The 70,399-nt window shown below is 44.8% G+C and overlaps 2 long non-coding RNA genes across 2 annotated transcripts; one reads left to right on the forward strand and one right to left on the reverse strand.

Annotated features, from left to right (window-relative positions):
* Positions 1-30,173: 30,173 nt before the first annotated feature.
* LOC310679645 lies at positions 30,174-58,004 on the forward strand. The gene is made up of 3 exons (XR_014512436.1): positions 30,174-31,658; positions 49,901-50,020; positions 57,257-58,004. It is a non-coding gene; the product is annotated as an uncharacterized lncRNA (long non-coding RNA).
* LOC310679630 lies at positions 34,580-40,544 on the reverse strand. The gene is made up of 3 exons (XR_014512421.1): positions 40,343-40,544; positions 38,050-38,127; positions 34,580-35,079 (listed from the first exon to the last, which is right to left on the reverse strand). It is a non-coding gene; the product is annotated as an uncharacterized lncRNA (long non-coding RNA).
* Positions 58,005-70,399: the final 12,395 nt, after the last annotated feature.

Consider the following 70,399-nt stretch of genomic DNA (forward strand, 5'->3'; position numbering starts at 1 on the left):
TTTTTATAAAAAACACACCATTCTGGCCAATTTTAAGTAGCTGATGTTTTGTTTGGCTGCTGTTTTATTTGCTGTCAAGAAGGATTTGATGCAGAAACCATTTAAGCATGTATACAACCCATGGAGGGATTCATTTGACCTCATTAGACTGCAATAAAGAAGAAATCCAGTTTGTTAAATATCACCAAACTGCATGCATTTCACATCAGATCATAGGAGCGATGCTTCAAAAGACTCTTCCAGGTTTTTTGTGTTGTGGGTATTCTTTGTAAAAAAAATAATATATAAAAAAATAAATAAAAAAGGGAATTTTTAAAGGAAGACGGAATGGGTTAACTCAGCTTGCCAGAAGGTGTTCTGACAAACACAGGAAAAAGCGAGGGAGATGCAGCCTCCTTTAAGAGCAGAGCCACTGAAGAAAAAAGAGATTTATGCTTTTAATTAATGGCAATTAAACCATGCCTGTTGGCTTGGCCTATGGCAATTGTTCCCTGCAAAAAGGAGGCCGAGCCGGTGACAAGCATTTGAATCCGCTAAGTTCTGTCAAGGGAGCTGACTCTGCAGGCATCAAAACCAAACTAAATCAATAAAAGAATTAAACTTTTATAAATTGCATTTTGACAAGTATCAGATACCGTTAAGCTTTGATATTATGAATTCCTTGGAGGTGATGCAAACAAGATGGGCCGCAGTTAGAGATCCAAACAATCAAAGAGGCTTGTTAACATGCGCTGTCAAATGCATCAGTGCTATTAATTACTACAAATTAATGTGACTCTCTCTCTTCCTCTGGTGATTGGAATAATAATCAGCTGGATTCATGGAATGAGCACAGGGAACATATGCAGCCCTGCCAAAAATAATAAGGCAAGAAACCAGCAGACATTTTGCAATCTTTCAGCTCACGAGCTTGGTAATTTGTCGGGTAAGAGTGTGGCCCACTTTAGCCAGTCACACTGATTACTGGGGAGGCTGCCACCCCAATGGACAGGAGAAGAAATCCACCTCTCCAGTATACACTGGTATACCTGTATCATGATGTATGTTGAGAGGCTGTATCTCTCTGAATAGCAGATACTGAGGAACGTCAACGTTGAGAGAGCTGTAGTCCTTGTGCCTTTGGGCCTCCCAGAGGTATTTGACTGACCACTGTCGGAAGCAGGATTAAATGAACCGTGGGTCTGATTCAGCGGGGCATGTTCTTGGGGGGAATCACTACCCCAGGCTACCAGAACGGAGGAGAAATTCCTCTTCTTCCCCGGCAAAGGGCAGTTGGAGCCATAGGCTTGAGCCACACAAGGAACAATATGGCCGCTCAGCTTGCTGAGGGAATTAACCAAAGTCCCACATTCGGAGTGCAGCAGAGCTGTGTCTGAACACAATTCTTGAGAATTAAGGCCGATCCTATCGTTAGGTAATGCATGGCATCCACCTCAAGCAACTGGTTTTGGGTGTCGCAAAGGGTAGCAAATGGTTGGCTATTTAATTTGTTGTTAAATTCCAGGGAGGTGGAGGAGTGTTTACTGGATTTTGTATTCACAGAGATGGGGAAACAGGGCGTTGATTTTCACTGTGTCATATATACAGTACATATGTGTGTGTGCACGAGTACATGTGTGTCATGTTCCCCTTAGGCTAGCTTCTAAGTAAAGCCCTCTTCAGCTGCTCAGGAAACCATCTAACTGCGTATGGCGTTCTCCCATTTCCATTAACCTCCAGTGTAGGTTCCTCATGTGAGATGGAGCCTGATTTTCCAAGATTCGAAATCATGTAGGGGGCCTAATTGAGCAGAAACAGGTTCCCTGCTTACTTCAGTCTGTCCCCTTCTAAGTCACAGAAGGCTATAGGGATGGCAGGTCAAGCTATAGGGATGGCAGGTCACACACACACACACACACAGAGAGAGAGAGAGAGAGAGAGAGAGAGAGAGAGAGAGGCTTCTTAGACCAGGTTAGACCAGGTGTGAGAAACTTTTGGCCCTCCAGATGTTGTAGAACTTCAAAATCCATCAGTCCCAGCCAGCATGGCCAATGAGCAGGGATGATGAGAACTGTAGTTCAACAATATCTGGAGGGCAAAACATTCTCCCACACTCAGGATAGGTAGCATAAACCCAACAACAATGGCATAATGTCACATTTCAAAGACCTGGGGGGGGAATTTGTTCAGTTTGTTTAATTAATAGCTCTTTAGTCCAAATTTATACAGGTTGCTGTATATCAGCACACTACAATATTAATATTCTAAAATTTTGAAATAGCAATAAACCACAAGGAACTACATAAAATATAACAGCAGGTAGAGCCAGTTAACTGAACACAGCAATCATAAATTCACCCAAATGCACACTGGAACAACAACAATAGGCTTTAAGGCCTTCTTAAAGGCCAACAAAGTGGCAATCAATTTTATTCCATTGGGAAGAATATTCTAGAGATATGGAGCAGGCAAACTTGGACCTTTAGCTGTTTTGGGACTACAGCTCCCATCATCCCTGACCACTGGTCCTGTTAGCCTAGGGATGATGGGAGTTGTAGTCCCAAAACATCTGGAGGGCTGAGTTTGCCTATGCCTGATATGAAGCCTTACCAGAAACAGCTGTGTCCATGGAACTCACTAATCTAATGCTTTCACCAATGGAATCTTTAGGATCTTGATCCTGAAGTTCAGGCGGACCTTCAGATAACCTGGTCCCAAATTGTTTAAGACTCATATCAGCATCTTCTATAGGTCCTGGAAGCAAATGGACAGCCAATGTAACTGGTGCCAAAGAGGAGTAACATGGTCTGATTGCCTAGCTTCTGCAAATATACCTGCTAGTATTGTGTTATGAACCAATTGAAGCTCCCTGGCCATCTTTAAGAGCAGCCCCATGGAATCAGTTCAGTGCTTCTTCAGAATCAAGCTTGTGAGTGCATTGGATTTGTGCTACTGGCTAAGACGGTGCAGATTACCGGTACCTTGGCAGTTCCTTAAGAATGTAACACACATCAGACAATGATATTTTGTTGGACCACAGCCCTGGTCCAACAGCTCCAGCATGTGCATTGTGCTCGTGGTCTTTGCTGCAAGAGTCTATGTGAGCAGCAAACTTGCCCTGTTTAGCACACCAAGACTTTGGACAACACTCCACGCTCACAGAGAATTCCGCACCATTAAAGAGAACATGGTAATTGATGACTGATTGATTGACTCGATAAAAGGAGCAGCTGCTACCTACGTGAACCATCATGTGCTCATTAGAGTTTCTACAGAATTTCAGGTGGTTGCCACCATCAACAATAGGCATCACCTTTTCAAGGTACCCCCAACTGCCTCCTCATTTCAAGGTACCTCCAACTGCCTCCTCGCAGGTACCTTGTGCATGATGATTTAGATGAAGAGTTTGTATTTGATATCCCACTTTATCACTACCCTAAGGAGTGGCGCTGTGGGTTAAACCACAGAGCCTAGGACTTGCTGATCAGAAGGTCAGCGGTTCGAATCCCCATGACGGGGTGAGCTCCTGTTGCTCGGTCCCTGCTCCTGCCAACCTAGCAGTTCGAAAGCATGTCAAAGTGCAAGTAGATAAATAGGTACCGCTCCTGCGGGAAGGTAAACGGTGTTTCCGTGCACTGCTCTGGTTTGCCAGAAGCGGCTTAGTCATGCTGGACACATGACCTGGAAGCTGTACACCGGCTCCCTCGGCCAATAAAGCGAGATGAGCGCTGCAGCCCCAGAGTCAGCCATGACTGGACCTAATGGTCAGGGGTCCCTTTACCTTTAAGGAGTCTCAAAGTGGCTAACAATCTCCTTTTCCCTCCCTCCCCCACAACAAACACTCTGTGAGGTGAGTGAGGCTGAGAGACTTCAGAGAAGTGTGACTAGCCCAAGATCACCCAGCAGCTGCAGGTGGAGGAGCGGAGACGCGAACCCGGTTCACCAGATTACGAGTCCACCGCTCTTAACCACTACACCACACTGGCTCTCTCTCTACCTTGAAGCCACGACCCTTGTTAATTATTGTTGAAGGAAATACCCTGCTTAAACGTATACATGCTCCACCCAAGCTGTGCTTGAACATGAGCCTGAAGATACAAAAGAGGGAAGAAAGGCAGCTTGTCACCTTTCTTTATGTCCTTATGGGAAATGCAAAAGAGATTCATTGTTTTTAAAAGCCATGCTGTCCCCGCTCCCGTTCAATTACTTGGCGATGCCGAAAAGGCACTATATCCTCCTGTCTTGCCGTTTTATTGCAGGCGGGCTCCCATCCCTTCTCCTGCCTTTATAGATGTAGAAAGACGGCTTAGGATTTGTCACTTATTTTTAACAATATAATTTTCTTTGGAAGGCACGAGCTTGCTAAACTTGACATGTGATATTTAATCACATATTGACCACTCAGGATTGTTTTAATGCTTCCTGTCAGCTCGAGTGCAGCTGGCAGAGTTCAAACAACACTTTCGCCCGGAGTTCAGTATCCATTTAAATCAAATTTGTCAGCTTTCAATTTATTTGTTTTTTTTAAAAAAAACACACGCACACATACCAAAAAAAAACAAACCCAAAACCACACACGTTGTTTTCATTTTTTAATAAAATGCAAGTTAATAATGCCTTGTCAGGCCAAGGGCATGTTTTAATGTGAACAACTTAGATGTTAAATGAAACTGGAGTCTGAATGCCTCTCTGAATATACTCACAGACTTGACTGGGTGCCAGAATCTTAATATAAACAATCACTTAGTGCTACATTATTGTTATTTTTTTACTGGAGAAACCTATCAGCTATGCAAGGCAGAAATTTCAAGGAAACATGCATTGCTTTGTGTATGCCTGTAATCCGTAGAATAGTTTCCACAGATATTTGGCCGCCAGATATATTTATAAATGATTATACATTTGCAAGCCATACAGTAGTTTTTGCAGATACAGTAGTACCTTGAGTTAAGAACTTAATTCATTCTGGAGGTCCGTTCTTAACCTGAAATTGTTCTTAACCTGAGGTACCACTTTAGCTAATGGGGCCTCCTGCTGCTGCCGCACAATTCTCATCCTGAAGCAAGGTTCTTAACCCGAGGTAATATTTCTGGGTTAGCAGAGTCTGTAACCTGAAGCGTCCATAACCTGAAGCGTCTGTAACCCGAGGTACCACTGTACTGGTCCACCCCAGTGATTTGTGGGTCCATGATTCCAGCTGTAATACAAAACCCAGCTTCCTTGGAATAAGTCTCATTGTCCTCATTGGGCCTTAATTCTGAGTAGACCTGCACATGGGAGCTAACACAAAGTTATGGACTGGTTGGATGCAGAGGAATGGTGCAAGGAACCAGCTGGGGAACCCCCAAGGGAAGAAGGCTCAGAGCCTCGGGATTGGTGCCGGGACAAGTGAGGTAAAAGGTAAAGGACCCCTGGACGGTTAAGTCCAGTCAAAATTTACTATGGGGTGCAGCTCTCTTCTCCACTTTCAGGCTGAGGGAGCCGGCGTTTGTCTGCAGACAGCTTTTCTGGGTCATGTGGCCAGCATGACTAAACCACTTCTGGCGCATGGAAATGCTGTTTACCTTCCTGCCTCAGCAGTACCTATTTATCTCCACCCCCATTGTTCAGCCCGGACACTGAGATCCAGCGCCGAGGGCCTTCTGGCGGTTCCCTCATTGCGAGAAGTGAGGTTACAGGGAACCAGACAGAGGGCCTTCTCGGTAGTGGCACCCGCCCTTCAGATGTGAAGGAAATAAGCAGCTATCCTATCTTTAAAAGACATCTGAAGGCAGCCCTGTTTAGGGAAGTTTTTAATATTTAATGCTGTATTTTGAACACTCGATTGGGAGCCGCCCAGAGTGGCCAGATGGGTTGGGTATAAATAAATTATTTATTATTATTATTATTATTATTATTATTATTATTATTATTATTATTATTATCTATTTGTGCTGGTATGCTTTCGAACTGCTAGGTTGGCAGGAGCTGGGACAAAGCAAAGGGAGCCCCATTCAGTTTTTACAAAATTTTACAGCTATTTCTATATAAGGATACAAACTAGGTAGAGCGAGGTAATTGATTAGGGGGAAAATAACAATTACAACAGAAAACGTGCTGAAAAGGATTGCAGACTTGGCCTAAATACTGTTTGTCATGAATATGTCGAACATCTTCTGCATCCATCCACAAGTGTCTAGTATTCAAAATGAATTTCCAGCAGTGTTCCTGATATAAAGCACTCTTTGTACATGCTTTCTGTAGTAGCATGATGAAGTATTTCTGCCTGTATATGTATGTATGCATGCATCTACACACATACATAAGTACACAGCTGTCCATGCATTCATACACCTGGGCATATACCTCTTGGCACATGAAGTCCCTATATATTTAGTAACAGTTATCTTAACACTGGGTGTAAAATATTACCTTGTGCCTGCAGGTTTTTATGAAGATAAATGGCAGAGAAGTGATCGGCCATTGTGTTTTCTTGAAAAGACAGATAGCTACCAGCTACAGTCACATTTTTACAGAGCTGTTTTACAAGCTAACGCCACTAACAGTGATGAAGCCCTGAATCATTTTACAGAGGTAGTAACTAACTAACACAAAATTCTCAAATCCAAGTTGGACTGACGGAATACATATTGCTATGAAGGTGGCAGCTTGTGGAGCAAGTTGTCTCTTGCTTCTTAAATTAGCACCTCATAATAAGGAAGGGTCAGTAGTGACAAGAACCAGTTCCATTGAAAATTAGGAAATGACCGAAGGCCAGTTGGTGGAGTTTTGGAAGACCTGGGTTGAGACACTTAGTCAGACATGAAACTGATGAGTGAGCTGTGACGATTTGGTTCTCTCTCATCAGATACACGTCTGATCTTCTTCAAAAACCCCTTGCTCATGGGGCTGTTAGAGTAGTCCTATAAACTATATAATTCATTTATAAATAGTAACTGGTCACCTATGATGATAAAATATTGTCTCCAGGTTACCAGGCATGGAAGCTTTTACAAAGGTGTCTTCCTTCCTTCCTTCCTTCCTTCCTTCCTTCCTTCCTTCCTTCCTTCCTTCCTCCTTTCCTTCCTTCCTCCTTCCTTCCTTCCTTCCTTCTTTTAGAGCCCAAATGACTGATGTGAATATGTATGTGTGAACAGATGGGATGATAACACTATTATTATTATTATTATTATTATTATTATTATTATTATTATTATTACTTTTCGGAACCCATTTCCAGGAAAGTTCTAAAAAACTTGTTTGGTAGGGAAGGTTAAGAGAAACTTGCCTGGAAAATGTGTATGAAACATTCATGGGGCTTTGTTATTTCGAAACACAGATGAGGAAATGGGGCAAACTGATCTTAAGACTGCAAAAAGGAGAAACAGAGAGAAAGCGAAACTGACAGACGATTCCATTCCTACCCACCCACACAGCCATATGGAGCAAATGCTTGGACGGCCCTGAGTAGGCTTATGAATGGAGCTGGTTGGAGGCAGGAGGGAACCAGAGTCTTCTGTTCCCCGTACACATTCTGTTGTGTACAGACTCCCGCTTGCCAGATGTCAGGCTGCAGCAAGAGCTCTCTCACCCATAAGCAAAGGTGTGACCAAATTACAGCCTTGCGCCAAGCTCTGTTCAGCTTTCTCGGATATGTCAAGAGCCAGTTGGAACTTGCCTCCCTTAGACTTGGTTTGCACAGAATATTGCAAGGAGCAGCGGAGCGGGTCGTCATTTTCATAGCATTCAGTTTTGTTTTCAGACACCTGTTCGCAGTGCATGTGCAGCATAGCTGAGAAGAACCAGCTTCAGATTTTAGCTTCGTCGTTAAAGCTGCAAGCCTAACCAGAGTCAGCACCGTTGAATTCAAGGGGACTTTACTTCTGAGCAGATGCAGTTAGGATCACGCTGTAACTTACCAGGTGGTCGTAGGCAGGCCATGACTGCTTAAGACCCTCATCTGAAACCTGGGGGTAACAGTAATATTGATTTAACTCGTAGGATTATGTAAGGCTGGCAATCCTGGGCACGCCTAATCAGGGCTGGGATTCCAGTGACGTTATTAGTGTCTGGGAGGAATTTCTGAAAATTGTCAAAATGTCTGGATTTTTTGAAATCCCCCCCCCCAAAAAAGCTCAGCAGCTTCCCCCAAAAGTTCAACAACTTTCTTTGGGCAATTCCCCCCCCCCACCCCAAAGCTAAACAACTCATCCCCCAAAAGCTCACTTTTTGTGTCTGTGCTTCTTGAAATATGGCAACCCTAGTTATATCCAGATTAAGTGTGTATACTATGCTGTACAGGATTGCAAGCTGAGACAATGTATGGGCAGTGACATAGCATGGGTTGCCAGTGTCCGGGGCCACACGGAGGGAAGGAAACTGATGGAGTACGCATGCACATCCACGTCACCCAAGAGATCACAACTGCAGAGATAAGTAAAGAAGAGTCGTTCCATTGTCTGGAGAGGTCACTTCTTGGTTCACATGGAAAAGCCATTTTCAACGGATCCCACCAACAGACGCATGCAGCTGTATTGAGGCAGCCCCAGGTGTTGAAATTTTTAGCCCCTGACAATTTTGTGCCTGGGGAAACTGCCCCCGTGGAGCCCCCTCCCCATGCTACACCACTGTGTATGGGAACGAACACTTGAAATACCCTAGACTTTCTGTGGCTGCACCTAAACTCTGGAATTCTCCATCCGGAGACATCTGCCTCCATTCTTCTCTGATGGCCTCCTGCCACAGCATCATGACTTTCCTCTTTAGGAAAAACGTTTGACTGTTTTGCCCCAGTGAGCAACTTGGCCGCTGAATTCTGCACCAGCTGAAGTTTCCAAACTGTCTTCAGAGGCAGCCCTCCCTATAACGCATTACAGTAATTGCAGAATTAAATTTGCCTTTTAAATGCAAACTGAATGGAATTTCTGCCCCATCTCTAATTGACTCTGAGCAGATGTTGACCCAACCATTTCTCTGGATAGGAGACCCAAGTCAGACACTTGGGAGAAAGAAGGAACCTAAGTATAACAACAACAACAACCTCTCTTTCTTTCTTTCTTTCTTTCTTTCTTTCTTTCTTTCTTTCTCTCTCTCTCTCTCTCTCTTTCTCTCCTCAGGTGAGTGGAGAAGGTCCATAATGGAATTTCCCTTCATTTATGTTTAATTCAGTTATCACCACACCCACCCACCCTTGGATTGGGACCATGGCAATGGGGAATGGGGTTAATTTCTCTTCCTGCACCATATTCCCAGTGTAAAACTCTCCTCCCCCCCCCCCCCCCGCCAATCCCTCAAAGCTGATCTTCGTCTCATCAGGGGAAACTCGCAGGTACCAAAGTGACTCCAATGAAAGACTACATTAATTATACTAGTGTAAAGACTGCTAAAAGAAATGAGGTTAGGGAGCCAGAGGTTTGCATCAAGCCACTGCTATGTTCTCTGCAGCTGTCCAGGTAGAATTGGAATCCTGCCTCTGTTTATAAAAAAGCTTAAAAGCAGACAACGAAAGCGATGCATATGAATTATAATTGTGCAGTTCAAATACCGACTAGTTTACATAAGGGTAATTAGAATCACAATTGACCTTTATATAAACGTAGGGTTACACTTAATTTTAGCCAGGAGCTTTCAAAACATGGATTTAAATATTACTCATACTTTTTGGCTTCTAATGATCTCTCTCTCTCTCTCTCTCTCTCTCTCTCTCTCTCTCTCCCTCCCTCTTAGAAATCTTTTTTACAGTGAGCTGAAAAGAATATGTACTCTACCGCAACTATCACCATGAGTGAATCATAGCATGAAAGACAGGAAGAAGAAGAAGGAAAAAACGGGGGGGGGGGAGTGGGATAGTGTGCAACCTGGGTAGAGGAACAGGAAGCAAGGCAGAGATGAGGAAGAGAAAGCCTTCTAGATGTTGCTGGACTCCAGCTCCCATCAGCCCCTGACAGCATGGTCAGTCTTCAGAGATGATGGGAGCTGTAGACCAACAAGATCTGGAGACTGACAGGTTCCCCGTTCCTGAAGTAAGGACACATTTACCAGCTCAGCTGGTAGAGCACGAGACTCTTAATCTCAGGGTTGTGGGTTTGAGCCCCATGTTGGGTGAAAGATTCCTGCATTGCAAGGGGTTGGACGAGATAACTCTTGCGGTTCCTTCCAACTCTACAGTTCTATAATTCTGTGACACAGATCTGCTGGTACAGATAGGACATGTTCAGAGGCATGGAAGCATTTGTGCCCTACTGTTAGGTATAGTATATCACAGCATAAGCGCTTATCTGTTTTTCCGTTGCACTTCCAGCACTGGAAAATGCAATGAAGGGTCCCTTCTCCGATTTTTCTAGTGGCTCAGGAGTTACTGAAGATAAAGATATTAGGCAAATTCATGGAGGAGCAGGCTTTCGATGCCTACTAGCTATGATGGCTAGGCTCTGAACTCCACAGTTGAAGGCAGCAATGCCAATTGCTGGAAACCACAAGAGGGGAGAGGGCTTGTGTTCAAATCCTGCTTGCTGTTTTCCCACAGACATCTGGCTGGTCATTATGAGAACAGGACACTGGACTAGATGGGCCATTGACCTCATCCAGTTCTTATCTTGGAACTGGGTTGTTACTATTATTATTATTATTATTATTATTATTATTAATGAGAAGAACATCCTTCTTTGGTGTCATTTCTAGAAGGTGTTGTAATTCTTCATAGGACTGGTCAATTTCAGTTTCTTCAGCACCAGTGGTTGGTGCATAAACTTGGATTACTGAGATGTTAAAAGGTCTGCCTTGGATTCGTATCGAGATCATTCTATCATTTTTGAGATTGCATCCCAGTACAGCTTTCGCCACTCTTTTGTTGACTATGAGGGCCACTCCATTTCTTTTATGGGATTCTTGCCCACAGTAGTAGATATGATGGTCATCCGAACTGAATTCGCCCATTCCCATCCATTTTAGTTCACTGATGCCCAGGATGTCAATATTTATTCTTGCCATCTCATTTTTGACCACATCCAACTTACCAAGGTTCATGGTTCTTACATTCCAGGTTCCTATGCAATATTTTTCTTTACAGCATTGGACTTTCCTTTCGCTTCCAGGCATATCTGCAACTGAGAGTCCTTTCGGCTTTCGCCCAGCCGCTTCATCAGCTCTGAATCTACTTGTACTTGTCCTCCGCTCTTCCTCAGTAGCATGTTGGACGCCTTCCGACCTGAGGGGCTCATCTTCCAGCGTCATAACTTTTACTTGCCTGTTGTCTTTGTCCATGGAGTTTTCTTGGCAGGGATACTGGAGTGGCTTGCCGGTTCCTGCTCCAGGTGGATCACGTTTGGTCAAAACTCTCCACTATGACCTGTCCACCTTGGGTGCCCTGCTCAGCATAGTTCATAGCTTCTCTGAGTTCTTCAAGCCCCTTTGCCACGGCAAGGCAGTGATCCATGAAGGGGAACAGCATCTTTAGAGGAGGCTCAAAGATTGCATGCCACATGTCTGATCCTAGTCAAAACTAAAGTCTGCAGCCACAGGAGGAAGAGCATCTTCCTAGCCCCTGATAGAAACAGTGGGAGGTTAGTTTGAGCTTTGATTCCCAAGGGCATCACAGGAGCGTTTGAACACCGCTGGAATATATTATGGTCCAGGAGCTGTCACAGAAAGTACTGGCGTGGGGGGGGGAGGGAAATTGCCCTATACAGGAACCCAGCCATGGGCTTTCTCTCCCTGTCTGACTCTCTTCTTACCTGTAGGTGTCCCTGGGAAACCGAATTAAGTGCTGAGAAAAGAGAGCAGGAACATGAGAGGAAATAAATGATCAAACGCAAAAAGCTTTCGGCCCAAAGCTCAGCTGTCCTGCAACTTGTGTAGGCATTTAAAAGCTCTACAATGTAAGGGTCACCGATGATTTAAAAAACACCTGTGTTGGAGAGGTTTCCTTTGACTGCCACTCTTGCTTCCAGAAAGGAATCAAACCTATGCAATTAGCAGTGCTTCGCTCACCGCGACATTCCTAAAAGCATTTCTTTAACATACAAAAGGAATAGCGCAGCAGAAGCGATTCTCTGTTTAGCGACTGGAATTCTGTGATTGCCCAGAAATAGTTGAGCATAGTTTCCATGATGTCTGGAAGAGCAAGACTTGGGAGCAAAGGCACCAAATGGGCAGATTTGTCAATAACTGGTAGCCTGGTCACCTGTGGCGAGTAAGAACTGTCTTCAGGTGACCAGACAGAGAAGCTTTGCTAAAGTTGATTCTTTCCGCCCCGGTTTCGAATACAGTGGTACCTCTGGTTACATACTTAATTCATTCCGGAGGTCCGTTCTTAACCTGAAACTGTTCTTAGCCTGAAGCACCACTTTAGCTAATGGGGCCTCCTGCTGCCATGCCGCCATTGCACGATTTCTGTTCTCATCCTGAAGCAAAGTTCTTAACCTGAGGTACTATTTCTGGATTAGCGGAGTCTGTGACCTGAAGCATATGTAACCTGAAGCGTATGTAATCCGAGGTACCACTGTACTGATGTAAATGTGTGTGTATAGCTGATAACTTTTGCAGGCAAAGCTGTACACATGTCAGGGCCACTTTGAGGTACAGTGGTACCTCAGGTTACATACGCTTCAGGTTACATACACTTCAGGTTACTGGGGCAACCCAGTCAGATAGGCAGCATATCCATTATTATTATTATTATTATTATTATTATTATTATTATTATTATTACTACTACTACTACTACTACTACTACAATCACTGAGCAAGTCTATCCCTGATGCTGGGTTCAGTCACGCCACTCTGAAAAAGAAATCTGTTCTATTGAGAAATGGAATAAACGTCTTTGCAGGCACAGCATCAATTAATCTAACCACTGCTGCTTTTACAAAGGAACGGTGCCATTTCGTTTTATAAACAGAGGTGAGGATCCAGAGATCTACTGCAGGCACCAGTTAAGGATCTGGGCATGTTCAGTGGCTTCTTCTCTCCCTCCCTTCTTTTGAACACGAGAAACCCCTCTGACCCCTGCCATATCACAACATGCTTCTGAAAGTCCCTTCAGTTTCAAAAGCAGCTTGCTATGCAACCCAGTGGGGGGCGGGGAGCTCCTGTTGGAGAAATGCAGGCACAAAGACCCCCGTGGGGGCTGCAGCACTAGTTGTGCTGTTCTTTGGATCCCAGCCAGAAACTTCACAGATGCTCTGTAGGATATTTCATTGCCAAGTATTTTGAGTTTTCAACATGAAAATATGTCCCCTAATGCGAGCTCCCTTATTTGTTTCTTACAGAGGGTATTAACATTTCAGTAGTTTAGCAAGCATGCATATACAACTGAGGAAAGCAAACATGATTACTTCTTTCAAAATGCCATCACGCTTGCCTAGCACAGAGAGATGCAGCAAAGGCCTATTCCGCCATATCCTCTTCAGGAACATAATTCCAGTGGCAGTGGATACAGAGTTCAAATGAAAAAATAAATAAACACAAATTCTAGCGCTCAGCTATGAATTATGAAACTCAGGGGTGCAAAGGCTTGCAAAATTCCCGCCAGCAGTTATCAGGGGTACCCAACATGGTGCCCTCCAGTTGTCATTGCACTTCCAACTGCCCTCAACTCCATCCAGCATTGCCAATGTTCAGCGGTGATGGGAGATGTAGTCAAACAACATCTGGTCACACTAGATAAAGCCACTTCTGCCCTACAGAGGACGTGGGGTTGCGGGCTTCACGGCCCCAGCCCCATGCAATTGGGGGGATTCCCGGCAGCGTCACACCCTGGCCAGCCAATCAGCTGGCTCTGGGGGCATGGCCTGCCCTATTTAAGGCAGGACGCAGTCAGGGATCTCCCTCTTTCACCGCCTGGGGAGGTGAGGGCCTAAGGCACGCCCCCGAGTGGTGACCCTGGGGGAGTTCCTAGTTGATGTGCATCAGCAGGACTCCCCCTACTGGTGGTTAACCCTTCCCGGACTTCAAGCGGATGGGCTGAAGTCGGATATAGTCGGTTAGAACCAATGCCTAAGCTAATACCGCTCATCACCTATATCCAAAAAAGTTGTGGCCTTATTTAGCCCATTAACCTTAATAATTGTGTCATGTGACTTTATTTCCACGGGGGGGGGGGGGGACTCACCACGCAACCTCGCACTAAGGAAATAGTGTCATACACAAGATGCTAAAAATTGCATTCGAGCTCCCCAAACCTATCTGTTCCCACCTATTTAGTTTGCCATGTAGGAATTGTAGGAATGGATTTAGACACTAGGAGAGGCTATACTGTTAAGTTATGATCAGGGCTTTTTGTCAGCCAGAGGACCGGAACTCAGTTCCGGCACCTCTCAGGTGAGCGCCATTGCCATTCTAAGAGAACAAAGGAGGTGTTCATGGTGAGTTCTGGCACCTCTTTTTCTAGAAAGACAACACTGGTTATGATCCTTTTTTTATCAGCAGAGTACCATCCTTTGCAGCTTAGACTTGGAAGGTAAGACAAGGTTGCTTTAACCTTCTAGAAACAACAACCCAGGATGCTTTAAGGCAGACTGGATTTTCCTGGTATTACCATGTTGTTGTTGTTGTTGTTGTTGTTGTTGTTATTATTATTATTATTATTAAATGCACTAGAGCATGTGGAGTAGCACTTCCTTGGAAGCAACATTGTCTAATCACCCTGCAGACAAATCAGAATTAAGTGTTCGATAAGCTGGTTGCCTGGAAGTGTCCTCAGCTGAAAGATTATCAGTTCTCTGCAGGTATCATCGCATCAGTCAGCCTCCCGTAGGTCTTTGTTTTCCTTCTGTCAGGCAGCAGAGGAACCAACCCCCACCACAGGTTGCCAGGAATGGACAAGACAAGGGAAAGTCCTTATTCAATATTCACAGAGAGAGGTTTGGGAATGTGGCCTCTCGGAATAATGGCATTGCCCTGAGTGAGTCTCCACCCTCTCTCCTCTTCATGCTTCATCACTACGGGTGCTGCTATGTGCCCTCTACCTTTGAGCTCTTTGCTCTCCTACTTTCAATGCTCGCTGGGTTCTGGGAGATGTGGGTCTGGAATACTTTCTAAAGACACTGTGTCCGTCAGCTGTCCTTCCCTCTGGTGCTTCTTCCTCCTCCTCCTCTCCCATTATTTCCCAGCTTTCCCCCTCATCTGCCTCTGAGCTGTGACCTCCCTCAAACCCCTGTTGTAATTCTGAACTGTCTTCTTCTCCTCTGGAAGGGTCAGGCTGGGGAGGTGGTCTCCACCATTCATCCTCTGTCCAGTCCCTGACACCCACCTAAAGAAGAGCCCGCATACCGACTCAATGTTTCAGTAGCTTCCACATCTACAATGTGGTCAATGATCCAGCATTCCTTTCTGGACAGATGCCTTTTCTATTGGATTTTTAGACTCTTACGCCTATCCCCAAGGCATGAAAAAGTTACTTCATGTGTATAGCCCTTCAAGTTATAGGAGAGATAAGAACATTGAATCACACATTCTCAGCAAATGTTTTACTTGTTATCGAGCTTCTGTTCGTGGCCATGTGTCCTAGTTTACAGAGGGCAGTCCTCTATCAGAGGGACCTGTCTGGTCCAATTCCGATTTGAAGAGAAGGAACCAGAAGAAAGAAAAACTACAGCCTTGATGTTTATTTCTTTACGTATTTTATTTCTTTAAAATGTTTTATAAATCGCTTGGTGTGTGCTTTTTAATTAAAAAAATTATCTAAGTAGAAGAGGAAGAAGAGTTTGGATTTGATATCCCGCCTTTCACTCCCTTTTAAGGAGTCTCAAAGCGGCTAACAATCTCCTTTCCCTTCCTCCCCCACAACAAACACTCTGTGAGGTGAGTGGGGCTGAGAGACTTCAAAGAAGTGTGACTGGCCCAAGGTCACCCAGCAGCTGCATGTAGAGGAGCGGAGACGCGAACCCGGTTCCCCAGATTACGAGACTACCGCTCTTAACCACTACGCCACACTGGTGTTGTGGAGTACAACACAAAAGCAATATCATTACAACAAAAATAGAACAAAAAGCCAGTTGAAGAGAATAATCAGAAGCATATAAAAACAGGAATCAAGGAGTTCAAACAAATAAAGACAGGGTCCAGTCTTACGAGTCGGTGAAAGTCTGGGTAAAAAGGTATTCTGTTTTTGCAAGTTGGTGGAAGCAAGTGATAGTTGCTGTTTTATGTATGGCAGAGGGAAGTTCATTCCATAATGTTAATATATGAGGGTTTATGCCTGCAGAGAAAAAGGACAAGAAAGGGTTAGGTTAGGTGTGCTGGTTAATTTTGGGTGTGCTTGTCCTGCACCTGCAACTAGTTAAGCATATGAGCACGTGAGAGCGCCTCAGCACAATCTAAAGTGTAAATAGACTTGTGTTTGAAGCGAGTTTGCTCTTTTCCCCTGCCCTTGCCCAGAGCCTCGTTTGTGTTGGAACACTGCAAGGAGACGTTATGCTGCTCAAAGGACTGTATACTGCAGTTGTATGTAACTGCTAAGCTGTTAGTAAAGGAATCGACCCTACCCAAACTGTCTGGTGTTTTTCTGTTCCATTGGGTGTTGAACGGGCACTCTGCACATATAATACAGGGGCAACGCCAGAAAATGCCCATTTTCACGTCACACCCCCTGGGATATACTGTAGGTAGTAGTACCACAAGTAGAATTTCCCCAAATTGCTTCCCAAACTTGGGTCGCCTGCTGTTTTTGGACTACAACTCCCATCATCCTTCGTTAGCAAGACCAGTGGTCAGGGATGATGGGAGTTGTAGTCCCCAAAACAGCTGGAACCCCAAGTTTGGGAAACCCCTTATAGGTCTGTACATGGGCAGGCTGTCTTTCAGGCCACCTTGTCCCAAGTTACTCATCAACAGCACCTGAAACAGTAGATAGAGCTGGCACACAGGTTCTCTAGTCCTAATCTTCCCCACTAAGGTGAGAGGTATTGCATTTCTCTCTAAACTACAGGATTTGTTTTCAGGTTTTGCAATGTATACCTATTAGTTAGCGAGTGCAAATGCTATGCAAATCGGTGCTTTCTCTATTGGCGATGCACAAGCGGTGGCATTCAGGCCTAGCTTAGAAGATTAATATCAGGCTCTGAACAGCTTGGCTCAGGGTTTCTTCATTCATATTCTACCCTTTACGTGTCTTGCCTTTGGGAAGAGGAAGAACAGCACCCTTTACATCATCAGGGCCAAAGATATGGACATCTGGACAAGGATTTCATGCATCATTATTATTATTACTGCAGAGACTGCCGATATCTGCAAGTCGAATAATGTTTTGCATCTGTAATGGAGTTCGGAATCAGGAAAATTTCATAAGTACTGATAACATAAATCTGCTTGTTTGTTTAAACTGTCTCCAAGTCTGCTTCCTTAGTTGTCCCTATAGCACGAATCCTGGTAAATAACACAGGATGGTTGCATAGTGACTGATTAGCTGCAATTCAATGGAAATCTCTCCCAATAGAAACCTGCTAGGTTTCAGACACCTGGTGAAAACTGTTTTATTTCTTTGAATGCTGCTCTAATGTTTTGATCCCCTGGCATGGACCAGACCCAGGTGCTCTGGGAGGAAAATAGTTTTCCAGATCTATTTCAATTGGACTTTAGGCCCAGTTTTGGCACAGAAACTGCTTTCGTTGCCCTGTATGATGACCTCTGTCAGGAGAGAGGCAGGGGAAATGTGTCCCTTTCAATTCTCCTCGACCTCTCAGCAGCTTTCAATACCATCAACCATGGTATCCTTCTGGAGCAGTTGTCTGTGTTAGGGGTGACTGGCACTGCTTTGCAGTCGTTCTGGCCCTACCTGAGTAGTTGTTTCCAGGTGATGCTTGGGGAGTGCTTTTTGGCCCTGTGGAGCCTTCGGTGTGGGGTTCCTCTGTGTTCACATTTATCCCCTATGCTGTTTACCATCTGCATGAAACTGCTGAGTGGGGTTATCTGGAGGTTTAGAGTACGTTGTCAGCAATATGCTGATGACACGCAGCTCTACTTCTCCTTTACATCTGCAGGTGAGGCAGTGGAGGTGCTGGACCAGTGTCTTGCCTCAGAAGGACTGGATGAGAGCCAACAAACTGAAGCTCAACCCAAATAAGACTGAGGCACTGTTAGTAGGTGGTTCCCTAGACCAGGTGGGTGGGTGGTGGCCTGCTCTTAAGGTGGTTACACTCACTCCGAAGGAGCAGGTACATAACATGGAGGTACTTCTGGGGACTCTGCTTTTGCTTGAGGCTCAGGGGACCTTAGTGGTGCCGTACATTAGCATTGGTTGTACAGGGATAGCCTAACTACTGTTGCCTATGCTCTGGTCTATGCTCCAATACTTTGGCCACCTCATGAGAAGAGAAGACTCACTGGAAAAGACCCTGATGTTGGGAAAGATGGCGGGCACAAGCAGAAGGGGACGACAGAGGACGAGATGGTTAGACAGTGTTCTCGAAGCTACAAACATGACCCTGACCAAACTGTGGGAGGCAGTGGAAGACAGGAGTGCCTGGCGTGCTCTGGTCCATGGGGTCACGAAGAGTCGGACACGACTAAACGACTAAACAAAAATGTTCTGGTAACTTCTGGGACAGATTTCTGCAACGTGTTATATGTAGGACTACCTCTGAAGACAGTTTGGAAACTTCAGCTGGTCCAAAATTTGGTGGGCAGGGTTCTCACCAGGACAAGATAGTTTTAGCCTATTACACCATTCTTGGTCCTATTGCACTGGCTGAGACCCTTCTTAGTGTGTCTCCTCCATGAGAAGTCCAGAGGGTGGCAACACGAGAATGGGCCTTTTCTGCAGTGGCTCCTTGTTTGTCGAATGCTCTCCCCAGGGAGGCTCGCCTGGTGCCTTCATTTCATATCTTTAGGCGCCAGGCAAATATGTTTCTCTTCAGCCAGACCTTTGGCTGATTACCATTCTATAGCCTTTTATATGAGTTTATGGGAAGGGAATTATTGGTTTGTTTATGTTTTATTATGTATATTGTGTTCTCGTTTTGCGTTTTTGTGTTGTGAACTGCCCTATGGCCTTTGGATGGAGGGTGGTATACAAATTTAATAAATAGTAATAATAAATAAATAATGTTTAATATTTTAAATTTTGCATGTTTTATTTTGTAAGCCCATTTGGATGCCAGATGGAGAAAAGCAGGGCCTACATTTTTCTAAATAAGGAAGTAATAAATGTGTGATCGAGAAGGCTTTGACCTGGAGTTTCTCAATACCAGATGCAGCTCCCAAAACTGAGGTGACTTTCGAAAGCAGTTTGCAATATGTCATTGTTGGGGAGGAATGTCTATGTAGAGAAACCTCCTTGTCCTTTTTAAGTGTTTTAAAATTTCCACTGGATATTCCCAACCCTAAATTAGCTCTTTCAATCCTGGCCTTTTAAAAAATAAATAAAAATACTTTTGTCGTCCCACTTCCTGCAGTTTCTGCCCTTTCGACATCCGGCCTGTGTTATTGATTATCCATTTCCTCGCGATAACCTTCTCTGCGTTGTCCTAGCGCATTTAAGGAAACGCCTCGCGAACAGATCGCGCCTCATATCCTGGCAATGCTATGTGAATGTCAAGCCTCCCATTTCGCAAGGCAGCCGCCCCTATATAGCGGCGCAGAGAGGGCGGTTTTTAGTGCTCTTCTGGTGCTCCGCCGCCTTGCAAACGTGGATTTGCAGACAACAGCTGCTGCAAATTCCCTTGACTGAGAAGAATAACTAGCATTATCACCTAGATCATTAAACCGGGTTCATAGATTGCCGGGTGTCTTCAATCAATTCATCTCAGATAACTTGAAGCCAGCTGGACCCCTTCAGTGAGGACTTGACTTAATTGGCCAATAAGTGGCTGGAAAAGGTGCGTGCCATTTGATAAAATTACAAGCTGAACAAGCGATTGGGGTTGGGCGAACCGCAGAGGCTAGCCTTCAGGTCATCCCTTTTGGAAAGGGCTAAGTTAATGTCCACTATTAAGTGCTGCTGTGAAAAATGTTGGCCCACTCGGCGCTTAGATGTAAAGAGGATCCAGGTCATCTTTCAGCTGATGAAGCGCACAAGATGTGCCCATTTATCATCTCTTTGGCCTCATTTTCTGCCTTGGTAATAGTCACGCACTAACAACTGCTGGCAGTTTCATGGGTTTCCTGTGAACCTTTCGTTTTATTGGCATAACTAAAATATTATCTTACCAAAGCAATCCATCTGCTAAAGAAAAACACTTTCCTTCAATTATGTCCCACGAGTCTTTTCTCCAGAAAGGTTAAAGCATCGGAAAAGCTGGGGGTGGGGTGGGAGAGGGGTTGGAATATACATTATTGGGGCTTTATTCTCTACAATCTACGGCAAATGCAGGCACATACATGTGTTCTCTCTCTCTCTCTCTCTCTTCCTCATTTAAATATATATATAAATTGCCCACTGCAAAGTGTTAGGAGCTAGCTTGACTTTTAAGGAAATTGTGGAATTTGCATCTCCGCCTAATGAATAAATGCAAAGAGCTGCGGAAAGCAAGTCCTCCCCCTCCCCCTTTAAAAGGGTGTTAGCATATTTTTTGAGGAGTTGATCTGGGTTTATATTTACTGCAAAACACAAAAATGGTGCACAATCGGAACAGAAATTTTGAAGCCTCAGGATAGAATTTAACAGGAAGCCAATGGAACTTCAAGCATGCTCATGTCTGTAGGAAAAGGAGAGCGGTTGTTGCCTCTTGACCTCTGGCCTGTCCCTTTTCTTTGGCCAGTGCTATTTTTCTAAAAGAAGAGGTGCCAGAACTCACCACGAACGCCTCCCTTGTTCTCTTATAATGGCAATGGTGCCCACCTGAGAGGTGCCGGAACTGAGTTCCAGCAAGTTCCGGCTGAGGGGGAAAAGCCCTGGTTTTGGCGCCCCCTGCAGTCCACACACAATTGCAATGGTTCCCAGTTTTTTCAGCTTTCGGGGTGGTTGTTTTCCTCCCTCCAAGCCTTGCTTTACTCATTCTCTCTTACTGACAGTTCTCCACTCCCTAGCCTGCTCCAAGGCAGCTGTTGTTGTTGTTGTTGTTGTTGTTGTTGTTGTTGTTGTTGTTGCTGCTGCTGCTGCTGTGTTGTGTTGTTGTTGTCTGTTTGCTTGCCTTCCTCCCAGAGCAAAACAGCAGCTCTTGATTTGCGGCCTCACCTCACTCACCAACTTTGCAGCCATGCAGAAGCCAGGTGAGGCAAGTTTCTCATCACAAGGATATATGATAGGCCGGCTTTCGGAGGTGTAAGAGGTGCAGGACTGGCGTTAAGACAGTCTTACACCTGAAGTGAAAAATGGAAATGACACCCCCTGCTCATAAATGGAGCTCATTATTTAAATGACACGCAGAGATGAATATCGGAGGCAGGGAAGCCGCGTCCCTTTCGAAATCTGCCACCCCAAACAGATGGCTTCATGCTACTACATGGTTTTTTTAAAACAAAAACAAAGTTGCCCCTCCTTGCATTTGACTCCTCTTCCCTGTGTCCGGTGCTTTCTACATACACTCCAACATTTTGTGAGAAGAATTCGGGGCACACACACCCAACCACCCCACATCTCCAGCGCTCGCCCCCTCCCTGCCACTGACCCCTTCCTTGCCCACCTGCTTGCCCCCTCCTGCCCTCTCTTTCCTTTGCCATCTTCGGCCACCTGCTCACGAAACACTGCATCGCCAGACCACGCCAGGCCTAGAGCAGCCCCAAGAAGGCCACGCCAAGTCTGGGGGCTGACGGAAACCACACATGGCCTACAGCGGGCCCCAGAAGGTCAGTAAACATGGCACAGCCTGGGGTGGTTTCTGGGGAAATTGGGGCATCCCAGATTGAGTTCAGAAGACGAAGCAGCTTCTGTAAATTTGAGATGTCCTGATTAAATCGGGATACTTGAGGGGTCCGTTTCTAGGACAACGCAAAAGGCAGGCCTTGATTCAGCCAATTCCAGGGGATGCCACAGAGCCAGCCTGGATCTCGTGCCGGCAACGGTAAACTCATCATCTCTGTGAGACACCAGTAGGCTGGCAATGATCACAAGGAGCTGGCAGACTCTCCAATTCAATTTTTGCAGTGCCAAAATAGCCCAGTAGCTACTGAGATCTATGCTCTGGTGCTATCCAGACTAGACTTTGTGCGACACTTGCAGACACACCTTGGGAATCCTGCAAGGCAAGCAAACAAACAAAGGGAGGAATTTGGAAGTGATACGAGCCCGGGAAAGAAAAAACACACCACTCACCCACTCATCAGGTTTAGTAACAAACATCTACATGTGATGCTTAGTTAAGCCCTCAGATAAGCAGGCCACTGGCACATATTAGCTAGCTCTCTGACTCAGTTTGGGCCAAACCTTTATTTAATTACTTTATTCCATTTATATCCCGCCTTTCTTCCAATGGGATTACGGTAACATACCCTCCAACATTCCTCAGGTGAAAATGGAGACATTTCTCACTCCCCATCAACTGACCCTTCTTGACTCCCACCATTTTTGTTTCCCTACCCCACCCGCAGAGCATTCCTGTCAGAAGAAGAGCCACAACCTCCGCATCAATGGAAAACAGCACACAATGCCCTCCATCATAATAATTAATAATAATCGCAGAGCTTGGACCTCAGTGTCTGGCCTGAGCGATGGGGGTGGAGACGCTCCTTCAGGTACACTGGGCCGAGGCCATTTAAGGCTTTAAAGGTCAGCACTGTCCTCCACTGTCCTGAGAAAACCCTTTAATCCTGGTTTTATTTTATTCTTTGATCGATTTACAAAAAACACACACCCATAAACAGAGGCAAGATTAGACGCAGACATACGAATATGAGTCTTTAAAAAAATTGTGGTTTTTTTTAAATGACTCGTTGCACACCACTTAGCTCCCCATTTCTTCCCACCCAGGGCAGCCTTGCCCTCTATTTGTCCCTCAGACCCAGCACTTCACATGGGACCTGACCTCAGTGATGGCAGCCTCTCCTCTGCCTTGCCCACTCTCCAGCAGCTGCTATGAGCTGCACAAGGGAGGAGGCCGGCACCAGCAGCCGTGGAGAGGCAAGGAGATGCTCTCTTGCAGCCACCACTCGGGACAAGCATTGGCTCCTACTCTTCTCTGAGCTCAGCAGCAGCAACAGCACTGCCAGGGGAAATAGGGACATTCCGGGATCAAATCAGAAACTGGAGTAGCTTTTGTTATTCCAGGACTGTCCCAGGAAAATTGGGACACTCGATGGTTCTCTTCCTCTCCATTTTATCCTTACAACAGCTCTCTGGGGTAGGTGACTGGCTTGAGGTCACCCAGTGAGTTTCATGGCTGAGTAGGGATTTGAATCCTGGTCTCTCAAGGTCTTAGTCGGACACTCTAACCCAACTTTCTCAACCTCGGGTTCCTAAATGTTGTTGAACTACTGAAGGAATGACCATGGGTGTGGAGCACACTTTCATCCACCAGGTGTGGAGCACACTTCCACCCGCAGACAAGCCACAGCTGTCTGAACATCATGTTGTTGTTTAGTCATTCAGTCGTGTCCGACTCTTCGTGACCCCATGGACCAGAGCACGCCAGGCACTCCTGTCTTCCACTGCCACCCGCAGTTTGGTCAGATTCATGTTTGTAGCTTCGAGAACACTGTCTAACCATCTTGTCCTCTGTCGTCCCCTTCTCCTTGTGCCCTCCATCTTTCCCAACATCAGGGTCTTTTCCAGTGAGTCTTCTCTTCTCATGAGGTGGCCAAAGTATTGGAGCCTCAGCTTCACGTTCTGTCCTTCCAGTGAGCACTCAGGGCTGATTTCCTTAAGAATGGATGCGTTTGATCTTCTTGCAGTCCATGGGACTCTCAAGAGTTTCCTCCAGCACCATAATTCAAAAGCGTCAATTCTTCGGCGATCAGCCTTCTTTATGGTCCAGCTCTCACTTCCATATCCAGCTCTCACTTCCATTCCAGCTCTCACTTCCATTCCAGCTCTCACTTCCATGTCCAGCGCTCTATCTAATCTTTGGCTTTCTCAGTGGTCTGCTGTGCCCTGTCTGTGACCTTTGTCTCCTGCGTCATACATTGTGCAAGGGTGAAATGACGCGGTAGAAACAGGTGCCAAAATAACTTTGTACCACCCCTCGATCTCAGGATGGGAAGATGTGTAAAGGTCACAGGCCAAAATGTATCTGACTGGTTTTGCATATTGTGCTAATAAAAAGAGCCTCGACAGAGCTAGCTGGCAGCTTGCCTGTGTACAGCTCACCTGAATTACCAAGTCCTGCCTCATGCCTTCACTTCAAACTACAACTCTCGTAATCCCTAGGCAGCACAGCCAGTGGTCAGGGTTGGTGGAAGTTGTGGTTCAATCATATCTAGGGACTCGAGGTTGAGAAAGGCTGCTCTAACCACTACACCACACTGACTCACCAACTTGCACCTTACCAGAAATACAGGGCATGATCCAACTAAAGGCACACATTTTTACACCTCGGCAAACCTTCCCTCTCACAAGTGCATTCTTTAAAAAAAAAACACCAGGCAGACATTGCACAGAGCATGCGAGCATTAGCAGGGTTGTTCCTGGCCACAGCACCTCTGACTGTCCAAATTGGCTTCCACGGCACACAGATCTGGAGATTGAGAAATCAAGCCACAGAAAACAAAACAAGGCAGTCCTGAGCCTATTAAGCCTGTAGGAACGAGCTGCTTATTGATTTCCATGGAATCAGGTTTGCTCACCCTGGCTGCGAACAATTGTCTGCCTGTTAAATCAATGGGATTTGAGGAGCCTAACTTTGTGCAGGATAGGAGCCAATGCGACTTGCAGCGTGAGGCACGAAAAATCTGTATCAGGTTAAAGAGCTGTATTTGTCCAGGAGTCTTGAGTCCCAAAGTAACCATTTCGTAACCAGTGGCGTAGCGTGGGTTGTCAGCACCCGGGGCAAGGCAAGTAATTTGCGCCCCCCCCCACTGCACTGTCCCTCCCCCAGATAGTCCCTCGCTCTCCCTCCGCACCGCACCGCATGCCTGGCACCCTCCCCTCCACAGTGGGCGGCGACCCGGCGGCTCGGATCGGATTCGCACAGCCAGCACTGCAGTGAGAGAGAGTGAGTGAGCCAGGTAGGGGCAGAGAGCTGTGAGTGCGAGCGCCCCCCCCCGATGTTGCACCCGGTGCGGCCGGCCCCTCCTGCACCCCCCACGCTACGCCACTGTTCGTAACGGAATTCCACGGCAACCGATCCCTGGAGAAGACTTGTATCCAATGTCACACTAAGTAAGCATCCTTTCAGTGCAAAGATTCCTGCTTGGGCAGCGGGATTTGCCCCCTCTCCTCCACCCCCCCTCCCACCATGCATAGCTTGCACCCTACCCAGATCTGCTCCAGAGGCTTGTGGGCGGGGAACCCAGAACAGATTTAGGTGGCAAATGGCTCCCAGTACATTGCTGAGCACAATTCAAAGTGTTGGTGCTGACCTTTAAAGCCCTAAATGGCCTCGGCCCAGTATACCCAAAGGAGCATCTCCACCCCCATCACTCACTGAGGTCCAGCTCTAAGGGCCTTCTGGCAGTTCCCTGAGAGAAGTGAGGGTACAGGGAACCAAGCAGAGGGCCTTCTTGGTAGTGGCGCCCGCCCTGTGGAATGCCTTCCCATCAGATGTCAAGGAAATAAACAACTATCTGACTTTTAGAAGACATCTGAAGGCAGCCATGTTTGTTGTTGTTTAGTTGTGTCCAACTCTTCGTGACCCCATGGACCTTCTGTCTTCCACTGCCTCCCGCAGTTTGGTCAAACTCATGCTGGTAGCTTCGAGAACACTATCCAGCCATCTCGTCCTCCATCGTCCCCTTCTCCTTGTGCCCTCCATCTTTCCCAACATCAGGGTCTTTTCCAGGGAGTCTTCTCTTCTCATGAGGTGGCCACTTTGGCTAGCCATGTTTAGGAAAGTTCTTAATGTTTGATGTTTTATTGTATTTTTGGAAGCCGCCCAGAGTGGCTGGGGAAACCCAGCGAGATGGGCAGGGAAGGAAGAAAGGAAGGAAGGAAGGAGAGAGAGAGAGAGAGAGGGGGGAAAGTGCAAGCCAAAATCCTTGCACAGATGGGACCGTTACTTTGCGTTACCTTGGATACAAACCCACACACTCATGGTCAAAGCAACGTCTCATGAAAGCGCTGTCCTGGTGCAGTTGCTAATGCGCTAGGCTCAACTTCTCTTAGCCATGGAAGCTCTCTCAGCGTGACTTGTTTCTCAGAGGGGAAAGGGGACTACCCTTTGCTCAGCTGAAGTGAGTTCTTCTGAAGAAGGATGAGATACGAAAGTGACAAAAAACGTAATTCGAGTAACCTTGCTTTCCTCTTGTGTCATGTGGTTCCTAGGAAGGAGATGGAAGACTAGTTCGGGTATGCATATCAACCTATTTTTCTGTTTACTTTGGGAAAAAAGGAAAGCTCTAGGTGGGTTTCCATTTATCTTCCAAAAAGTCCTTGTCTGATGTGACTCCGGCTATAATCTGTTTCAAGGGCAGCTGCTCTTTAATGAGAGCGTTGAGATCGTGTCTATCTCCAGTTTACGAAAGAGCTGGAGAGGAGGGGGGGGGGGAGCATGGAAGTCTATTATCAGTAAAGTGTTTCTCCTGCGTTTGTGACTGTTCTTAATGTTTTATGGAATATATGTGGTCGTGCGGTGGGGGTGGGGGGGCCAGACATTATTTTTTAATATATATATTTTTTGTTTAGGCATTTTCCTTAGGCACTTTTGAGTTAATTACTTATTCAGAGGGCTTCTTCCTCAGTTCCTTGCAAAAAATGTGTTGTGCATTAATTCTGATTATGTACAAAAACCCACCTGCAAGGGATAGAAAAAGAAGGGGGGGGGGGAACGACGACAAAATAAAGAAAGAAAACCTCTGAATCAGTAATGCTGATAAAATGAGCAGCTCTCCTGGGGCTTTGCTGAGAAGCTGGATACTGGACAAAATTAGAATCTTGTAGCTAAGGCTATTCATAATGTCATTAACATAAAGGCAATTAAATGAGTTTTTAACCTACAACCCTTTATTGTTATTAATGAACATTAGGAGAACACAGGAGATGAAATTGGTAATTATCTCTGCACCAAGCTATGCAATAATGTGTTTAAATATAAAAGCAAAACAAATGATTATTGTTGGTATTTTCAGTTGGAGGAACCCCAAGGAGCGGCTCCGTCACACTTAATCACATGGTACTACAGCAAGGGGGTTAATTAAATGAGGGCTCCACTTTCAGGAGGTTTGGCTACTCTGCTTAATGCGGAAGAGAGAAGCCTTTACATGCATTGCCAATGTCTTTCCAGGGGTTCCTTCCCACTCCCTTCAGCTTAACGACCTTTTGCAAAGGAAGGGAATAATTTTATTCTTTTTGAATGATAAACCAGAGTCTAGTCATTAGCACCTGAATCGTCACTCCTTCCCAGGACCAGTGATTAGCTAAGAGTCAACGTAGAAGTTTCGATAGAAATGTACAGGAAAGCGAGAATGAGGAATAGAAGGCCGGTTCTCACTGAGACAAGTTTTCAACCTGCTGGAAAACAGTGGCTTTCAATAAGCCTGAAATTCATCCAAGGAAAAGCAACGAAGCAAACACCTTCTCTGCAAAGTGTTCAGCAAGCAGAACACGGCACTTTGCCAAGCAGCTAGCATAATCCGGCGAGTTGCTAGGACCAATTACATCACACTCAGAGTTATTCCAATGGACAATGCCAAATAGATGGCGTTGGCGGCTGTGGCGGCGACGGTTTTAATTCTAAAAGGGGCAGTAATTATATTTTGCTATAATCACCATCACAGAATATGATGGGATCTTGCCTGTGTGCAATTGGATTCAGCAGAAGTCTTTCCCCAACTGTACTTACCCAACCATCTTTATAGCAAAGAGCAGTGCCAGCACAGCAAAGCAAGACTTGTGCCCTCTGTTTGTGCAAGCTGCGCATTTCAGTTAATTTATATAGGATCATCAGTATTTTAGGAGGGCGTCAAACGGGGAAGAGACACGGTTCCTAGCTGTGGGCCCACGTGGTCGGCCCTGAATGGAAATGTTGGAGAGGGAGGAGGAAGCAGGGGTTATGAGAGATGAGGCGTCCAAGTCCAGAGCTGCCTCCATCACAAGAAGACATAAAAAGGCCAAACAATATGGCGGAAGAAGGCTCAGGAATGCCTAAGGTGGCTTTTGTGTTGTAGTGAGATCAGGACCATGGCTAGCAGCCAGGTCAGAGTTCAAGAGTAGGGATGGATATGTGAGTGGGTGGGTCGATTTTGGTTCTCTTCGTTCCTCACTTTTTCGAACTTAAATTTGGTTCTCCACATTTCTGCAAGAATTTATGGGTTTTCTTTTTTCCTTTCAAATCCTCATAAAAATTCTTCAGCCGTTTAGTGCCGATTTCTCCTAATCAGCACATTTTTATATGCAGCATTTACTGCTGTGCACATTTTTGCAAGCAATTTCTCCTAAGATAATATGTTTTTGAATTGATTTTCACCAATTTATTCACTTTATATGTATATTTCTCCTAAGATAATGCGTTTTTAAATTGATTTTCACCTATATATTCATTTTTCACTTGTACCTAATATATCCATTTCTGTAAACACTGGTTGGTTGGTTGGAGACCTCCCATCGTAAAATTTGAATGAATGCAAATTTCAAAAACTGGCTATGGTTTTTTTGTTTTGCTTTGTTTTTGTTCTCATGTTGTTTTGGAAAGTGTGAATTGGATAAATTTGGCTGTGAATGTGAATTGGATTTTCCCTCCATCCCTGTTCAAAGGCAAGAGTTTTAGGACCACGAGCAGCAATCCTAGAGAGCTGAAAGCGGCAAGGAGGGAGCAATTTGCCTCAGCAGTAGCTTGCCATAACCGCTCAAGCTTTGTAGTCTGGCCTGAAGGAGCCAAAATTAAGTCAGTTCTCGATGCCAGTGTCCTTTATGAGTCATGTGCTTGTTTATTTGTTTACTGCTTCATGCCAATATAGGCATCTAACTGGTCTGGTGAAGCCATTAGCTCCTCGGTGCCAGGGTTTAAATTATGGAGACTTGGGATGTGTGCATATTCAGTGGCGTAGCGTGGGTTGTCAGCACCCGGGGCAAGGCAAGTAATTTGCGCCCCCTAACCCGTGGATTTGCGCCCCCTAACCCATGGATTTGCACCCCCTAACCCTAACCCCCATATGTTGCGCCCGGTGCGGCCGGCCCCCCCTGCACCCCCACGCTACGCCACTGTGCATATTTAAACACATGTGAGGCACATGACTTCCCCCAAAGAACCCTGGGAACTGTAGTTAGTTAAGGGTGCTGGGAACTAGCTCTATGAAAGGTAAACTTCAGTTCCCAGGATTTTGGGGGGGAGGAATGAGCAGAGGAAGGTCAGGTTGCAATGAAGGAATACATAAGGTGGAAGATTCTCTTGGGAAAGTCTTTTTTAAAAAGTATTAAGCAGGGAAATGAAGATTTCTCTCTTTAAAGCAGGAACACTCAAACAGTATTACCATAAAAAAAAGTCAGCTGCTGAAATTACCCAAGCCTCTATTTATTAAACAAATTTAAGGCTCTTTTGAGTCCAGAGTATCCACAGAAGAGGCTGCCTGCTGTTTCCCTGTATGATTCACTGCTCTGCCTTGATTCCTGCCGCTCAGCTTCTGCTGTGGGTCAGGAATTCTGGTGCAGCTGTGATTTGGATGCAATCGGATTATTCATTCACTGCCGACACTCAAACCTGCCCTCAGGAGGCATGCCTAGAACAGCAACTCATGCAAGGAGACAGGTGGTGGGATTCTCTTATGCACTCCAAAATGAAAGCTGTCGAAGGCTGAAGTGTGCCTCTAAAAACGGGGGGGTGGGGGGTGGGAGCGTTCTCATCTATTGGAAGTTTGAGAAACTTAAACTGATTTAAAGGAGGGTTGGTTCCTAATTCACACCCTGAATGGCACTTTCCTTGTGTGAACCTGTCAAGCGCAACCCTTTGCCACCGAAATCAATGGAGGGCAGTCATTGACTTTCGTAGGGTGCAGGATAAAATCCTAATTGCTTTAAATAAAGCCCTGTAAGATAGAGCCTCTTGTCCCGAGAAGACGCATTGGAATCCAGCAGGGTGGAAAATAGCTAAGGATTCTTAAAAGACAGTATAATTAAAGCACAGCGGATCACAATCCCCTTGGAAGAGGAAGAAAAAGAGAGACCAGAATGAACAAGATGTTGTCAATGTGGCTTCATGGGGCACTGTTCAAAGATCTAAGGTTTTTATTTTTGTCAAAAAAAAAACTTGTACAGAAAGTAATGAAGATTTGGGGTCAAACCCAATTAAAGAATCAATTACAGCTCGCACGGACACAAGAAAAGAACAAATCACTTCTAGACAAACACTTCTTTTAAAAAAGACACTGCCTTTTATGATTATACGGTAGGGGGAAAGACATATAAAGACATTTTCATCTATTGAAGTTGACTCCCAGATGACTAAGAAATTATAAGATGCGTTTGAAATGAGTTTTTGCCTGTAACGTGGAGGTAATTAACTTGGAGGATGAGTGCGTAGAGCACGTACCGCAAACAAACCAGAGATAAATAACCAACGCATCTGATAAAACAAATTGGTAAAATGAATAGAGGTAAGTTTCAACGGGAGTAAATAAAGAGAAGCATAATATAACCACAGGAATATATTTCATTAGGCAAATTAGCCACTGGCCTTTATACCGAAAAGGATGTTCCAAAAGGTTTTGACAGCTTAACATAAAACAGAAATTATAATAACCAATAAAAACAAAAAGACTAGCTAGAACATGCATGGAAAACGTAAGCAAGCGTTCAACACTCACCCTCATTTGGCGTTCATCCAATCAGAAATTTTGCCCGCCACCCCCCCTCCCCCCCAAAAAACACCCCAGAATTTTTCCTCTTTCTAATTACTTCTAGGCTAGAGGCCTCAACAGAAATCATAGTTTAGAGGAATGAGAATTTTTAAAACATTGAAGAGCAACGGGACTTGGCTCCCCCCCCCCCCTCCTGAACTAATGCATACATTTTCCAAATAAAAACATAATGAATGAGGCCTTCCGGTGATAGGGAATCACAAAAGCAACTGCCTACAAGTCTACTCTAACTGCAATAAATTAATAATGGAGCTTAATTGCATGCAGGAAGAATAAGCACTGACAGGCTTAGCTTCTGCCCCACAACACCCCAGGCCAGTAGCTACTGCAAGGCTCCAGCTAAATCCATTTTGCCTACCCATTATCCCGGTGCCCTATTATCTCTCTAAGTAAAATATTTATATACTACTTTTCCTAAGCTCAAAGCAGTTGACATTAAAATAACACATAACAATTTAAAGCCACAATTACACAGAAGCAATCAGGGAGGAGGGGTGCAGCACACCAGCAACAAAAACATTCAATGGCCACACAAAAACCCCCCACAGATTGAATCAAAGCAGTTTTCCAATCAAAACAACCGCCCAAAGCCACCCGGATTTAATAGACCTTCGGGAAGGCAGTGAGAGCAGAGCTGTTCTTGACCTCCTCTGAAAGGTCACTCATCTCAGAACCTCCAGCAGGTGCTCATTGGGACTGGTAGAATGGCAGCCAGGGAGGACCAACAGTAGGTGGCGCCAGAGCCAACAACAGGCAGACGCAACTCAATTCAGTTTTGCTCCCATCCTCCTCTCTGCTGAGTTCTACGAAGGCAGCCTTGAGACTAAGGAAGAAGGCAGGCAGTGCCGCCCCCTGGACTGGATCTAAATAAGAAGAGCAGGCAAGTGAGGGCTACTTGAGGCAGTGGCATAGCGTAGGTTGCCAGTACCCGGGGAGCAGCAAGTCAAGTGTTGCACCCCTCTGGTGGACTGGGCAGCTGAGGTGGAGGCGCACAGTGGGGGGGGGGGCAGGGCAGAGCCCGCGAGGCACACGGCTGCCAGGGCAGGGCATGCAAGCATTGCGCTTCGTTGCGCCCCTCTCAGAATTTTGCACCCAGGGTCACTGCCCCTCTGCCTCCCCTCCACACACTACGCCTCTGACGGAAGGTGCTGTGGCGATTTCCCTTTCATCCTAATTGGCAAATCTCTGCTGCCACCCGCTCTCAAGGGTGAGTGACTTTGACCCCACTGCAGCAGTGTCCCCAAATGATGCAATGTGTTAAACACCACCTCCATATTTCTTTATATGGGAGAAATTCAAAATGGTGTTCTTGGAGAAAGCTTTGCTTTAGGACAGGAGTGGGGTAACAAATGCAGCCCTCCTTTCCTTTCTGTCTGGCCCTTGGGCCTCTCCCCAGGCCATACCCCTTTGTGGATCTGCTTCACAGCCCAAGCATATTTATAATAATAACTATAATATTTTACTTATACCCCGCCCATCTGGCTGGGTTTCCCCAGCCACTCTGGGCAGCTTTCAACAGAATAATAAATACAATAATCTATTAAACATTAAAAGCTTCCCTAAACAGGGCTGCCTTCAGATGTCTTCTAAAAGTCTAGTAGTTGTTTTTCTCTCTGACATCTGGTGGGAGGGTGTTCCACAGGGCGGGTGCCAATACCGACAAGGCCCTCTGCCTGGTTCCCTGTAACTTGGCTTCTCGCAGTGAGGGAACCGCTAGAAGGCCTTCAGCGCTGGACCTCAGTGTCCGGGCAGAACGATGGGGGTGGAGACGCTCCTTCAGGTATCCTGGACTGAGGCCGCTTACATGCAGGCTATTTGCATGGATGGACTGTGCCCTTGAGCTCCAGCAGTAGCACTTGCTTGCCTACAATGGACTACAGAGAGTGGAGTCTGCTATGCATGGAAAATAGCCTATTGTAAAAACGGAACATTTACATATATTGCAGTGCCCCTGGGCACACCTGGCACTTGCCTGTGGCCCTCCAAAGGTTGCACAGAAGGTCCTTGAGGTGTAAAAGGTTCCCAACTCCTCATGTAGGAGCTAAACCCGCCCCGTATCTGGTGCCCACCTTGTGTGGAGCGAGGGCCAGATTCACGCCTCTCCCTGAACTGCCCACAACACAAAGCTGAATTCCAGGTTATATCCTGTGTATTTAGAACTTGATGAGGCTCACGGCGAACTTGAATCATTCTCCATCTTCTGCAGCCATTCATCTACATATCCCTGGACAGGGATTTATGTCTTTGTGTTGTGGAACAGATATTTGTATGCAGTGCTGTTTTTATATTTAAAAAGTTGCCAGAATACACCGCAAACCTTTCCCCTATTCTTTTACAATAGCAATGGGGCCCACCTGAGAGGTGCTGAAATTGAGCTTTTTTCTGGCTGAAAAAAAAGCCCTCTTTGTATGGATTTGCTTTTACATTACATGTTTTCTTCCACCTCCTCAAAGATTGCAAACAGCAACCATTCTAAATCCATACGCCATATCACACCCTCCAATATTTCTCTGATGAAAATAGGGACGTCCCATTCCATAATGATAATTTTGCTATTTATACCCCACACATCTTATTGGGTTGCCCCAGCCACTCTGGGCAGCTTCCAACATATATAAAAAAGCATAATAAAACTTTAAACATTTAAGAAACTTCCCTATACAGGACTGCCTGCAGATGGCTTGGGGGTTAGATACTGTAACTCCATATGGTCCAACATTTCTCCAGTGAAAATAGGGACATCCTAAGAAAAAGCATTCCAGGATCATATAAAAAACCGGGACAGGTTCCCTAAATCAGGGACATCCCTAGAAAACAGAGACACCTGGAGAGTCTGCAATATGCAAAACGTATATAGTCATAACGTAGTGATACTGTTCTCTATATAAAATCCCTGTGATGAAAACAACCTACTATATCAATTGCCCACTCAATTATGCAATACGTTAGATACAGATTAATTTTAAGGCAAATTAATAAGTAACATAGAACAATAAACCAATTGATGCTGTCCCCCGTTCTGTTCCATATGCTCAAACGTCTCCTAACGAGCAGCTGAGCATTTATTGAGCCCTGAACTTTGCTACTCTAGCATCAAATGAACACGCTCAACTTCTCCACAAATTCACATTGTCTTCTCTCTCTGTTTCTGATCAAATTAGTTAGTTGGACCAAACTTCCTTTAACCAACTGTCTATAAACAGACAAGAGAGTAAGGATTTTTCCAGTTTTGGCACACAATCATTTTATACTGTGGTCAATGGATAGATCACCATCTCTTTAATGATGGCGTCGGCGTTGTAGGGCACCCTGAAATTTCATGGTATGGCAGCACAAAAATACTTGCATGAATAAACAAAAACAAACAACATTGAGCCCTACATTCAGAGCAAATTGTGGTTTGTGTACAATTGAAGCCAGTGGCGTAGCGTGGAGGGTGCAGGGGGGGCCGGCCGCACCAGGCGCAACATCTGGGGGGGGGGGCGCTCGCACTCGCACTCGCAGCTCTCTGCCCCTACCTGGCTCACTCACTCTCTCTCACTGCAGTGCTGGCTGTGCGAATCCGATCCAAGTCGCAGGGTCGCCGCCCACTGTGGAGGGGAGGGTGCCAGGCGTGCGGTGCGGTGCGGAGAGAGAGCGAGGGACTATCTGGGGGAGGGACAGTGCGGGGGGGCGCAAATTACTTGCCTTGCCCCGGGTGCTGACAACCCATGCTACGTCACTGATTGAAGCCGTATGTAGATACATATATTTTTAAATCAGCCACGTGTGTCCAACCCCCCGGCCGCCCTCATCCCCTTAGCCAACTTCTTCTAAATACCTGTCAGGTTCTTCCCTGACAGCTACAGATCTCTCTTCACTGATGTTGAATCTTCTCGCGTTTGCTGCTTAAGTCTGCTATACACTAGTGTAAAGGGGGGAAAGGCCCAGGCTATTCATAGATTCTTATAGATTCAGGAATGATGTGCATACTAAACAAGCTTCCCTATTGCTCCTTGTAGTCGCTCCTAAGTGCAGCTGTTTTAGCTTCTTTTGAACTCCTAGTTGTTCTAGGAAGCCATTAAGCTACATTTATTGTACTTGGGTTGCCAGCTCTGGAGCAGGAAGAGGAAGACAAGATGGCCTCCAGCACTTTGTTTATAAGAACGCTTTCCTTCCAGCAATCTGTGTCAGCGCCAGGTAGAAGGATGGTGTCATTTCTGTCCTTAAGGCACCGATCAAGCAATGCTGTAAACACAAATCCTCCCATTTTGTACATTCCACTTACTCTTGAATCAGGCGTCTTTCAAGTTGGGGCAGTCGCTGCTGTAGAGAAAAAAAGATTCAGCAGGACATGTAAGCAGGCACATTTAAAAGCAAAACAAGTGCACAAGCAGCTGTGCGTCCTCTGAACTGTTTGTTTTTTATTTTATTTTTAAAAAACTTTCAGGGCTTAAACCTGACATTTTCTGAACTGATATACTTCTTTGTTAGACCTAGGGCTCAGCTACATTAGCCAAAAAAACAGTGTTTTGAATGCGTTATAAACATGCAACACCAGATGGCGATGGAGAGCAAAAAAATGATTCTAAACTATTTTACATAGAGGTTTATTTCCCCCTTTTGTTAAAACAATTTAATTTCTGACTTATTCATAGTGGAATTTTTCCTTGTGTTGATCCACTCCTAGTTGTTTGTGGGAGAGACAGGATGAATGCTTTCCTTTGCAAAAATAAAAATAAAAAATTATTCACATACACACAGAGAGAGAAATTACCGTATTTTTCACTCTATAAAACGCAATTTTCCATTTCCCTTTTTCCTGCAGCAATCCCTCTTGCTGTTCTGGCTACAGGGATAGCCATGCAAATCCTCTTCAACAACATTTGATTCAGAAAAAAAATTTCTTGTTTTCCTCCTCTAAAAACCAGGTGCATCTTATGGTCGGGTGCATCTTATAGAGCGAAAGATACAATCGTTTAACGGGAAAAGTATCCGTTGTGCCCCCACCTCGTCCTGCAGGATTTGCATGAGTAGAGCAAGTCTCATAGCGCCACAGCAAGTCTGGATCTAACCATATTTCTGTTATTATTATAATAGCACCCCCACCCCCGCCTTCACATTGCCTCCCCCTAGCTGGGTAAGGGAGGTGCTAGGTTTGGGGAAGGATGTGTGAGGGCTCTGGCAAGGTCCTAGAGGCCTCCCGCCTCCTTCCCTAAGCCAGACAAGTGCTAACTAGGCTTTGAGAAGGAGGCAGGAGGACTGTAGGATCCTGTTAGAGCCCTCATGCCTTCTTACCAAAGCCCAGAGCTTACTAGATCTTTTGGAAGGAGGTAGGAAAGTGTCTGTACAGGGGAAGTAGTCATGCTGTGATGAACCCCACCTCTTCCGAGGGCCAGACAGAGAGGTCTAGAAGGTCACATGTAGTCCAAAGGGCCAAGTTGCTCCACCCCAGAGGAAGGCCAAGATTTCCAAAGGTGCATTTTGTCCTATCAGCGCTGCAGTGGGGAGACTGAACCAACTGAGTGTCTCCCTGCAGAAAGGAACCAAAGCTCCTCTGCCGAGGAGAGCAACCAAGATGATCAAGGGTCTGGAAACCAAGGCTTATGAGGAACGGTTGAAGGAGCTGGGCATGTTTAGCCTGGGAAAGAGGAGACTGAGAGGAGATATGATAGCCATCTTCAAAGATCTTAAGAGCTGCCACATAGAGGAGGGAGCATACAGTGGTACCTCGGGTTAAGTACTTAATTCATTTCGGAGGTCCGTTCTTAACCTGAAACTGTTCTTAACCTGAAGCACCACTTTAGCTAATGGGGCCCCCTGCTGCCGCCGCGCCGTCGGAGCACGATTTCTGTTCTCATCCTGAAGCAAAGTTCTTAACCTGAAGCACTATTTCTGGGTTAGCGGAGTCTGTAAGCTGAAGCGTATGTAACCTGAAGCGTATGTAACCTGAGGTACCACTGTACTTGTTTTCTCCTGTTCTGGAGGGTAGGACTCGAACCAATGGATTCAAGTTGCAAGAAAGCTTTCTGGGAGTAAGAGCTGTTCAACAGTGGGACAGTCTCCTTCGGGAGGTCGTGGAGTCTCCTTCCTTGGAGGTTTTCAAGCAGAGGTTGGATGGCCATCTGCCATGGATGCTTGAGTTGATATTCCTGCATTGCAGGGGGTTGGACTAGACAACCCTTGGTGTCTCTTCCAACTCTACGATTCTATGATGCTCTGTCTACCCCCAATGCGCCAGACGCTGGATTCCATGCAGGATCTTGTGAAACATGCACCACCTTAACTGAGGGAATCTGGGAAGGACTCTATGGAGACAGGCTCCTTTTGCTCTAGCAGGGAAGCAGTGCTGTCAGGCCCAGGCCGCCCATCAAACTGAGAAACGCAAGAGCTGCCAAGCTGGAGCACTCTGTATATTTTATAACAACAACTCTGAAATCCACCGGCCTACAACTGAGCCACATATATCGACCTGTAATGAGGTGAATGGAGCAGGGTGAACTGACACCAACCAGAGCCCTCTCTTCCCGGGGTAATACAACAGCGCATTTTTAGGTAACAAGGCTGTCCCTTCCCAGGGGTGCAGTGAACAAAGCGAAGATGGGGAACTAAATTCAGATAAGCTTTCAGAAATGGAGCCAGTTACCCTCTGTCTCCCTCCCTCCCCGCCCTGATTCTTGGCTCCCCAGTCGAGCTTGTTTAGGCTCCTGGACTCTTGCCATTTCGCGTTGACGTTTCCCTTCTAAATGGCATTTCAACATGAATCTCCCTAGGTGTCCACCCTCCTTGCCTGGATTAACTCTTGGGCGCCATATGGTGCAAAAGGCCTGTCACACATTCTCTGAATCAGTTTTTTCTCTTTTTTTCCCTTCTCTTTTTAAACTGCCAGACTGCTGACTCCTTTGGCATCGTGCCCTGTGCCTGCAATATGCAGCCTGCAAATAATTGAGAATGAATCTTGCGAGGCTTTTTCACGGCGGAATGTTTCATTGGTGCCTATTTTCTCCAAATGGTTCATGAAAATGCATTTTCAATAGTGGTTATTCACATTATTATTATTATTATTATTATTATTAATCATTATTATTATTACAAATAACATTAACAAATTTTCACGAGATTATTGTTGGCGATATTGATGATGTTGATGATGATGAACAGTATCAATAATATAACACCAATCACATATCTAGTCCAGGCAGTTTACAGAACTGCAAATCACATACGAAGAAGAAGGAGGAGGAGGAGGAGGAGGAGGAGGAGGAGAAATGGACTTCCATTTTAACTAACTCTTACCCCCTTTGCACGTTTCTCTTTTCATTCCATTTTCATTATCACCAAGCTCCTTCAGTCTCTCTCCTCAGGCATTTGAGCCTACATAAAGCACACACAAGGTCAAGGTTGATAGATCCACCTGGAATTCCAATTTTTTGAGCAGGGGAGTACCTTTTGGCGCTCCAGATGTTGCTGTACCACAACTCCCATCATCCCTGGCCATCAGCCTTGCTTGCTGGGGCTGATGGGAGTTGTAGTTCAGCATCATCTGCAAGGCCAAATGTCTCCCACAACTGGCTTTGAATCTTCTAACACTCTGGTTTTGCTCAGAAGCTTCATTTGGCAGAAGATTCCCTTCCACGCTTTCCTGTTCCCTCACAGAAGCACCACAAGCCACGCCACCATAGGAAAGTACTTGAAAGCAGCACAGCTAGTAAGCTTCTTAGTGACACCCCCACTTTCTTTCCCTCAAGGAGAGCCAGTGTGGTATAGTGGTTAAGAGTGGTGGACTCGTAATCTGGTGAACCGGGTTCGATTCCCCGCTCCTCCACATGCAGCTGCTGGGTGACCTTGGCCTAGTCACACTTCTCTGAAGTCTCTCAGCCCCACTCATCTCACAGAGTGTTTGTTGTGGGGAAGGAAGGGAAAGGAGAATGTTAGCTGCTTTGAGACTCCTTCAGGTAGTAATAAAGCGGGATATCAAATCCAAACTTCTCTTCTTCATCTCGGGCAGTGGCATAGCGTGGGTTGCCAGTGTCCGGGGCTGTACAGAGGCGACAAGGAAGGAAAATGGATGGAGTACATACGCACATTCAGCTGCCTAATGGCATCTGTGTCACCCATGAGATCACAGCTGCAGAGATAAGTAAAGAAGAGTTGTTCTGTTGTCTGGAGAGGTCACTTCCTGGTTTGCATGGAGAAGCCATTTTCAACGGAGCCCAGCAAGTGAAGCATGCAGCTGTATTGAGGCAGCACCAGATGTTGAAATTTCCCACCCCTAACAACCGCCCCTGTGCCCCCCTCATGCTATGCCACTGATCTCAGGCAACAGTGCTATGCCAATTAGAAAACAGACTTGCTCTCTGTGGCTCCAGAGGGCCAGACCAGAAGAACAAATGGGTGGAAACTGCAAGAAAGCAGTTTTGGGGTAAACGTTAATGGAATCCCATTGCTTGGTAGGGCTGGGCAAAGCTCCTGACTTGAAATGCTGGCGAGCCATTGCTTGTCACTGTAAACAATATTGAGCTGCATGGACCATTGGTCTGACTCAGCAATTCATTACCCAATAGACACACTGAGCAAATGCTTAGGCTACCAGCAAAAGCAGGGGCACACACACACACAGAGAGAGAGAGAGAGAGAGAGAGAAATTACTGAAATAATGTGTGTGTGTGTGTGTGTGTGTGTGTGTGTGTATAAGCATTTTCATAGGAAAAATCAGAACTTTGTTAGACTTCCTTATGCTCCACTACACACACTTCCCGCATTTTTGGTCCCTGTGCAGGCTGATGAAAGATGACCCCACAGAGCTACAGTTCCCTGCGTAAAACTGTATCCCTCTTCACAGAAACCTCTGGCCAAAACCTCTGTGAGGGGAATAGGAGTCTCCTAACAACTCTCACCACCCTTAAAAACACACACAAAAAACCCAACAACCCCACAGTTCTAGCTATGTGCTCTCGCCCTGAATGGCCTGCATCAAATGGTAGGGTTGAATTTCAAGGCCTACAAGGTTCCATCCAGGGATTTTTATCAGCTGGAACTCAATTCCTCTCAGGTGGCACCTCTCAAGTGGACACCATTGCCATTCTAAGAGAACAAGGGAGGTGTTCAAGGTGAGTTCTAGAAAAACAGCACTGGTTCCATCCAGCTCTATAATGTGGATCATTCCTTCTAGACTTTTGGATGCCTGCACACTTTGTGGGCCGGGCACCAAACTTAGCTCATGTTCAGTTTGGTGACCCAACAGGAACTCAGTGGGGCTGGTGGTCTGCACCCCACATTTTACGTCACAAATCTTGGGCTACTGCAAAGAGCAGTCCGTTGAATTGTTAGGTTGTTTGGAGAAGGGCTGCAGATCCTAGCATTCAAAAAGTCCCAGGTTTAATTCCTGGCTTCCCAGGTAGGACTAGGAGAGAAGCCCCATCAGGAGAGCTGCTGCCAATCTGAGCTAAATGGACCAATGGACTCAGAGGCGGGGGGCGGGGCCATGGGGGAGGGACAAGCGTCCCAGGGAGGCAAGGCGCGACACCCTTGTGGGGTGGAGCGAGCCGCCCATGGTGGGCTGCTTCCGGGGGGGGGGGGGGAGCCTTACCGCTTTGCCAGCAGCCTTCCTCCCTTCCCTCTTCCTTTTGACAGCTTGGGGGAGGAGTTCAGCCTATGCTCAAGTAGGACCCTGGCAGAGACACATGCCCGACTGGCATGTTCTCTTCCTCCTGGTCTTTCATTCAGGAGCTTCAGGAGCTTTCTTCAGCCTGAACATCACAGTGACCGATGCCAACCAACACAGACACACTTAGGGATCCGCAGAGTTCGTGCATTTCGCGTAACAGACCGCAACCACTCAGCATTTTGGCTAATCTACTTCATTTACATATAAACACACACGGAGCACTGCAATATGGCTCCCTCTCTCTCTCTCTAGCATCAGACAGCAAAGAGAAAAAAAGAACGAAGGACAATAGTCCCACTTCACGGAACACAGTAACACAAACATCCTGTCTCCGTCTCTTCCCACTCTGGAGTCAAAACATACACCGTCATGTGATAGACAACAATCCCATGGCTGCAATTACAGAGCAGGAATTCTAACAGCTTCCACCACCCCCGCCCCCCAGAAAGCAGCCTGGAAGCGGGGGGCAACGGCGCGCCGCCCACCCATGACTCCCAAGCCTCCCCTGAGCTGTTAAAACAAAGGGGGAAGGGGGGAAGGCCAGCAGCATGGCGGTGCAGCTCCACTCCTTCCTCCAATGGCTGCAGGTAGGCTTGGGAGTTGTGGGGAGACGGTGTGCCAAATGTCACCCCCCTCCGTGATGACACCCAGGGCGAGGTGCCCCCCGCCCCCCTTCCTCCTCCCCTGAATGGATTGACTCAGCATTCGGCAGCTTTCTATAGTTCACAACTTTTTCCTGGAGCCCTCCTGGACATTGGAAGCTTACTCAAACTCCGGTTTTCTATCTCGGCAGGGAGTGTGTAGAATATATATATATATATTCTTCTTTTTTAAGGAAGTATATGTGTGGGAAGGAAATTGACAGGTAGCGTTGGTTGTGCTGGTAGTTCAGGTGCAGCCGTGTAGGCAGGCGGAGGTGTTTTGTTCCCTTCTGATGTGCTCAAATGAAATATTTGTACAATGTGTCTGCACAAAACTTAAGAGTGTTTGGTGCGTTCTGCCGTTAAGGAGAGATGTGACTCTGCTATTAATTCAGTTTTGTGAAATGAAAGTGATAGTGGAGCCCACTGCACGCCAGTGGAACTTCTGAACCGCAACAGTGACAGCAAAAAAGTGTTTTGTGTTTGTTATTTACTACGCGCTAAGGGTATGAAATGTCTTTGCTGTCATTACGCCTTGTGATTTTTTTTGTAGTGAAGTTTTAAAAAACAGAGAGAGAGTCGGTGCCCAATGTGCGTGGAAGAACTTTCAAACAACAATATTTATTATACATGTATGTACTGTATATATTTGCCGCTTTGCTGTCACCACGGTGTGGTGTGTTCTTGTGGAAATGAAAGGGGACCAGCACCTTGGGTTCCACATTGCCTCGTGCCTCAGCAACACAGCTATTGACTAGGTTGTAAGAGGAACCACTCGTTCCGCGACGAAGGATCAATCAAATGGAAGCTTTAGCTTAGCCTATTTAACCACGGAGGCTGATATGCAGATATGCACTAATTATCAACGGTTTCTTGCCAAACAACGGACAAGGAAAAAACAATATGAACAGTGAAACCATATCTTTCTTTCTGCCCCTGCCCTTTTGTACACACTGCATTGTAAAATACGGCCATCGGATTAGTTTGTTACATATCCCTATCACCTAAAACTCTGTTTCGAAAGGGTATGCTTACCTGGTGCATTCCCAAGCAAACCTATTTCTTTTTAAATATGTTGACTGCGCTGTTCTTTATCCAAATGATCAATTACTGGGGCCCATCGCCTGCTCCCTTTTAATAAACGAGGATTCGCGACCCATGGGTGTTATATGCCTGCTTGCACACAGGGTGGCAGAGCTTTTAACAAGTAGGCTGTATTTGAGTTCAAAAAATGGAAGGCCTTGCTTAAAAAAGTAAAATCAAATCAAATAGTGATTTCTGGCAAAGCTCATTGCACCACAAGTTTCCCAGGACACCCAGCAAATGAATTAAGGAATTGCCTCTTCCAGATGTATCACACCCTAATGCTGATTTGATGTAGTGCTACATGCATCTGATCTGCCGAGTTTGTGTTAGGGCATGCGTTGCCTTTACACCTGCACCGTCTATAATTTGCACTGACAGCGCTATCATAGATGCAATGTATGATATGACAGTGATAGCCTGAGTTCCAGGTTTCCCTGTCCTGTGCCTGCTTCTCATGCTGCAACCAGGTTGTTTGGATGGCAAGCTGTAAAGCCAAGGCAACCGTAATCTTTCTAACCCTTCCCCAAATTTCAGATTAGACGTTGGCTGGTTTTCTGCCCTTTTCTGGATTCCTCTCCCAGTCAACCCCCTGAATTCTGAATGCGCAAGGAAAAGCAGCTGCGCTGTTCAGTCACTGAGACATTGTACACACACTCACTTGGACGCTTGTTGCGAAGTTACACACATTCCCCACTAAGAAACAATGGGAAACGAGAGCAAAAGTGTATCTGGGGAGAGAGGAACCTGCGAAAATCACAGAAACTGGATGATTTCTCATTGTAGCCAACCCTAGGCATAGTGCTACAATGGGCGAGGTCTCTCCGAGCCTTGGCTCCTGAATTCCACACGTGCCCCTTATGTCTCTGGGTAGGTATAGATGTGGTTAAAGAGTGTATCTAGTTCTCTAGCAACCACAACAAATATCCTATGCTTCTTTAGTTGGCGGGGAGAGACATCACGATAACAGGATGTAACACCACTGAGGACAGTTTCATGGCTTGACATACCATGAAGAGTAAACATGTGACTATGAGTGACCTATTGGCTATAAATGTAGGCTGAGCAAGGCAGGAGACTCATTTGAGTAAGTGGCTAAGCAAATCAGTCTCTTAAGCTTAAGCCAAGAAATAGTATTCTCTATGAAATTGAATATCAATATATGTATCAAGGCTTTGAGATTAGACCACTGAAGAAGCCTGGAAAACTGCCTTAGGAGCGTGCTACCTGCAAGCCCCAGTAAAAGGGCCCCATCGGGAGCGAACAGTGGCCTCATGATTACAGTGGCACCTCGGGTTACATACGCTTCAGGTTGCATACACTTCAGGTTACAGACTCCGCTAACCCAGAAATATTACCTCAGGTTAAGAAGTTTGCTTCAGGATGGGAACAGAAATCGTGCTCTGGCGGCAGCGGGAGGCCCCATTAGCTAAAGTGGTGCTTCAGGTGAAGAACAGTTTCAGGTTAAGAACGGACCTGACCTCCGGAACGAATTAAGTACTTAACCTGAGGTACCACTGTACTTGGACTGCCAGGGCGAAACAGGTGCAAAACTTCGGCATCCTGTCTACAACTTCATTAACTTCTCTCGGTATTGTGGACAACACCAAACTTACCTTCATGAACTTAACTAAAAAGATAAAGAAAACAAAAGACTGAGTTAAGCACTTGAAAAATCCATTGAAATCAGACATTATAAGTTCATCTTAGGTAGGATAGTTCGCAAGTCTCTGTGGCTTTTCAGAAGGTTTTATATTTTTCTCAGAAGATTGATAAAGAATGTATAATCATTTTGGTAATTATTGTGTGTATATTAATCGCCAACGTGTTGCATAAAAGTAGGGTGAGCAAGGCGGGAGCCTCATTTGACTAAGTGTGAGTGACCTCATGATTCTCACAAGTGCCAGCCAATCTACACTCTGCACAGCCAGATGGGGAGATGATTATTGTAAGGCCATCCAATCAGCTGTCTGCTCAGCCAGCTTCGCATTGAAGCAGGAAGAGCTGATTGTTCATGGCCTTCATTCATTTTGGATGTCCAAAAATGTTGTCTGGGGTCCAGAATGGGCTCACTGCTCAAGTTACGTCTGTCTATCTTGGCCCCGATTCTTTAATTGGCCTAATAAATTTTCTTCAAGGAAATATACTTCCTATCCACTCCAGTCTTATTTCAGCTACCGGGCACCATTGAAATGCTAGCCTTTGTTTAAGAACTGTCATACCAAGTCTGCTTTATGTTCAAATGAAGACATTTTGTGGAGCAGTCCTTTTACAGTTTAAGTGGGGACTGCATTGCAGATAGAAACATTTTATAATGAGAATTTAGGGAGGCTTTGTTGAACATGGAATTCAGAAAACCAGTGGCCTAACTGCGGAAATCCTTAAACTTGAGAGGACACTCAGTTAACTGAAATATTCCCTGACAATTTTAACACCGACTTGATTGACAGAAGTTCACATTTGAGTGTGGTTTTAAGGATTTTGGTTCTTTTTTTAAAAAACAACACCTAACGATGCCTGCAACATTTTAAATGCAAATGTATAGTCAGGAGCCATACTTTGAGCCTATCTGATTTCTTGATCAAGCACCAAGTTTCCAATGTCAATTAATATAAATCAATTACAGCCCCATTCCTGCGATATTTTAAACGGAATTGGATTAGGAGAAAAGGCACTTTACAAATTGTGTCCTGCCAGGCAAATCCCTAGTATTTTCGGTGGATCTTATTTCACATCGATTCATGACACGAATGAGGTATAAAAGAAAAAGTCCTTTATTCCTCTAAGTGTCAGAGGTTTGAACAGACAGAAAAGGTACCACACAGGCAGAGCGAGGTTATTCCTCATCTTGATTAACTGGCTCTCCGTTATAACACTCCCTCCCATGTTACGGCCTTCTGCTTTCTTCCTTAGCTTCCTTAAAGCTCATTATAATTGTTCTTATTAGAACAGCAGCACCTTCCTGCCGAACACGTGTCGCTTCCATAACATTACCGCATCGTAAAAGATGGTAATGAGATCCTGCAGGCATTAAGTAGCTATGTGAATGCTAGAATAAGTGGAATGTCTTCCACTGAGCCAAGTTACTTATTTAAACCACTGAAAGTTGGGTTTGGAAGAAGGAATATAAAACATGCTCCCAGTCCCTTGCATTTCCAGAAAGGGCTGGGGAAAAACCTCTGTCTGAGACCTTGGAGATCTGTTGGTGGTAGTTGTGGACAGTGCTGACTTGGGTGAACTGATGATCTGACTCAGAATACGACAGCTTTCTTACAGTGCAATCAAATCATGTGAAATCGGTGCATCTATTGTCTGAACAGAGTAGATGCAAATCTCAACCATCGTGACCTGGGGTTGACACTCAAGGCATTGGTTTATTTCCAACCCATTTGGTAGCAAAATCCAGATCTGTTCTATAGCAAAATGCAGAGCATGACCTGTGATGTGAGTTGGATGCCTAACATGGTGGTACCTTGGAAGATGATCGGAATCCGTTCCGGAAGTCCGTTCGACTTCCAAAACGTTCAGAAACCAAGGTGCGGCTTCTGATTGGCTGCAGGAAGCTCCTGCAGCCAATCGGAAGCCGCGTCAGACATTCGGATTCCAAAGAACGTTCGAAAACACTCACTTCCGTGTTGGCGGCATTCGGGAGCCAAAACATACAACTCGCAAGGCGTTTGGTATCCAAGGTACGACTGTGTATTGAGACAGCCCCATAGGTCTCATGACAGCCATGAATTCATGAGATAAGGTGGAACATTATCATAGGGTTCTCCCACACTATACCACAAACTGCCTCTGCCAAATCAGGTGGTTTGATTGTTGAGAAGCAGGGTGGACTAGAACCCAAGAGCCTCCCTCTGTCCCTCTGCCCAATACCAAGTACAGACCATCACACTTGGCTTCAAAAAAGATTGGTTTCCTAGCAAGGGAAATGGGGTTCCTATGGAGAGGGCTGCCATCGCCTCCTTTAAGATGGAGAGGACAGCCCTTCAAGGGCCATAGCTCAACGGTAGAACATCTGCTTTGCATGCAGAAGGTCCCAGGTTCAATCCCCAGCATCTCCAGGTAGGGCAGGGAGAGATCCCCACCTAAAACCCTATACAGCCACTGCTAGTCAGTAGGTAAAAAGGTAAGGTAAGGTAAAGGACCCCTGGATAGTTAAGTGCAGTCAAATGTGACTATGGGGTTGCGGTGCTCATCTCGCTTTCAGGCCGAGGGAGCTGGCGTTTGTCCACAGGCTGCTTTCCAGGTCATGTGGCCAGCATGACTAAACCGCTTCTGGTGCAACGGGACACCATGATGGAAGTCAAAATGCACGAAAATGCTGTTTACCCTCCCGCCACAGTGGTACCTATTTATCTACTTGCACTGGCATGCTTTCGAACTGCTAGGTTGGCAGGAGCTGGGACAGAGCAACGGAAGCTCACCCCATCATAGGGATTCGAACCGCAGACCTTCTGATCGGCAAGCCCAAAGAGGCTCAGCGGTTTAGACCACAGCGCTACCTTACTGCCAGTCAGTGTATACAATACCGAGCTAGATCTACTGATTCAGTATAAGGCAACTTCCTACGTTCCTCTGATAGCCCATCAAATAAAAATAAAAAAACAGGTCTTTGTAAAGTAGGACACATGGCTGCCATCATCAGCTAGGGAAGAAGTTTATCTATCTTTAGTAGGGCTGGAGAAATCCAAGGGAATGAATTTCCTTAAAACTGGAATATGACTTCCAAGACGAATCCCTGCAGATAAGGACTCCCGGTGACTTTAAATCGCTAGAAGTAAATCTGAGCTATCCATGAGAGCCTCATCTAGTGAGACACACTCCTTATTCAAATGCTAATATAAAAGGATGTTTGAAAGAAGGTGGGCTGCCAAGCCTAGGTAGCATTCTGAAGCGGGAGCTGGTCTCTGTTCAAGCCTTGCTTCCTCCCCATTCCTTGGTATGTGAGCCAGCCATTCCAGATTGGCTGGACCATTTCCTTTTAATAGCACCAGATGTACTACAACAAAGCAGCAAGACAAATGAAAACTAAATATGAAACAATAAAAGTAGCTTACATTGTGGTACTTGCTGAAAAACACACTTTACATCCTCAAGTACTCAAGGGGGTAAACTTAATGAGCACAAAATATTCATCCCTAATAAGAACATACTGTCATAATCACCTTCTACACGTGATAAATAGATTACTGGGGAGTTGCGGGCCTTCATTCCCACCCCCACCCCTCTTCTTATTAAGCTAATGCTTTAGCCACAAGATAATTTAGTCAATTCTCTAAAAGCAAATCACAGGCTTTCAAGACCCAATGGAGGGGATGTTTTGAATCTTGGTTTAAAACCAATTTTATCCAAATAAACTCTCCCCATTTTTTTTGCAAAGCTGCCACCAACAATTTTGTTGTTCGTTATAATCAGGCTCCCAGTTGGCTAACTTCTTATGGAGAGAGTCTTCCTCTCTCATTTGAAGAAAAATTTATCATCCGCGAGCAAAGGCAGAAAACGTGTGAATGTCTAAAGCTTATGCAAATTAAGAGGCTATGCACACTGCTCCTAAAAATAGTAAATAATTATAGCATTTCTTCACCATCTTATAATTATAGGCCCCCTGTCATCTCTCCTTGTTCTCTATAAGGTCACAGTAGTATTATACAAAATTTACAGTACATTACAAATAAAAAAAAAAGCCCTGCAATAATTAGCAACTGCGTATCTTCAGCACCAGTGATGAATGTTCACAGTACATGTAAAAATAATAATAATAAAAACCCAAACATTATTTGCTTTATGTGGACAATGTGCACTTTTAAATTTAATCATCTGCTCAAGCTATCCAGTGGGCCATATTCTCTCACTATTATAATGCAATTTGCCAAGTCCGCAGTGCACCCCTGGGCTGAATTCATCCTTAATGAAAAGACAAGGAGTCAGATCTCTCTCCTCACTCACACCAGTGATGTATACCTTAAGCATATTCCTTTAAACTCCATCATTCTCACCAGGCTCGTCGAATGATAACGTCAAAGAAATCAGAGGGAAGGACAGGGCATGGTTTCAAACTTTATAACAGACGTTTGTGCTTCGTATTCAAAAGATTCCGGTCGTAAGGTAACGGCAAAGTTGAGAGATTCTATTTTAATGGACATCGGTTTTCAGTTTTCCTTGCATTTTGCTCAAAAGGTGGGAGGAAGGGTGAGGAGCCAGCTTTCCTAATAACGTACGTTCCTACTGAAAGCCACACTCTTGAAGCTGAGAGGGCTGAGTTTACATGTCAGCCAGAGGAAGAGCGAACATGGCATTCCATCAATACATGTTTTACTGAAATCTGCATGCATCGATAACCTTCAAAAATAATCTGCGCTTTAAAGAGAAATGTATACTTTCAGTCAGGGATGCTGTCCCACGGGACTCAGCTGACTCCCCTGAAGAAACTGTCTGGCCCAAAGAGGGTCAAGCCATTTTTAATCAATGTGCTGTAAAAGAAAAAAAAGAAGTCTGCTTATAATTTCATTTTTAAGGAAAAGAATCACTGGGGACCCGTGAATGCTAACTCGTCCATTTTTGTTTTACACTGTGCTGTTTTTAAGCATTTGGATTTTATTGAGATATTATGGCTTTCATTGTTAAAATAAAAAAAAATCAAAATAACACACACACACACTTTGGACGGGGAAAACCTATTTATAAAAGGTGGGATATAAACACATAAATAAATGCAAACAAATAGCTCCTCCATGGGCACTCTGGAGAGTCAAAGGGGCGTCACAAATTTTCCACTGAGGGGAATTTTTCAGAAGCAATTTCATTCCTCAGACCCTTCAGAACGCTTACCTCGTATCGTTTGAGGTGCAATTCCCTCCATAGCCTTCCGATCCACTAAAGCCCTTACTTCCAAGTGACTGTCAATTTATCATAGAGTTTGAAAAGGAGGTTTGATTCAGTGATATGTAAGAAAAGGGCCAACTTGTGGCCACATCTGACCTATGAGGTGGTTTAGTTCAGGCTCAGGACATTTTGCTGCCTGACATGGAACATTAAACGTCAGCCTTCCCCCAAATAGACAATCCTACAAACCCAGTGCTTTTTTTGTGAAGCGACTCACCAATGTGGAGTACCATCACTTATCGTTTTGCTGTTGGGTTATTGGGTTGTTCTTGTTTTTTATTTTGATTATGTATTCTGTGTTTTTATATCGTGACTTTATCCTGGGAACCACCCCGGTGGAATCTACACACATATTTAAAAAACGCTGTGAAAACGCTTAAAAAAAAAAAGTTTTGAAAAATACATTGAATTTTGCATAGCTCAGTTTTGCCCTCTAGTGTCACATTTGTATATTGCACTTTACAACACATTTTAAACATTCTATTTGCAGCTGTATAGCTGAGTCCCCTGAGACCTGCGGATATAGGGCGGTAAACAAATTTAATAAATAATAATGATAATTTTGTTCTGGGATGCACAGCACTTTTATCAAGATATGAGTACTAGCTTCTCGTTCCTTACCCCCCTCCCGCCAAAAAAAACCCTCTCCCTGGGACTAAACAAACTACTACCACTTTTAAACGTGGAATAGCTACTCTTCCAAGGGATAGCTCAGTCGGCAGAGCCTGAGATTCTTAATCTCAGGGTTGTGGCTCGAGCCCCATGTTGGGCAAAGATTCCTTCATGGCAGGGGGCTGGACTAGATGACCCACGTGGTCCCTTCCAACTCTACTATTCTATGATTCTGTGAGTATTTGCCTCCCTGCAGATCTGCAGAAAGGGTTGCCCATGAGCCACATGTAAGCTACTGAGCAAGCCGGCCCTACTGTTAGGCAGTGTGAGACAGCCACTGCAATCAGCTGATCTGTGGAGGTGTCCTAACCAAATAGTAAGTTGTTCATCATTTTACTATCGTATTTTTAATGACAGGAAAAACACACGAAAGGTACTTGTGGGGTTTCTGCCTCAGGTACCGAAACGACATGATCGGCTTGAATACTATCCACCTTGGCATGGAGGCAGTGGCGTAGCGTGGGGGGTGCAGGGGGGACCGGCCGCACCGGGCGCAACATCTGGGGGGGGCGCTCGCACTCGCAGCTCTCTGCCCCTACCTGGCTCACTCACTCTCTCTCACTGCAGTGCTGGCTGTGTGAATCCGATCCAAGCCGCCGGGTCGCCGCCCACTGTGGAGGGGAGGGTGCCAGGCATGCAGTGCGGTGCGGAGAGAGAGCGAGGGACTATCTGGGGGAGGGACAGTGCAGCGGGAAGGGGGCGCAAATTACTTGCCTTGCCCCGGGTGCTGACAACCCACGCTACGCCACTGCATGGAGGGAATATGCTATTTGCTGCTCAGGCAGCAAAAAACATTGGACCAACTCTGTACAGGGTTAAAAAGCTGGCCGCAGTTCACCGAAAACCAAACTTCCTTTAGCACATGGGTCATTTTTGCATTACTCTTTGTCTGCTCAAAGGGCCATGTGTCCTGTCTTAGAGTACTCTATTTGAAGTCCAGTCTGAGGCTGGTTCAAAGAGAAGACCAGGAGTATCAACAGGGAGCACCTTGACAGCAGACTGAGACAGCTGCACCCTTCCCAATCCCCACTATGGAGAGATGCATTGCATTTATATTGCAGTACAGTGGTGCCCCGCAAGACGAATGCCTCGCAAGACGCAAAACCCGCTAGACGAAAGGGTTTTCCGTTTTCAGAGGTGCTTCGCAGGACGAATTTCTCTATGGGCTTGCTTCGCAAGACGAAAATGTCTTGCGATTCTTGAGGTTTTTTTCCGCTCCCCACCCCCTTTTTCTAAGGCGCTAAGCTGCTAATGGCCTTTTAGCAGCTAATCCGCTAATCCCTTAAGCCTTTAATAGCCGCTAATAGCCGCTAAACCGCTAATAGCGCTAATAGCGCTAATCCACTAATAGGGTTGCTTCGCAAGACGAAAAAACCGCTAGACGAAGAGACTCACGGAACGGATTCTTTTCGTCTTGCGAGGCACCACTGTAAATTATTTCAACATTTGCATCAGTTTATGTTTGTACAGTGGTACCTTGGGTTAAGTACTTAATTCGTTCCGGAAGTCCATTCTTAACTTGAAACTGTTCTTAACCTGAAGCACCACTTTAGCTAATGGGGCCTCCTGCTGCCACCGCACTGCTAGAGCGCAATTTCTGTTGTCATCCTGAAGCAGAGTTCTTAACCTGAGGTATTATTTCTGGGTTAGCGGAGTCTGTAACCTGAAGCGTATGTAACCTGAAGCATATGTAAACCGAGGTACCACTTTATATGCGTGTATTGGAAGACAGTGGTACCTTGGTTCTCAAACTTAATCCGTTCCAGAATTCCGTTGCAAAACCAAAGCGTTCCAAAACAATGGCACGCTTTCCCATAGAAAGTAATGCAAAATGGATTAATCCATTCCAGACTTTTAAAAACAACCCCTAAAACAGCAATTTAACGTGGATTTAACTATCTAACGAGACCATTGAAAATGAAAGCAATAAACAATGTACTGCAGTCACACAATCAATCAATCAGTAGCTGAACTGGGCTTCACGCAGTCACAAAAAGAGACACAAAAACAACAAAAAAGCAAAATAAATAGCAAAAACAGACAGACTTCAGAGTAACACTCAAAGTAGAATTGCGGCACTCAAAACGGAAACGTAACACTCAAAACGGAGCACGTTCGGCTTCTGAAAAACGTTCGCAAACCAGAACCCTTACTTCTGGGGTTGCAGTGTTTGGGTTCCAAGTTGTTTGAGTACCAAGGCGTTTGAGAACCAAGTTACCACTGTATGCAGATTTATGCAAATATCTGCACTCTTTTTCAGTGATGGATTCCCCCCTTTCTCCCCCCCCCTTTTTGTAAGTAGCCATCGCATCCCCATTGTCCAAAAAGGATGCAAACCTAATCCCACCCTCCCACTTCATATCCCTTCTGCCCTGCCAGAGCGATATAAATTGGCCTCATAGTGAAGGAGAGAGGCACAAAGTGTGCTATCAGCGATATTTCTTAAAGTGAACTCTCTCTGACAGTGCATTGTTTGAGAGTATTTTCAGATGAGTGTGCAGGTTCGGTGTCAGCTGCTCAGTGGTGAGCCTTCCTTCGACACCCTTCCCCAAGTGTATTGCATAAATAAACAGAGTCTATTTGAACAAGACCAATGACAGCAAAATTGCTTGCTTGTCTCTAAAAAGACTCTAATAATGTGCACCAAGGGAGAAGGCCCGTGGTTTGACAGACCTTCCCCCCATCCTCCTTCTGAAACATTAAAAAAAAAAAAAGAGGGGGGAAAACCCACCCAATTTGATAGCAAGGAGAATGCAGTTTAAAGTACACCCTCGGCTAATTGCATCCAAAAGAGTTATAATAAAAGAAACTATTAAATTTATGAACTTTCTCTTTGAAATATTAAACATTCGACAACTGTCATGTAGTTAAAACGCTTCTTGAACAGTATAGCGGGGAAGTTTTAGAGGAGTCCCAGAAGAAAAGGACGCTTTGCAAATCATCATTTTACAACATGGGCAATACATTATTGTGGCTCAGTCACGGCAAGCAATTTCCCAACAACAGTTTAGCCGGGGAACTTCTGCTAGAAGGGAATTACATTTTGTCAGTAACCTCTGGCAGAATCTAAAGAGTGCCTAATAATAATAATAATAATAATAATAATAATAATAATAATAATAATTTATTTATACCCCGCCCATCTGGCTGGGCTTCCCCAGCCACTCTGGGTGGCTTCCAGAAAAATATTAAAATACTGTAATACATCAAACATTAAAAGCTTCCCTAAACAGGGCTGCCTTCAGATGTCTTCTAGTCTGGTAGTTGTTGTTCTCTTTGACATCTGGTGGGAGGGTGTTCCACAGGGAGGGAGCCACTACTGAGAAGGCCCTCTGCCTGGTTCCCTGTAACTTGGCTTCTCGCAGTGAGGGAACCGCCAGAAGGCCCTCGGTGCTGGACCTCAGTGTCCGGGTACAACGATAGGGGTGGAGACACTCCTTCAGATATACTGGACCAAGGCAATACTGGATACAAGTGCAATAGCAATGCATGTCGACTTGGAAGCAAACCCCATTGAGTTCAGTGGGTCTTACTCCCAGGTAAGTGAAAACATCTCCACATAGGTGCATGAAGGCCTTGGCAATTTTAACTTCCAGCTTCAGCTTCGTGTTACACTGGACTTTCAAACGTGGCTTTATAAGGGGTGCAAGGAACAGCTGTGGGGCAGCTGGCCTAAAAAAACTCCACTGTATGATTTACAGCCAATGCTGGGGTGGTGCAATTTTTCATCCAGCAGGGGCTTCCATTACACTTTGCAGTGCCATTGGGATTACAGAGGTGGGACTGTCGCAGCCATCTATTGGCAAGCACCTGTGACAGCAGTTGCGAAAAACAAAATGGCAGCTAGCTTCCATATCCCTGTCAGGTTTAGTGTACAACATACCATCTGCACTGTACTTTTAAAGCATCATGCCACTTTGAACAGGCATGGCTTCCCCCTCCCAAAGGATGCTGGGAACTATAGCTTGTTAAGGGTGCTGGTAGCTGTTAGGAGACCCCTATTCTCAGAATGGTTTAACAACCAATCCCTCTTCCCAGGGAGCTCTGGGAACTGTAGCTCTCAACTGGGTGTTCTGTGGATCGCCTTTTGCTCTGATTCTGTGGTAAAATGTGGGACAAAAAAAACCTGCTCAGACACAGAGTTTTAAACTCCAGACCTGAGCCTGGAAAGTGTGGCACAACTACGTAATACATCATCAGTCCTGGATGGCATTTCTAAAGTCTGCAGTACTATATCCACTTACTTGGGAGTAAGCCCCATTTTCTCTTTCCCTCTCTTTCCTATACTCCCTCTCTGCACATCCATCATCCATTTCCTCTCTTCTGGCTTGTGGAGCATACGAAATCAGGTGGAGCGCTGTTTTTTTAAGAGATATTTAGCTCACTTCTCATTGATTTTATGAGCGGAAAATACTGGAGTCCGGCTTTGACTTCGCGCCCTCCACAATCAGTTTCTGCGCTTCAGTGTTTAGATAAAGAGAAATTAAGATGTGAAGCTGGCCTGCTGGGTCCTAAGACTGTGCAGGAACCAACCACTGTTTTTAAGAACAACAGTTCAATTCCTGGCACAGAATCTAGTGAGTGGCTGACAAGATGGGGGATTATAGGCTGCATTATAGCTCCTGGCTGTGGGGAAGCTTGCTTTGATATCACTTGAGTAAATAGCAGTCAAAAGCCAAGAGGAATGGCTGGAAATAGAGAAGAAAAGGTATGTTATTCTTAACAGGTTAATGTTCCTCCTCTTTTATTGAGTTCATATATTTTATTTGTGATTGTTGTTGAAGTTGCCTTATTTTCCCTCTCTATTTAATGATCGCCGTCACATTTACAGGGGCGCGGGTGGCACTGTGGGTTAAACCACAGAGCCTAGGACTTGCCGATCAGAAGGTCGGCGGTTCGAATCCTGCGACGGGGTGAGCTCCCGTTGCTCGGTCCCTGCTCCTGCCAACCTAGCAGTTCGAAAGCACGTCAAAGTGCAAGTCGATAAATAGGTACCGCTCCGGCGGGAAGGTAAACGGCGTTTCCGTGCGCTGCTCTGGTTCGCCAGAAGCGGCTTAGTCATGCTGGCCACATGACCCGGAAGCTGTACGCCGGCTCCCTCGGCCAGTAAAGCGAGATGAGCGCCGCAACCCCAGAGTCGGCCACGACTGGACCTAATGGTCAGGGGTCCCTTTACCTTTACCTTTTTATCACATTTACACGCCAAGCAGCTCAGGGAAGTGGAGCCATCCCATTTTATCCTCACAACAATCTTTTTTGAGATAAAGGTTATGCCAAGAGACAAGGATTGGCCTAAGGTCGCCAACTGAGTTTTATTGTTGAATGGGAATTCGAACCCAGTACTCTCTTGCCCAATACTCTCACCACTACGTCGTACTTGATTGTAATGATCAAGAAGCATCCTTTGCTCTAGAGACCTTAGAAATACTCTGCAGTTTTGCATCGACTTCCAGTTCAGCAAATACAATGCAGGAGCCAGTAAATGGCATTACAAAGTTTCGTTTTCCCGAGGCTCAGTCTGGAAACTCACCAATAGGGGCAACTGCACTCCTGAAATTCTTCTTAGGTACAGTTCGTTGCTGTGCTCTGTAAGGAACTAAGCCGTGGGGGGAGAAAGAACACCTCAAGAGTCAGCACAGTATTGTAGCTGTACATTTGTAAATAGCTATTAACAAAAGTGTCGTAAGTCTCTGGTGCTCCTTCCCATCTCTCTCCAAAAACGAAAGATCTTTCAGAGGTTTTCCTGAACCTTCCGCTTCTCAAGAACCGAGAGGGCAAGGGCATAGTGTTATGCACTGAAGTTCTCACCCTGGGCCAGCAGGGGGAATACTGTAGATAGTTATGCAAATGAAGGATCGAAAGTGACGTTCAGTGATTGGCTAGTTACAGAAAATGGTTACTGTTGCATTCTAGTGGAGCTCTATATAAGCAAGGCTGCCTGAGCTCCTCAGTTCAGTTCTGTTCCAGCTTACAAATAAAGAGCTGCTTTGGAAGAATCGCTGTGTCGTCTGATATGTTCGCCCGCAACTTAACACATAGCGTATGTTGAAGCAAGTCTAATAGATGGCGTGTATGAGACTAAACCTTCAGAACCACAATCTGCTAAAGTGGGACGCTCAAACCAGAAGGATGAGGTGGATCTGCAATTTTGGGACAGGAGATCGGACACAGAGACATCAGTGCCATAATGAACCTACAAAGGAGAGAGCTTGCAGGAGGAACACAGGTAACACAGAAAATGTGTAAGCTGTGTCACTGAGAAAGCTGTTCAAGCTTCATTTCCTCCTTGAGCGCAGGCATATCCCCATCAGACTATTCCTCCTCTTCTCCTCATGCAGTGTTGATAATAATAATAATAATAATAATAATAATAATAATAATAATAATAATAATTTTATTTATACCCCGCCCTCCCTCGCCAGAGCCGGGCTCAGGATGGCTAACACCAGTAAAATTACAGTAAAAACATAATAGGGGGAAAAAACCAATTTAAAATACAGGTTAAAATGCTATTTAAAATGCAGCCTCATTTTAAAAGTAGCCCATAGATCAAAACCATAAGGGGAGGGAAACATAAGGGTCAGACTGAGTCCGAACCAAAGGCCAGGCGGAACAGCTCTGTCTTGCAGGCCCTGTGGAAAGATGTCAAGTCCCGCAGGGCCCTAGTCTCTTGTGACAGAGCGTTCCACCAAGTCGGGGCCAGTACTGAAAAGGCCCTGGCCCTAGTTGAGACCAATCTAACCATCTTGCGACTTGGGACCTCCAAAATGTTATCATTTGTGGACCTTAAGGTCCTCCACAGGGCATACCAGGAGAGGCGATCCCATAGGTACATGGGTCCTAGGCCATATAGGGCTTTAAAGGTCAAAACCAGCACCTTAAACCTGGCCCTGTACTCCACCGGGAGCCATTGCAGTTGGTAAAGCACTGGATGAATGTGATCCCGCAGTAAGGACCCCATAAGGAGCCTCGCCGCGGCATTCTGCACCCGCTGGAGTTTCTGGGTCAGCTTCAAGGGCAGCCCCGCTTGGAGCCAGTAAAATAATCAAGCCTGGAGGTGACCATCGCATGGATAGAACCCATCAGGTCCAGAGACTTTAAAGTCTTTAATTGCACTGTTGACTATTCTAGACCATATTTATCATTCAAGAGGGATCCTTCCTGTTTCTGTTGACAGTTCTAACACAATGAAGATTTTCATGTCCAGTTACAACACTCTCTGACAGTACTAGCAGAGTTAAAAGGTTCAGGCGTTTCCATTATAAATGCTCCTTTTAGGAGAGTGGAACTTGGCTGCTTAAAAAACATGCTGTAGGCTAAAACTCTCTCAACAAGGTCTCATTCCCAGAACACTCCTTATTTATTTACAGCATTTTTCATTATTTCAAAAAATCTCTCCAAGCACTTTTAACAATCAAGATTAGAATTTTCCAACCTTTCAGTGGGTGGCAAGTCACAAGGTGGGGCTTCCAAAGAGCAAAGATTCCTTCCCTCCACTACAGTTTTGGATTTTTTTTTTAAAAAATGGCTTTTATTTGCTTTGCTCTCGCAGATTACAGTTTACAACGATTTGGTGAGCCTGATGTGAATAAGCAGTTCTTTCAAATTACCTGTATCTGCGTCTTCCAAATATTGGATTGCAAGCCACAATGTGGTCACGAAGGAGTACAGCTGGCTCAACATTGTGCAAGAGGGAAAGAATGTTAAGTCTTTGGGAAAATATCAATAACTCAGTCAATACTAAAGTGGTCTTTATGATACCTAGATAAGAATACATGACACTCAGAACCAAATACCAATGGGATAGACTGCCCTCGAGAAATATGTCAAAGCCAAAGAACCAAATAAAGAGGTGAAATATTTGGGTTATCATTTTTATTCCAACCCAATGCAACCTTCAATCAACTTTTGCAGGTGTTGGTAATATTTCATTTTGAACAGGGTGCCTCTGATCCATCTACAAGTCTTTGGGTCTATTGTGTCATGTGTTCTTCACCTGACGGATCTCATTCACACTTAAAATTCTGGAAAACATTGCCCTGTTGCATGTTATCCATGGGTTTAAAATGAAACAGAATGGGCTTTCATGCAGATTGTAAAGAATAATGTTTTGTGAAGACCCAAAACCCTGTATTCAGTTTCTTGGATGAGTAGTTCTTTGCAGAAGAATGGGTAGGAGGCACAAGACAAAATTGGTGATATCTGCACAAGAACAACTTTGCTATTGATATCAATGAAGCGAATTCACTGTCCTTTTTTTAGGTGCCTGCTAAAAACATGATTATTTAGACAGGCCTATTCAGATTGCTTGGAAAGTTGAGGTAATTTAAATCTGTTTTAGTATTTTAACTTTTGTATACAAAAGACATAAGTATGGCTGTAAATTTCCCTTTATTTTATTGTTTAATCTTTTTTTTTTTTTGTAAATCGCTTTAATAGTTTTGGGTGTTGTTGTTGTTTTTACAATCAAGTGGTGTCTAAATTTTATCACATCATGCCAAAGTAGCTATTCTTCAACTACAGAGAGATTGCAGCTTATCTGCAGTTCAAACAAGGTCCTGATCACAAAACATACAGCATTTTTTTTTAAAAAAAAGATATTGTTCCATCCAGGATATATGGACTCTAATAATGACTTAGGAACCCAGTCTCTCTACTGAAACCCAAAATCTGGCATAAGATTAAAACATCAAACTGCTTCAAAGTCTCAAGAGTTCAAAGAAACAGTTTTGGGATTTGGTAAAGGAATTCTTGGGACGCGGGTGGCACTGTGGGTAAAACCTCAGCGCCTAGGACTTGCTGATCGCATGGTCGGCGGTTCGAATCCCCGCGGCGGGGTGCGCTCCCATCGTTCGGTCCCAGCGCCTGCCAACCTAGCAGTTCGAAAGCACCTCCGGGTGCAAGTAGATAAATAGGGACCGCTTACCAGCGGGAAGGTAAACGGCGTTCCGTGTGCTGCGCTGGCTCGCCAGATGCAGCTTGTCACGCTGGCCACGTGACCCGGAAGTGTCTGCGGACAGCGCTGGCTCCCGGCCTATAGAGTGAGATGAGCGCACAACCCAAGAGTCTGTCAAGACTGGCCCGAACGGGCAGGGGTACCTTTACCTTTACCTTTAAAGGAATTCTTAAAAAGAAAATGGCACTTCCTATTTCACACAAACAACTTTTTTTCCTGATTGTGGTGTAGTGTGTTATTATAGATGTACTCTTCACCTCAACCCACCCCCTAATCTTCCATTACTATTACAGTTGCCATCAAATTTTGCCTAACCTGAAATTGGAAAGAAAATTTTCATTCACCGATTCCTTCATAGGCAAAACCAAAACAAACCCTGAGAAATCATAAAGGCAGCTCATTTATTTTTTTAAAAAAGATTGGTTGAAGTTCTCTGGGAAGTTCCACCCACCTCCAGTAATTGCCTTTTCTGTCATGTGGCAAATCAGATAATACTGAGTATTTGGTTTGCACAATCCCAAATTCATAATGGCCCTTCAATACTGAAACCTTATGTATAATGACCACTTACATAACTCCCTATGGACTCTAGTGGGGCTACCAATGTTAATAAAAACATTTATGGAATTGTTGCGGCCTTTTGGAATGACATCAATGAAACGCTTTCTTGTTCCCCTCCAACTCTTTGTTGGGAAAATATCAAAGGCAGTGGAATAGTAGGTGTCTCCAAATGTCTTAATTCAGAGAACTAGTGTTAACTGAGTCTGATTAGCTCCATTTATCTCTAATTAATTACCTTTACCTAATTAGACACCCTGTTTCCAGTAGACATGGAGTCAAGTAGACTAGATTATTAGTGCAGTCATTGTGCCTTTACAAAATCCTGAAATTAATGAAACGTGCAAAAGAATCTGCAGTTTTAATTGCACAGGTGTTGCCTTATGGCAAAGCTTTATCATCTGATTACACCAAGGGATTATTAGTGACTTTTTATATAGAGGATGAGCCTGTGAAATGTACCTTAGCAACAGCTCATTAGTTTAGGGTTGTTACTGTATTATTTATTACATTCAGCCTTCCCCATTATCTAGATTGATTCATGGACCTATATAATTCTTTCCCTCTGTTTGGGTGGAGGGGGGAGAGAGAGAAATCGGTGGCTATTGCCAGTCCAGCTGCAATGAGGAGGGGGAAGCTGAGTGGGATTTAACAACTGTATTTCTCGTCTGTAGGAAAATAAGCAATTTAAGCAGTAGCAAATAGAGAGATTAAGGCAAAGTGAACGAGATAGATAGATAGATGATAGATAGATAGATAGATAGATGATAGATAGATAGATAGATAGATGATAGATAGATAGATAGATAGATAAATACTTTGGTCAGAATAATAATCATATATAGAGATATGATATGATATATGATATTTATATATACTGCACAAACAAAAATGTCTCATTTTGTAACATACAGGTTTGCTTTAAGAAATCTATCAGATTTCTATATTTAAAAAAACAAAACCCTGTGGGGCTCTTATTTCACTCTTCCCATATCAGATATACAACATTAAAAATAATAGATGTGTTGTTTCTAAATTTTGAACTATCCAGCATTTTACGCCACCAACAAAGTTTAGGAGATGCTATAGGTTACAAAGGTATGACCTTACATTACCCAGCTCTCCCCAGAAAACACCTTTAGACCTCCCTGCTTCCAGGCTGACATGCTATAGCTGCTCTGCACTGAACTGGGCCTCAGACTTGCACTCAGCAGAAGGGGCACTTATTGATAAATCAATAAACCCTTTAAATGCACTGTAAACAAAGATTGTAACATATTGGATTCTACAGCACATTCCCCTCCCCACCTCCTCCACGCTTCCCAACACGTAATCCGAAAGATCTTCTTTTTTAAAGGGGCGGGGGGTGGAGAGAAGTACATTAACTGCGAGATGTAAAATACGGCTGTTCGCTCGTTGCTGAATTTAAAACAGTGAAAAATAGCAGGTGCCCCTTGTATTCTATAGGATCTGACAACTAATCTGAGCAGTAATGATGAATATTTAATGATGCTCCTTTCAAGCATGAATGCATAACTATGCATGGGTGCGCATGCATCACAAAGCATATAAACTTTAATCTCTAAACTACAGCTGTAATTAAGTAGGTAGATAACGCAGCATGTATAATTAGAATATACATACATAAACATGTGATGTGTTGCAGCCTCTGCTCAAGCAATTTGCCAGAGCGAACGGAGCTCTTCTGAGGAGCGATGCGCACGTTATCAAGGACTGTAACTTCTAACCTTATGATATGTGTGTGTGTCTTTGTCTTTGATGAGCATATGCCATGGGCAGTGACTGGGAGCTTATCTGGATGGGGGGGGGACTTTCCATTGAAAATCGAAATGTGCAGCACACCCAACAAGGCTTCACAAATGTTTGTGAACCTACCCAAGTGGTTGACCACTAGTGAAGGTCAGTTGGCTAATAGCAGGGGCTACTCAGTGGTGGCTCTTTCCCCAAGAGCTCTGTCAAGCGCGCGCTCTCCTAGGACTCAGCTACATTAGCCAAAAAACGTTTTGAATTCATTATAAACATGCAACACCAGATGGCGCAAGGGAGCAAAATCATGTTCTATGCAGTTTTTACATAGCCCCCCCTTTTGTTATAACAATTTAATTTCTCATTTTTTATAGCATTTTTTCTTGTATGTAGACCCATCCCTAGCCTATAGAGATGGGGTGATGCTTTTATTCCTCAAATTACTTTATAGAGTGGCTTTATAATAATTTTCCACGTTTGTCTTTAACATGGATAGTGAATACAGAGAAGGGTGGGCAGGTGAAAATGCTCAACAACCCAAGAAATATTGATTTCTTAATTTGGGGTTCAAAAAAATAGGGGGTTGTCTTATACATGGGGGTGTCCCATACACGGAAAAATATGATATATTTACAGGAGAAACAGCTTCAAGCATGAACCTGATGCTGGAATATGCATACAAACATCAGTCTACATGGCTGGTTGGGGAGGAGCGGGGGGACAGGAAATACTACTTTGAGTCTTCCTGCTCTTCTTCTTTTTTTAAAAGATATTTATTAAAAGTTTTATAGTTACAGAAAAACAGTATAAAAGAAAAAAGAAACAATGACAAATTTAACAAACAATACGTCAAAAATAAATACTTACTTATCAAACCTTTATTAGGCATTATACAAATAAAACCATAAAAGAGAAAATAAGATATAAAAGCCTTGAAATATATATAAAAAGGCAGCAGTTGGCTACATACATATATATATATATGCATGGATGTGAGGGCGATCTGGCTGCGACATCTGTCACCCCATTGATCGCCAGGGTTGATTCGGCTGATCTGGCTGGCTAGGCGGGTGTCCCCTTCCTCCCTCACCGCTCCATGTGCGTCCCTCCCGAAGCTGCGCGCTCGGTGGAAGAGGACGACCATCCCAGATAGAAGGAGTGTACCGTTCTTCGGTCAAGGGTATACGATAGCTGCGCTCCCCTGCTAGAACCTCCAAACAAGCTCAAGGTCCAAAAATAAATACAAAAAAGAAAAAGAACAATACATCTAAACAGCAAAAAAAGAAAAAAGCCAAAACATTTAAAAACACATCCAGTTTCCATATCTTTATCTTTCATTTGCTTGTTTCCTTGACTTCCTCACACCTCCCTTTTTTGTATTCTAGTTCAATTAGCTACTTCAGCAAATCCTTTCCCTCTATCTCAATTTTTTGTTCTATAATTTATCCTAACCCAATCTAACTTTAAATTTTCCACATTAGTCCATTAACAATCAGTTTTTACTTAATTCTTTATAACATTTCTGCTAAAACCATGTAACTTCATTCCAGCATTCTTCTAACATTCATTTATTTTGCAATATTTCTGTAAATATGCTTTAATTTTTTTCCAATCTTCTTCCACCAACTCTTCTCCCTGGTCTCGGATTCTGCCAGTCATTTCCCCCATTTCCATGTAGTCCATCAGCTTCATCTGCCATTCTTCCCGGGTGGGTAGATCTTGTGTCTTCCAATGCTTTGCGATGAGTATTCTTGCTGCTGTTGTGGCCTACATAAAGAAAGTTCTGTCCCTCTTTGGCACCAATTGGCCGACCATGCCCAGGAGAAAGGCCGCTGGTTTCTTCAAGAAGGTATATTTAAATACCTTTTTCATTTCATTATATATCATTTCCCAGAAGGTCTTAATCCTTGGGCACGTCCACCAAAGGTGAAAGAAGGCTAGATTCTGGCTCCTGTAAGGTCAATACCAATACCATCAGCAAATGCTTTCAATTTGTACTGTTTAGCTCCCACTTGGATACCTTTAACCGATTGGTCCCTTCTGAGTCTTCCTGCTCAAGAGTGTGGTTTTTGAACCAGCTGTAAAGCCACCTCACAGGGACGTGGCTGGCGCTGTGGTTTGAGCCTCTTGGGTTTGCTGATCAGCAGGTTGACGATTTGAATCCACGCTCTGCCCCAACTTCTGCCAACCTAGCAATTCGAAAGCACACCAGTGCAAGTAGATAAACAGGTACCGCTGCGGCGGGAAGGTAAGCGGCGTTTCCATGAGCTCTGGCTTCCGTCATGATGTTCCGTTGCGCCAGAAGTGGTTTGGTCATGCTGGCCACATGACCCAGAAAGCTGTCTGTGGACAAACGTTGGCTCCCTTGACCTAAAGCGAGATGAGCGCCACACCCCATAGTCACCTTTGACTGGACTTAACCATTCAGGATTCCTTTACTTTAAAGACACCTCACAGCATTATCATCTAACCTGTATTCAATCCATTTGCTAATCAAAATATAATAGGGAACTTTGTCAAATACTTTGCTGAAATCAAGATAAATTAGGTCCAAAGCATTCCCACAGTTCACTAAACTAGTAACCTCTCTCTCTCACACCCACCCAAAAAAGATTAGTCTGGCAGAATCTGACAAGTCCACGCTGGCTTCTACTAGTCATCAAAATGCTTAGAAATTAATTCCCTTAGAATTGTTCCTAGTATTTTTCCTGGTTCCTTATAAAGACTTGGGATATCATCAACATTCACCTGCCTCCAGCCCTGTCACACCTCACCTCACCTCCCTTTGTCTGTACAGTATATATTGCTTGGGCTACTGCTGCTGGTTCCTTTGACAAACAAGACCTGGCTCTCTCTTCCCCCCTCCCCTCTTGCTTCTGGCACAGACTCCTGTGAACAGCTGACAGCAGCTGTTTCGATAAGCTGGTCCCAGCTACATCCCTGGGAGGCCTCAGTCATGCCAGGTATTTTGATGAGCCAGGCACCCTATTGGTTAGTATTTATTTATTTATTTAAATTTATTTATTTATTTAGATAAAGAAATTGGCAGGCTGCTTTTCACCACAGACGTGGTCCCGACACAAAATAAAAACACAGTGCTTACAACAAAATGACAGCTAAAATTCAGATTAGGAGCAACAGTTCATAATGCAAACATCCCCCAACTCCACACCAGACGCAGCCAAGATGTGTTAATTGCGTAACAAAAGCTCATCGGTGACGTAGTCATCTATACTGCCAAGAGGAGAGAGAGTTCCACAGCCAGAGCACAGTTACTGAGAAGGTGCTATCCTGCATCCCCACACAAGAAGCAACATTTGCCAGTGGGGCAACAATAAGGTCCTTTCCGCCGATCTAAGAGCCTAGGCTGGCTGATATGGAGGAAAGGTTCTCCATAAGATACCTGTCTCAATGGTAGGGAGTGGTTATATATTTTAATCTGTGTTCTGGCTTGGTTGCGACTTTTGTGCCAGTTGTCATCCAGCCTGCTTCATTGCCTCAAGCTTACTGGAAAAACCAGGGGGCACTCTGAGCTCTGCAGCATCGGAGAAGGTATTTCATGATACCTGTTAATAGCCCTTTCCATCTCGCCATTCCAGGCAGTGAGATAAGGGCTTCAAAAGAAGTGTCATCCATGTAACCCGAATTTCCCCGAGCATTCAGGAATCATTGGGATTTCATAACTACTGCAATGCGCTCTACGTGGGGCTACCTTTGAAAGTGACCCAGAGACTACAACTAATCCAGAATGCGGCAGCTAGACTGGTGACTGCGGGCGGCCGCCGAGACCATATAACACCGGTCTTGAAAGACCTACATTGGCTCCCAGGACGTTTCCGAGCACAATTCAAAGTGTTGGTGTTGACCTTTAAAGCCCTAAACGGCCTCAGCCCAGTATACCTGAAGGGGTGTCTCTACCTCCATCGTTCTGCCCAGACGCTGAGGTCCAGTGGCGAGGGCCTTCAGGCGGTTCCCTCATTGTGAGAAGCAAAGCTACAGGGAACCAGGCAGAGGGCCTTCTCGGTAGTGGCGCCCGCCCTGTGGAACGCCCTCCCATCAGATGTCAAAGAGATAAGCAACTACCTGACATTTAGAAGACATCTGAAGGCAGCCATGTTCAGGGAAGTCTTTAATGTGTGACATTTTAATGTATTCTTAATCTTTGTTGGAAGCCACCCAGAATGGCTGAGGAAACCCAGCCAGATGGGCAGGGTAAAAATAATAAATAAGAATTATTATTATTATTATTATTATTATTATTATTATTACTCTCTTTAGGAGCACCATCTTAGTTGAAGGGTGCCTCTTACACAACCCAGAGATGACACCTGATATACTTTACTGCACCCTGTAAGAATGACTAGAAATAGAAATTAACCATATTTCCCTCCTTGGTTGGGAGCTCTCAGCCTTAAGGAGCAAAGAACCAGCTGTTTGGGTTGGTTTAATGAGTGAATAAAACAAAGCACTACATATGAAAGTGTCTAAAATGGTATCCTTAATCTCTAAAACTAGGGTCAGCTTTTGCTACCCATCCCTTACCTTTTAGCATTTTGCTTTCTAACAGTTGCTTTCTGGAGCAAAAATCTTGTATATATGACATACGCCAGTGTTTACTATGAAATGGCCAAGTGCTCTGAGGATGTCAGAAACTATTCTGAGTGGGCAGTTAAGACAAGTGTTGACTAGCATACTTACCCTCTGATCAACTTTCCCTATTAGTGACATCCTAAACAAGGATTACAAGGGACGTGGGTGGTGCTGTGGTCTAAACCACAGAACCTAGGGCTTGCTGATCAGAATTTTGGCGGTTCGAATCCCTGACCAGGGTGAGCTCCCGTTGCTTGGTCCCTGCTCTTGCCCACCTAGCAGTTCCAAAGCACGTCAAAGTGCAAGTAGATAAATAGGTACCGCTCTGGCGGGAAGGTAAACAGTGTTTCCGTGCGCTGCTCTGGTTTGCCAGAAGTGGCTTTGTCATGCTGGCCACATGACCCGGAAGCTGTCTGCGGACAAACGCCGGCTCCCTCGGCCTATAGAGTGAGATGAGTGCACAACCCGAGTCATCCGCGACTGGACCTAATGGTCAGGGGTACCTTTACCTTTATAAACAAGGATTAGACATTGTCTGTCTGTCGATCATCCATTATTAGACTCTGACTTCCCACTCCATAATAAAATTGTGCTTAAATCAAAATGACTAAGGCTGAGGACAGTGATTAGAATTCTAGATTTGGACTCCATCCCCACTTAGTCATGAAGTTCACCTTAGTCATGAAGTTCACCTTAGGGTCAGCCACTCAAATGCCGAGACATTTGGGTGGGATCTTTTTCTTTGTGAGATGGTGGGTCACCTAGGAAGAGGGGAAATCAGACCCTTGAGGGAAAAAAATCCCCTTAGCAAGACTCATCTTCAGGGAGAAACATCACCAGGCAATAGCACCATTGGGTCACACACAGTATTTCAAAATAATTAAAACACGATGGCAGAAAAAGCAGTTGCTCCAAGTGTCATTGAGCATGGCATGGAAATGTAATGTTTAGAACAAGATTCCTGTGTGACAAATCTCACATATTCACATCCTTAGGACACCCAGGAAACTCATGAGCAAAGATAGGAAGGGCTTTCTTTGTGTGATTCCACAATTATTTTCATATTGTAGTAACAAGGATGAGGTGCAAAATCATGAACTGCAAACTGAGAAGTACTGAATTACTAATGCAGCATGCCATGCATGAGAGTCAATGACAAAATTGCCATTGGATTCTCATTGCTAAGTATTACCAAATCCATTATCAAATTACACATGGAGGCTTGTGGGCTGCATGAACTGCAGGATCCCCTTTAGTTTTTCAGCTCTGTTGAGGCTGTCTGCCTAGGAGGGTGCTTTGAACAGACTTTGAGAATATCTGCATTCTGTTAACAGGGAACTTTTGGACTTTCTCTCAGTCAATAGGCAGTGTGCATTCTCTCTTATGTGACGAGACTCTACAGTCAAAATGACAGTGCAGCCTTTAGTTCATGGGTTCCTTAGCTCTGGGTCCCTTTGCCCCACTGACCATCACTTACCATTTCAGCTCATCCTCCAAAGTGCATTTGCTCCAGATTTCCTGATGGAATAGCACTCTCTTAATCAAAACTTACATTCAAACCTCTCCTCTTGCAGAGTATTTTTCATTTAACCTTTATTTTACAGTCTCTTTAATCATCTACCACACCTGCAAACCAGATTGGCTTCAATGATAAATAAGCAGATCTGCAGACTCCTCCAAATTCCTGAAGAACACAAGCTCCCGAGCGCAGCTCTGGGAGATTCGTTTCCTTTTCTGTGTACAAAGCAGGCGTGCAGCATGAGAACTGGCACAATTTAGGGTGAAATGGGACAAACAATTGAAAATCCATTCAAAATTTTATGCTTGAAGAAAAAGCAGCAGCAAATGTGGAAGCTTGGTTTTCTGTTTTGGTTAAGTTGGCCTAACCATGGACCTGATGAAATGCTGATGAATGAGATTGATTCCAACCCAAGATTATGTATAGCACAGCATGTGTTTGTTGCTCTCTTGTAGGTATATGGGACACGGGTGGCGCTGTGGGTTAAACCACAGAGCCTAGGATTTGCCAATCAGAAGGTCGGCGGTTCAAATCCCCGCAACGGAGTGAGCTCCCATTGCTTGGTCCCTGCTCCTGCCAACCTAGCAGTTCGAAAGCACGTCAAAGTGCAAGTAGATAAGTAAGTACCGCTCCGGCGGGAAGGTAACCGGCGTTTCCGTGCACTGCTCTGGTTCGCAGAGCCACATGACCCGAAAGCTCCCTCGGCCAATAAAGCGAGATGAGCGCTGCAACCCCAGAGTCAGTCACGACTGGACCTAATGGTCAGGGGTCCCTTTACCTTTACTTTTTTAGTAGGTATATGCCAGAGTTAATTTAGTAGGTATATGCCAGAGTTAATTCACTATGAAGAGCCCTTTTGAATTCTTACTAAATCCAAGTTGCATTTTCGCTCTTTCGTGTTTAACTTGTAGATTGGAATACTTCCAGGAAACATTGATGATAAAGGAAACAGAGAGCACCACTTTTCAAATTTAGCACCACACAACAGGAAATCATTCTTGAGATTTGGGTAGAAGAGATCAACATAATCACTTGACAAAGAATGGTATGGATATCACTGCATCCACTTTCCATACAGTCAAAGCTACAAAACAATGCATCAGAAACATGAAGTTGGGCCCCTAGCCCAGAGTGCATTTTAAAAAATAGCTATCCATAGTGTGTGTCTAAGACTGGAACTCTGAGTTCAGAGGCCCTATCCCTCCAATGAGCAGGTGCTGGTAAAAAACAGCAAGAGATGTCCTACTTGAAAGTTTCCCATGGGCATGAAGTTGGTCATAGAAAGAGGCAGACCACTCTTAGAAGCAGCCTCCGGCCGCTAGTGAGACACCCTGGATCTGTGCATTCATTTCAGCCTGCTTCTGCATTCAACCTTTAAGGACAGAAAGGCAAGGAGAGATGCACATGGATTGGACATGCTACTGAAGCCCTCACATTCCTCAGCTCCTTGCTTTATTTTATTTTATTTTGCAAAGTTGTCTGGTAAGCCACGGCCAAGCATGCCTCTTCCCTCCTCTTCGCCTGACACTTCCGCAGGCAGCAGTGCTGTCCTCAGCAGCTCTGTGGGGTGGTGGTTAATTGCCCCCGTAAATCACTGTGCAGCAGCACACTACTCCGTTTATTTTTCTGACAGTAATTTAGTGCTTGCTCTTTTCCACACTTGTCATTGCGTGTTTTTCCTCACATTAGAAGCCTGTAGAAAAAGGACAGTAATTAACGGTGCAATACACCCTCGTGGAAACTCTTTCATCATATTGTGATAATTGCACTTCTTGTCTGTCAAGGTAACCCTCTTCCTCTGCCTTCCCAAGCATTCCACACCGTACTATTTGTCAACTGTAAAGTGGAGACACAAGGGTTTTTTTCCCTCTCGCTCTTAAAAAAAAAAAAAAATCACTCTGACAATTGTGTAGAAGCTTCCCTGTGCTTCATCCCCTCCAAACTGGTTTTTTCTATTTGTCCGAAGCGGAGGTCATTTGTATTTTAGGGGATGTGTCAACAGTTTTTAGCCTGATCCGCACAATAACATTCGCAGCAAAGATACACCTGGGTTTTAAGTTTCATCATAGGGCTGTGATTCTAAAGCCTTAGCCTTTCATGAGGAATGCAAAAGTCATCCATATTTTGCCAGTTTTTCAAGATGAAATGTAGCCTCTGTCATTTGGTACCAATGTCATACTCTAAATACTAAATTCCTTTAGTATGGCAAAGCCGTAAGGTATCCAAACTCACAGGTATACAAATTGAAAACTAAGTCGGTAATAAAAATTGCTGTAATGAGGAGCTTGATGGATGGATTTCGTATGCACACAGCATCTGCTGTCATGCTTCTCGAAGTGTAAGGTTGGCCTGCCTAACAGTGACGTGAAAGAAGTTGGTAGGGGAGATGCAAGGTCTTCCAACTCCTTCTGGCTCACTATTTGCATTTCTTGATTGCTGAAGGATATGGTGTGCCAATTCATTCTTCCCCAGTTCAATAGCAATGCACACAAATCTCTTACCTTTCATGGCTCGTCAGGTAGCCAAGAAGGTGCCCAGAAAGGATTAAGCTGAGCATTAGAAGAAATGCTTCTAATGGAGGAAACAAGGGGGCAGCAGAAAGTGTCTGAATAACTTAAAGAGACCTCTGATAATAGTTTGGGGCTTGAACACTTTCAAGATGTAATTTTTAAAAAAGATGCGTGTCAAAACAATCCCATCAAATTGACATTTTGCAAACATATTCCACAAATGTTGCAAAAAGTTTGTAAACAACGTGGAATCCAGCCATCTTTTCCTACAGTACTGTATTCACACAGTTGTTATCTAGAGGTTATCCAGAATTGGAAGCGTGGGTCTAGAACTGATGCAGGAAAATAACCATAGGGGGAGCAGGCTGCGGAGAGAAAGAATAGCCCAAGCACCCAAAATGTAGTTGGGCATGAAGCATTGTAGAAAGCTCAATGGAAGACTGCTGCTTGATGGAGTCAAGACAGCTACTTGATGGAACAACTTGATTGCTAGACAGGTGGTCCTATGCCCATTTAACATATTTTTAAAAAAACAAACTCAAAGATGAAAATTCGGAAGGGAAAGGCACATTGCCACTCATCAGTGATCTACAGTAATCTTCCTAAACCTTCCAGATATTGCTGGATTCGCAATTCCACCAGCTCTAGCTAGTTTGGCCAATCGTCAGGCATGGTTGGAGTTGTAGAGCAGCAACATCGGGAGGGCAGCAGGTTCAAGAAAATTGATACAGAGTCTAGATCTAATCCACAAGAGCCTGTGACATTTCTGCAAGGTGGCAATCACAATACTGACAG

Source organism: Podarcis tiliguerta, assembly GCF_965153285.1.
Source record: "Podarcis tiliguerta genome assembly, chromosome: 6".
NCBI classification, from domain to species: domain Eukaryota; kingdom Metazoa; phylum Chordata; class Lepidosauria; order Squamata; family Lacertidae; genus Podarcis; species Podarcis tiliguerta.